Below are 71,349 nucleotides of genomic sequence, written 5' to 3'. Positions count from 1 at the left end.
TTTTTATAATTAGTATGTTTGTACTTGGTCGTGATGTTTTGCTTTCTCTTTCTGCTTTTATTATTTTACTACATGTCTTTTATTGTAAGTGGTTGTCAAGTCCTTCGCAAAAAGAAAGGGGGCATAAAAAACCAAGAGTGCTTCTGTGCGGCAGTATATATCACCCCCCGCTGAATGCGCTTTGCTAGGTATTGCAGGGGAGTCAACGGTGAATAAGACTTAATCCCTCGACTCACATACTTACTGTCTTGCTTTCCCGTGATCGTGTGGGTCAGGAGGCTCACATAGGGTTTAAAAGTATGAAGGGTTTGAAACATGAAGAAGGCAAAATACTTTCCAGATACTGAGTAGTGATATTACTGGTGAACCCTTCAGAGGAATGGGGCCGTGTGGGAGGTTTGAACTTTCAACATTTAACCTTGGAGGTTCCTTTACATAAGAATAAGTTATGAGAAAGTGCTTCCAAGTGCCTCTCTAACAATCTAGCTAAACTTCTCTTTCCCGTTTTTTAGGAAAGAATTTAATGTTTCTGGTGTTGCGGGATGGTACGGGTTATCTCCAGTGTGTCTTGTCAGATGATTTGGTAAATATTTTCATATTTACGATGAAAAGTCAGTTTTTTTCAATAGGTTACTTTATTGTTAGTTTTGGGAATCTTAGAGTCTATGCTTATTTTAACTGTTATTGTGGGAAATTTCCAACATCTCAAAAATGGAACAGTAGGAAGAAACCTCACATGCTCATCACTCAGCTTCAGTAACATCTTAGTTGAGCTGCTGTAACTAAGTACCATAAACTGGGTGGCTTGTGAACAACAGAAGTTTATTCCTCATGGTTCTAGTGGCTGGAAGTGCATATCAGGGTGCCGGCATGGTCAAGTTCTGGTGAGGGCCCTTTTCTGGGCTGCAGACTACCCACTTCCCGTTGTGTGCTCATCCTCACATAGCAGAGAGCAGAGAAGGGTTTCGACATACGAATTTGCAGCAGATACACGTTAAGTCCGTAACGAGTAATGATTAATATTTGGCCAGTTCTGGTTTACTGCTCCCCCCTTTTACCTCCCAGACATCATATTTCATATAAACATACTTGCATATGCATCACCAAGAACAAATATTTTTAATATAACCACACTACCATTATCACACACCCCCAAAATTAGCACAACTCCTGAATATCCAGCCAGATTCTCCCAATTGATTCATGATGTCTTTTTTACAGTTGGTTGGTTTGAATGAGGATCCAGACAAGATCTACATGTTGCATTTAGTTGATATGTCTCTGAAATCACTCTTAATCTATAACAGATCTCCCTTTTCATTCTCTTTTCTCCACCCCACTCCCCCTTGCCATTTATTGGAAAAAGTCTGGTCATTGGTCCTGTGGGACTTCTCACATTCTGGATTTGGTTGATTGCATCATAAGGTGTATTTTAACATGTTCCTCTATCCTTTGTATTTCTTAGAAGCTGGAGGTTAGCTCTGGTCAGATTCAGGTTCTGCTGCTGCTTCTTGATATAACTACTTCATGGACAAAGCTGTATTCTTCCAATGACATCACATCATGAAGCACATAATTCTGATTGTCTTTATGATTAGTGCGTTCAGATGTTGATGGCCTGATCCCTCCTTTATAAAGTTTTCCATCACTTTTCTCCTAATGATTTTAGCCAGTATTGATTATCATAGTCTAAGTGAACTCCCTGTATTATTTTAATAGTCTAAATTTTAAAGAAAAAGAGAAACAAACTTTCGAGATACTTTTGAGAGATATGGACTAGTGTTATTTATGCATGTGCATGTGTGTAAAGTATGTATTTACATATATATGTGTGTATCTGTATATAGATGAATGTTTGATGGCTGTCTTATTTTACTAGTTTTGGACGAGAGAACTTGTTTGTAAGTAATTCCCTTTGCTTTCTATATGGTAGACTATTTTAAATGTAAATGTGAGTAACTGAATTTGAACTTGATCTTCTTACAGTGTCAGTGTTACAATGGAGTAGTCTTGTCCACTGAGAGTAGTGTCGCAGTGTATGGAATGCTAAATCTTACCCCAAAGGGCAAGCAGGTGAGTGCGTTGAGTTCCTCACTAAGAGAAGAGTTGTGTACTTGTTTGTTTTCCAGTGTCTTTATTTGTATTGATACTTTTGGTATTTGGCATATAACTAGACAAATGTGATGCCCTTGCTAAATTTAGGATGCCTTTTCCTTTCCTGGTGAGATATTTATACTGTACAGCTTGTGTGCTCTTGTAACGATCTCAGGGATTTTCAACCTAAAGAATCCCTGAATAAACTTCATGGGTGAGAACAATTTGCTGTGTGTGTGTGAATAATTTTTCAGCTAAGTGGAAATGAAAATTTAGTCTACCAAAAGTTTTTCAGGAAAGAACAGTGATCTAAAGCTGAAACTTTGGGGATTTCCCTGGTGGTCCAGTGGTCAGGACTCCTCGCTCCCAATGCAGGAGGCCCAGGTTCGATCCCTGGTTAGGGAACTAGATCCCGCATGCTGCAACGAAGACCCGGCGCAGCCGAATAAATATTTAATAAATAAAATAAATCTGAAACTTTTAAAATAGAACTTGAAAGCCTCTTTTTAAAAAACTTAAAGCTAGGCTTGATAGAGAGTTGTTTGTTCCCCAGCCAACAGGCATGTAACCTATACCAGTTAGAGTTACTTGTTGGTAATTATTGACCAAGTAGCAGTTGTGGTTATATTTGTTTGTTGGGAAAGAAAACAAACAAACGTGACATATCAACCACCAGAGGGAGCCCATAGTGTCCTCCTGATAGACTAGAAATACTGATAAAAGAGTCTCCCAGAGTCTATGTGAGGAACCTATGTTAAGAGTGAATATCTCGTTCAAGTTTACTGAATTTTCCTTGAAAGTAATGTGATTGCAAAATGGAATGGTTTTTGTGATATTACTTGCTGTCCAGTGTTTGGTACCAAGATAGCTATATATTTCATACTGTGTGGTTTCTAAAATGTAATGCTTTCAATGGAATTATTAGGGAGAATTTGAATTTTTACTATATATATATATATATATATATATATATATATATATATATTCCAAAGAGAAACACCTTTTAGTAAAACCTTTGTATTTAAGGAGTTTTTCAATGTGTGTATTATGTTACTTTTAAATTATTGGGCAAAGGCTAGAAAGATATACCAAAATGTTGACAATAGTTAGTGGTTACTCCAAGTCGTGGGATTATAGTTTATCTTATTTTCTGGTTTGTGCTTTTCAATTTTTTAAAAATTGTGTACGTGTGTTTAGTCTGAAAGAAATATTAAATAAATATGAAATTCAATTATCGGGTCTTCGTTTTTAGAAGGGTAGGCTAATAATGATAAGGTTCTTAGAAATATGAGCTCACTAAAAACTTTTATATAAATTAGAATCTTTCCTACTGTGAATTTTCTGTTTCCTTCTCCCTCCCGACCCCTCTTTAAAAAATGCAGGCTCCAGGGGGCCACGAGCTGAATTGCGACTTCTGGGAATTGATCGGGTTGGCGCCCGCTGGAGGCGCGGATAACTTAATCAACGAGGAGTCTGACGTTGACGTCCAGCTCAACAACAGACACATGGTGATCCGGGGAGAAAACATGTCCAAGATCCTAAAAGCGCGTTCTGTGGTCACCAGGTGCTTTAGAGATCACTTCTTCGATAGGGGGTACTGCGAAGTAAGTACGCGTTCATCATCCTTTGCAAACAGGGCCTCTTGGCAGTTTTGAACTTAAACAGTGGTGCTCACAGAAGGCCTCTATTTACTCCTTTCCGCCTGAATAGATCAGTCCTCCAACGTTAGTGCAAACACAAGTGGAAGGCGGTGCCACACTCTTCAAGCTGGACTATTTTGGGGAAGAGGCGTATCTGACTCAGTCCTCTCAGCTGTACCTGGAGACGTGCATTCCAGCTCTGGGAGATGTTTTTTGTATCGCACAGTCATACAGGGCAGAACAATCCAGAACACGAAGGCACCTGGCTGAGTACATAATTGTCATTTTGTTTTTATTTAAAAAAAATTTTTTTTTTTTTTTTAAGAAAATATGTTTAGAGAAGCAATCTTGGTGTAGGTAAATGATGTCTGTGTAAAAACCTCTGATGTATTAAGAGGCTATATGAAGGGCAGTTGAATAAATTAATGGAAACTGTCTAAGAAGTTTTGCCTCTTAGGCCATAACTCACTAAGGTCTGTTCATTCACTTTGTCTTGATCCTTTATGTGTTGAGGAATAAACAAGAAGTGACTATTAAGGTGGAAAGGAAGGTGGGTGGGCTAAAACTACTCTGGAGAGTTGGGAGTTGATTAGCAGGGTGGGAGTTTTCCCTTTCTGGACAGTTTCCCAGCATTAAAACCCTTGCTTAAGAGAAACTTTGTGAAAAGAAGAGAGGCTCTGAGCTACTGTCTTGTTCCTCAGATACACTCACGTGGAAGCAGAGTGCCCTTTCCTGACCTTTGAGGAGCTCCTGAACCGATTGGAGGACTTGGTCTGTGACGTGGTCGATAGAGTCTTGAAATCACCCGTAGCAAGCGTGGTGCATGACCTCAACCCGGTAGGTCTGCCATTGTGTGGAAACACAAACTTAGGATCCTGCTTCGGAAGGCAGTGAAGTCTTTTTTTTGGGTTTTTTTCAATAGATTTTTTTTAGATTTTTATAGATTTAATAGCTTTGAAATAAATGATTAATATATATATATAGGTATAATTGATATATAACGTTATATTAGTTTTAGGTGTACAGCATAATAATTTTATATATCTAAAACAATACAGAGTTATTAACTCTAGTTACCATGCTGTACATTACATCTTGTTAATGGAACTTACCTATTTTATAACTGGAAGTTTATACTTTTGGACTCCCTTCACTCATTTCCAGACTAATTTTTTTTTTTTTTTTTTGGCCGTGCCACGTGGCTTGCGTGTCTTAGTTCCCCAACCAGGGATGGAATCCAGGCCCTCAGCAGTGAAAGTGTGGAGTCTTAACCACTAGACCGCCAGGGAATTCACCACATTGTTTTTAAGTCTGAAATAACATTTTATAATAATGATAAATAGTGTTTCTTAAAATGGAAACGTTAGTGTGAATGGTTTCTTTACATACACTGTATTTCTCCTTTCTGCTGTAGAACTTCAAGCCCCCCAAACGGCCTTTCAAACGGATGAACTATTCAGATGCTATTGTATGGTTAAAAGAACACAATATAAAGAAAGAAGATGGAACTTTCTATGAATTTGGAGAGGTATGTATTTGTTTCAAAGGTAGCCTTGTGCTTAAGTGGATTGCTACTTCGGGTTAATTAACGAGTAATACAGACGGCATCTGCTGTTGTCAAATAAATGATAACCACGGACCCTCCTTCTTGGGGTTGTCTGAGGATCCATGGCTTAGTAGAGGTAGAGTAGACCTTAGAGCAGTGCCTTTTCTGTAGTGTTCAGTAAATATTAGCAAGTTTGTAGCCTTCCTTCACATCCCATCCTTTATCTCTTTCCTCTTCCATGATCACTCTGTGGTCTTGACTTACCAGCTCTAGCTATAATTCTCTAGACTGGCAGGATGCTTAAGAAAGTTATAAACTTTGAAATCACATGCAGGGTGTTGGTGTGTGTATACATTAGTTTTGGTTTTCTAGAGAAACCATCTGGCTCTTTCAAAAAGGATTCCTCCCCCCAAAACAGTGAATTATAACTCCTTCACCTGGAGGCAATTCAAAGAAGAAAATCACCACTGATTAAAATGCAAAACCAAGAGAGGAGGCTTTGTTGGGGAAGGCGGCCCGGTGCCCCAGATACACTGAGCATGTCTGTCTTGCCCAGGACCACCCTCCCAGCATGTTTTGGGGGTATAGATTGTTAACATTATTCTAAGCCCTCTTCCCTGTGCATTTAACCACTCTTTACATAGTATTTGCAAATCTGTTTTACAGATGAAATGTGAGTAATAGCTGCTAACTAGAGTTTTCTTTCGTTTTTAGAAAGAATTTACAGAGGACAGACAGTGTACTGGGTCTATGTAAATTACTTTTATCGTATCATGAATTCAGTTGATGATGTATAATAACCAAATTCTGTGCTGAAAACCTGAGAACTGTTATCGCCCAGCACTCAGCAGAGTAGTGTGATTGAGCGGAAAGAGCACAAGCTTTGGAGTAAGAAGCCCCCCAGGTGGGCTTTGCTCCCACCTCTGTCCTTATTGCTGGTTAACTTAAGGCCAGCGACCCCGCTCTCTGGTTGCCTATCTCTGCCTTGGAGGTAACGTCCACCTTGCAAAGTTATGAGAACTTAGTGAGCTAAATGCTTAGGGCCGAGGTGCAGGAAGTCCTCCATGTGTGTCAGCGTTTCCTCTTTGTGTCAGTATCATCCCATACACATGAGGGCGCTAGAGTAGAGAAGAGGTCTTCAAACTTTTCGGAATGTGCAGTACGACCCCTTTCCCCCAGTTCAATTGTATGCAGGACTCTAATATGTAAAGCGGTTACAGGCAGAGAGACCAGAGCTCTCCCACTCACCTCCCGTTTCCTCTCTAGACTTTAGACGACGCAGGGCTCCAGGGATGAGAGCTTGAAAACAGCTGTGCCAGGTGATGGCTAAGCTCCTTCTCAGTTTCTTACATTAAACAAATCAATGAGTCTTGTCCAATTCTCTCAATCTGTTTTTACTGGGACAAGAGTTTTCAGTTTTAACTTGAATTTATGTGTGGTTTACTGAAGGATGTTTGAGAGGGAAGCAGATTAACTTGATTCATCATCATCTAACCTGTCTTGGCTAACTGCTCCAGGTGTGGTTACACTTACAAACTTGACACTGGTTATTTGCCTTATGACTGTGCCTTACTGCCACTGAAGGCATGCAGATTTATTGTAACAGGAAAGAAGCAGAGAGAACAGGAGAGTTTAAAGATTGGTGTTATTAATAACGTACTCTGTGTAGATCACTGAAGTTGTGGAGCATTCACCGATGATCTTATGCCTTGTGGGACTGAGTGGACTGCATTTGCTTCAGACCTAGATAAAACTGAACACTGGAAGAAAAAAAAAAAACTGAGCAGTATCTGGGAGGTTGTTTGTTTTGTGTGTGTGTTTTCGTTCCTCAAGCAATATGGCACAGATATAGTGCAGGAGGAGACAGATCTATTTACAGTTCATTTTGCAGAAATTGTCCCTAACACCCACGTGGTTATGGGTTATGGGTGGGTGTGTATTCTGGACTCCGTTGCATGAATAAGATGAAGGGCTGCTACTGGGTCAAAGAGCTGCTTCTGTCTCGTTGCCTTTCGAGTTGTAAATGTTAATGAAGTCTTGTTTAACCTCAGGATATCCCAGAAGCTCCTGAGAGACTGATGACAGACACCATTAATGAGCCCATCTTGCTGTGTCGATTTCCTGTGGAGATCAAGTCCTTCTATATGCAGCGATGTCCCGAGGATTCCCGCCTTACCGAATCTGTCAGTTTGGGATTCAAATAGTATTAGAGATTTTGCTTTTTAAAGGGGCGGGCACTGCCACTGGAATAAGATACAGCTCACAGCAAATATTTCATTATAAATCTACAGTACTTAAAGAAGTGTTTTTTGTCCTCTGATTGGGTTTAACCTATCTTGTTAAATTATAGAATTTGAATAATATCTGAATTATGTGTGATCATTGTGCTCCTTTAGTTATAGGAGCTTAATTATGATTTTCACTTAAACTCTAGAGCAAAGCCGTGACTGAGAGCCTAGTAGTAACCGCATTTTATTTACTCATTTTTGAAAGGTCGACGTGTTGATGCCCAATGTCGGTGAGATTGTGGGAGGCTCGATGCGTATCTGGGATAATGAAGAGATACTGGCAGGTTATAAAAGAGAAGGAATTGACCCCACTCCCTATTACTGGTACACAGATCAGGTAAAAAGAAATTTTGTTAATCACTTTAAATTTTCTTCACTGTAATAGTTCTGTATAAATTGAAACTTTTAAAAGGGAAGTATTCAGGGTGATACTTTGAAATTTGAATGAGCTATATTCAGTTTCATGGTTATAATAATGTGGCATGGGAATACTGCTAGTTTTGTCTTTGGCCAATAATATGTTAACTTAATTTGAAAACCTATTAACTCCTGGCCTTGCTTGTAGCTACTGAATTTTTTAAAATGTCATTAGATGCTACCAGTATCTAGTCTTTCATTTTCTTCTGATAAACAGAGACATTAACTTAATTTAAAAGTTTGAAATCTCTTCTTTCCAGGGTGGCAAATCCTTGGTTCATTTTTCATACCAAATTATTTTTTCACATGTGGTCCATGAAGGAGTATAGATTAAGGGTTGAATTCTTTTTGTTGTTTTGTTTGTTGTTGTTTTCAATTAATTTTTATTGGCGTATAGTCGCTTTACAATGTTGTGTTAGTTTCTGCTGTACAGCAAAGTGAATCAGCTGTAAGGGGTTGAATTCTTAACCACAATAAGCTGACTCATTTTACAGTAGAAAATTTTAACTATTTCATACAAAATTTATTTTTTTAATTTTCTTTTTTGGCCATGCTGTGCAGCTTGCGGGATCTTAGTTCCCCGACCAGGGACTGAACCTGGGGCCATGGCAGTGAATGCGCAGAGTCCTAACCACTGGACTGCCAGGGAGACTCTGGACAAAATTTTAAACTGAGCATTTATTCCTTTCTATCGCTCTCCCTCTCTCTCTCTCTCCATTTTTAAACAGAGAAAATATGGCACATGTCCACATGGAGGCTATGGCCTGGGCTTGGAACGATTCTTAACCTGGATTCTGGATAGATACCACATCCGAGATGTGTGCTTATACCCTCGATTTGTCCAGCGCTGCAAGCCATAACCGATTCCTCCTGGAGATTTAAGCAAAGAACACGGTTCATGGAAGGAACAGGCGGCCTCTTTAAAAAAAAATAAAACAGCCAAAATCTTCCCTTTTTTATTCCACTGGGGTATATCCATTTCTGTTTTCTTTTTTTGTTTTTTATTCCTGCTACCGTGAAAAGCAATCCAAATCATTTGAATATCAAGTGACATTGATGGTGTCATTTTAAGAAAAAAACCCATTACAAAGTTTGGGGGAAAATATGTGGCATGTAACTGCCGTCATGAGTATATTTCAGCATTTTATCCAATTTTAGGTTATAACCTTTGTGTCATATATACCACATACATGATTAGTTTTAACGTACAGTCTGAGACATTCCAGTAACTTAATCTTTCTGTCCTTATAATTGTAACTGGAATTCTTTAATTTATATCATTTTATTGTATCAGTGAGTGAAAACACACACCGTGGGGAAAAATTGACAATATGCTGTAAAAATCTGCTAGTATTAGAACAGAGTATAAATCAGCAGTAGATACAGGAATGAAATGAATAGTCTTTTGCCTCAGTTGTTAATCTTTTCTAAATCTGATAGCTGCTTATATAATTCTAAAGCATACGAATTTATTTGGAAGAATTTGTAAAAGTGTAGTGGCCTTAAACAGTTTGAAGTAAGAGCAAGTTTTTTGTTTTTGTTTTTTGGCACCTCAGTGAACAGCATTCTTCCTAGCATTAGTTCAAACTAAAGAGGCAGGGAGATCTTCACTCTTCCCTGGCAGCTCCTAAGTAATTAGGGCTTCCCTGGTGGCACAGTGGTTGAGTATCTGCCTGCCAATGCAGGGGACACGGGTTCGACCCCTGGTCCAGGAAGATCCCACATGCCGCAGAGCAACTAAGCCCATGTGCCACAACTACTGAGCCTGCACTCTGGAGCCCGTGAGCCACAACTACTGAAGCCCTCGTGCCTAGAGCCCGTGCTCTGCAGCAAGAGAAGCCACTGCAATGAGAAGCCCGTGCCCTGCAACCAGAGAAAGCCCACGCGCAACAACGAAGACCCAATGCAGCCAAAAATAAGTTTATTTTTTAGAAGTAAATAAATAAGTTCCAAAAGTATTTGCAGCTGGAATCTTCATGACAGCCCTGCATGGCTGTTGGAGTCACCCCACACTGTGTCTTTAGGTCTAATCTATGCTAACTTATTAACTTGCAGGCTTATTGAATGGCTTCATTTCAGATTTGGTTAATTTTCCCCAAAAATGCATGTCATGTATCCTCAATGAGCTGTATTCCCAGCAATCAATAAATGGATACACGTAAAAACTCTTTGCTAACTTAATTTTTTTTAAGCTGATTGTCGCTGTTTCACATTAATTAGTTCATGCCTTTTGCATTTTTTAAATCTTTATTTTTCATGATTTGTATATGTGAAATTAGATATTCCTGAATTTGGTAGGTATTAGTAAAAGTACATGGTAATGAAAAGGAGTGGTTTTTAAAAATTAGATGTGGGTCCTAGTTACATCATTTTTATCATCCTTTTTGTATTAATTTTGGACACATTAGATTATATCTTATTTTGCAGTTAAGTAAAATGACAGATGGAAATGGGGCATTTGTAGTATATTTGGCCTCTATCTTTAAATGAAAAATACATGTAAGAATGGGAATGAGCTCTAACTGGATGCAACTAGGCAGTTCATTTGATCAGAATTTAGGTGACGAGGTTAGGCTCAGTTAGATTAGATTTTAATTGTATAAATGGGCTAAAAGTTTTAAATACTGAGGGAGAGCTGTGGGATTAGGTGGGGATAACGGAGTCAAGATTGTGGTGACGTCACACCAAGAACCCGAGCAGCGCACCTCACGCACGTAGACTCACATTCCCTTTTCTCTGGTTGTCCCTGTAATCTAAGCGTCACAAGCCCATCCCATATCCCTGCCCAGTGTCCACCTCACAGACACCCGGTTCTGAGTTCCTGCTCTCGTGGGACTCATCTCACGGCCCTTTCCTGCCTGAAACTTCTTCCTAATACGTGATCCTCACGCCAGCAGCCCCCTTCGCCTTTGGTACTTGTGTAGCTGACCTGCTTTGGAGACAGATGGGAGGCTAATACTGTAGCAATTCAAATGACTTCAGTACTGACTTTGTCAATGTCCTACAGCCGTTTCCACCCACCCAGCTCCCCACACATGGCTGCCTCTAGCATTTCCTAAAAATTTCTTGTTTAGTGTATAGAGCAATGAGATTCTGTCATAAGCAACCTTCCTACGCATTGGAGTCACCCGGGCCTCATCCCAGACCAACAGAATCCGGATTTCAGGGCTGGGCCCAGGATGCCTTTTTTTTTTTTTTGTGGTTCACGGCCCTCTCACTGTTGTGGCCTCTCCCGTTGCGGAGCACAGGCTCCGGACACACAGGCTCAGCGGCCATGGCTCACGGGCCCAGCCGCTCCGCGGCATGTGGGATCTTCCCGGACCGGGGCACGAACCCGTGTCCCCTGCATCGGCAGGCGGACTCTCAACCACTGCGCCACCAGGGAAGCCCCCAGGATGCTTTTTAAAAGCCCGCCCAGCTGAGGCTGTGGCAGACTTAGTGTGACTGTCACTGAGTAGCTACCTCCCTCTTCTAAAGCCAGCCTTAAGCCTCTCATCATCATGACTGTAGGTCCTCATTCATCTCACATTAAATCTCTTTTGAAATTGTTCCCAATCTCTATGTTAAAATGGGAACACTGGGGCAAGGTTGAGACTGTCCAATATTGCCAGTGGCCACAAAAACGCTACACCTGTGCACTCGTTAGCTTTCAAGTCATACTTGGAAATTCTCAAAATGATGGTAGCTGCCAATAATGGAGTACTGGTTTGTGTCAGCCATGTACTGTCACGTGCTTTAATCCCCACAATAACCTCTTGTGATAATTATATAAATTATAAATTTATACAACATATAAATTATAATTATAGCCCTATAATCCCTATATATGGATAATAGCCCTATTACCCCTGAGGTAATGGTTGAGAAAAGTTAAAAAACATGCCTGAAGATGCACTGTTAAAAGTGACAGAATGAAGTTTGAAACACCAAAGCTTGAATTCCTTTAAACTTAGAATCCTATTATCTCATTCAGTCCTTCTAAGGAAAAAAGATATTATGATGTACAAATGCTGTCATTCATAGTATTTGCTAATTGCTGGTCAATTCAATGATTCCGTTTCTTATGCTGAAAAGTTTCCTTCTACCTCATAGATTACTACTAACTTGATAAGATGAAGAATATTATCTTTGAAAAAACATTGGTGTACTCTGCAGTTCAAAGATGCTGGTTTCTGGCGTCAAAATATAATACAGTGTAGCACCCTGGCTCACAGAAATGGTGGTGCTCAAAATTTTAACTTACTCTTTAGGCATTTACTTCCATGTCATGAAGAAAAACATGCTTCTATTACTTTATCGATTTTTCGGTTTTAGACACTCTCTACTGCTCTTCTGCAGAAGATTGCGCTTCTTCCTCTCCCTGTCCCACCATTCATGTGCATGCCTCTCTTCTCCCCCTCTTTCCAGCTTAGTTAAATCATTACTTTGGTTGACCATGTTGTATACTATGATTGCTTTTCCTTTTCTGGCCAACTTTTCATTTTGCCCATAATTAACAGTCATCTTATTTTTTTCTTTATCATTAATTCACTTTCCAAAGATGCTCAGACACATCAGGTGCTCATCAGTTATATCTTCCCATAGAAGCTTCTCTGAGAGGTTGTCTGCTGTAGTGTGAACCAGCCACACTCCAATCTTGAAATATAGTTGTCGTCCTGGGATCTTCTTTCGCTGTCATTCCAGGTATCCCCTTCACCTTTCTCCTCTATGGACAGCCTGTTTTCTGTATCCCATGTTTCCCTGTTCCTTGGTTTACTTCCTCTTTTTGGTGGAGCACATCCTCCAGTATTTTCCTGAGAAAGGGTGCATGGAATGTCAATTCACTGAGAACTTGCCTATCTAAAAAATGTTTTTAATCTATCTTCACATTTAAACCATAGTCTCTATATAAAATTGTGGGTTAAAAAGCATTTTTCCCTCAGAATTTTGAAACCTTGGCTTCCAGTGTTACCATTCTAGCTTCCGATGTTGCTATGGAGAATTCCCAAACATTCTCATACATGGTCCTTTACATATGACCTGTCTATTCTAGAAGCTTGTCCCCATGTTCTGAAATATGATATTCCTTGGGACTGTTCATCATTCTGTTGGGCAGTTGGTAGGCTCTTTAAATTCAGAAAGTCAGGGCCTTCAGTTGTGAAAACTTTCTTAAACTGTTTTTTTTGTGTGTCCCCTCTTTTGTTTTTCTTTCTTTCTACAACTGCTATTATTCAGATAGTAGACCTCCTTTTATCTTTTTTTTTTTTTTTTTTTTGCTTGCTATTTTCTGAGAGCTTTCCTCAACTTTTCCCCAGTCCTTCTATTGGATTTTTCATCTCTGTTAGCATAGTAAAATTTAAAAAATTTTTTATCCTGACCTCAGAAAGTTCCATCTTTATGGTCTTTTACTCAAGCTTTCTTCTTCCTGTATGTTTTCTTCTGTTTGCTTGGGTCTCTGTCTTTCTTCTTAGAGGCTTTTTTCAGATGTGAGGTGATACTTGGTTTTCTGCTGAGAATTCCAAATAGCAGATAAAATGCTTTTGAAGTGTGTGGGAGGAGATGTGAGCCCTCCTGTAGGGTGAGCTGCCTGAACTGTTGAGTATGTTGAGTATGGGAGTCCCTGATGTCATCATCCTTAGATCTTTCCTCTTGGGCCGGTTGGATTCCAGATGTCAACATCCTTAGATCTTTCCTCTTGGGCCGGTTGGATTCCAGACTCTTCCCACCTCCTGTGGGGGGAAAGGGGTGAAGAGAGCTATGTGTCCACAACTTCGGTAAGTCTAGTTCCCCAAATCTATCTCAATGTAGCATCTCTCCCTTTCATCCCCACTTCCAGGGCTACCCGCTGCTGCCAGTCTGGAACCTCCTAGGGATTCTGTCATGTAAATCCGGATGGTTCTTATCTTAGGATGGCCATTTTAAGATTCAGGGTTTTTTGAGTTTGCTAAATCATGAACCATTTATCCATCTGCCTTCCAGCTCCCCAAATTTGTTGCCATCATTCCTTTTTCTTTTTTCCCCATCATTTTAGGTTTGTGCTTGAAAACAAACAAAACACACCATCACTGTCAACAACAACAAAACCTCTCTTGACATTTTAGTGGGGTTTGGGGGTTGGAGTGAAATTACATCCATGTGTTCAAGCCCCCATTTTTACCCAGAGATCTTCCCTCTGTATTTGAAGATAAATCAAAAGGGAGTGGACATAGGTGAAAGAGAATAAATATTCAATTATTGTTAGCTATTAGGAAAGACAAATTAGCAAGGAGAGTGATGAATTCTCTGTAAATTGTTTTGTAAAACGAATTAATGATTAGGGCTTCCCTCGTGGTGCAGTGGTTAAGAATCGGCCTGCCAATGCAGGGGACACAGGTTTGAGCCTTGGTTCTGGAAGATCCCACATGCTGTGGAGCAACTGAGCCTGTGCACCACAACTACTGAGCCTGCACTCTAGAGCCCACAAGCCACAACTACTGAGCCCGCGAGTCACAACTACTGAAGCCCATGTGCCTAGAGCCCATGCTCTGCAACAAGAGAAGCCACCGCAATGAGAAGCCCGCATACCACAACGAAGAGTAGCCCCCACTCGCTGCAACTAGAGAAAGCCTGTGCACAGCAACGAAGACCCAACGCAGCCAAAAATAAATAAATTTATTTTTAAAAAATGAATGGTTGAATGAATGGTCGGTTTCAATCCTTATTTCTATGTAGATGACCACTACAACTTTCTGTTGGATGGCTGTACCTGTTTGTCCTTCTTGCAATGTAAAACATACTCAGGCAAAAACAAAGACAATATGAAAACAACAAATATAAAAAAGTGCATTCATCTTTGCCTCAAACCAGCTGTCCTGCTGACTAATGTATTTCTCTTTTTTGGTCTCACTACTGCTGAAGAACTTGAATTACCCGATTCTGCCCTCCCTCTAATCTCCAGTGTGCCATTACTTGCCTATTTCTGTCTTCACTTTCCTTGGCCACATCCCTCAACACCTCTTTTGTGAACGGTGGCCACTGTCTTCTATTTGTTCTCCCTGTCTCTCCTCTCTTATAGCCTGGACCCTGCTTGCTCAATCCTTTTCCTCAGAGCACAGGCTACTCTTCTCCATGACTGTCATGACCATGCATGACTCCCGTTCACCTACCAACAAAGGTCCAATTTCTCAGCACATTCAGGCTCGGTCCTCAGCCTTCTCTCACCACGCTTAGCTCTGAATCCGTTCCAGATGCTGTGCGGTGGCCAAGTGAACGTCTTGCTCTTGGTAATCGTGTGCTCTTCTGCCTTCAGAGTGTCCCCTCACATTCAATATACAACAAGCCTACTTTCCTTGTAAATTCTATACCACCCCGATGAAAAAGCATCCCTGCATCCTCTCAGCCTGAAATCACCACTCATTTTTATCAGGGAAACTTCTGCTCACCTCTTCCTCTCCCACTATAAACAGGTAACTCTACCGGATAAATATAATAATTCCACACAGACCCTCCTCTTAGCTGAGTGAAAGGAACACCTCTAGGCATCAGAATTGGAGAGGAGGGAGTAGACAGGGTCTCTAAACCAGAGCTGTTAGGTTGGGTATGGGAGTTAGAGGGAGAATTGAACCCAGATAAAGGCACTCGGGGGTATTTTTAAAAGTTATACTAGGGATTCCCTGGTGGCGCAGTGGTTGAGAGGCCGCCTGCCGAGGCAGGGGACGTGGGTTTGTGCCCCGGTCCGGGAAGATCCCACATGCCACGGAGCAGCTGGGCCCGTGAGCCATGGCCGCTGAGCCTGCGCGTCCGGAGCCTGCGCTCCGCAACGGGAGAGGCCACAGCAGTGAGAGGCCCGCGTACCGCAAAAAAAAAAAAAAAAGTTATACTGAAGTATACTATTCGTACAAAAAAGGGCACACATCATAAGTGTGCAACACTACGAATTTTCACAAAGTGAGCACATCATGTACGCAGCTCCTACAGTGCCCACCCTACACCCAGACAGGAAAGTGGACCAAGGGCTAGACCCCTCTCTGCATGAAACAGGGACTTGGGGTGCTGGCCCTTCTGTGAAATCTAGAAAACTGGCCCTGTAGCCAGAGAAGGACATGGAAGACTGCCACCTGCCCAGGGCTCTGGACAGGGAATGAAAGCTTGCTGGAAAAAGTCAACTTTCCTGGTTTGAATGTATCTGCAAGGGGCAGCACTACGAAGCCAAGAAATGTACATAAACCCCATCTAAGCCTGATGGGACCCTGCAATCCTGGCAGAGGCAGACCAGAAATGCTCTGGAGGGACCCTCCCACCACCCCGGGGGCAGAGACCTCGCTGGAGAAAAACACTCTTGCCCAATATGATCTCAAAAAGAATTAGAACCCTTAGGAGAAAATGAAATTATTTAGTCATGTGGTACGTGTCTTAATACTGGCGCAAGAGCTCCAGTTTTCTCTCTACACCGCAGGCAAAGTGAACCTTTTGAACCGTAAGCATGGATCGTTCTGTTAGAGGGAGATCACTTGATAAGATGAAGTCTTTCATCACCTAATAGGGCGAAACTCCTTCCCCTCCACCCCACACACGCTGCTCAAGACATGCCGTCTCTTTACTGTCCCTCAAGGCCTTGTTATGGGGTGAACTGTGTCCCTCTCCCTCAAAAAAAACCCCGATATGTTGAAATCCTCCCCTCTGGTACTTGGAAACGTTATCTTATTTACCAGTAGGGTCTTTGCAGATGTAACCAAGTTCTGATGAGGTCAATAGGGTGAGCTCTTAATCCAATACGACTGGTGTCCTTCTAGAAGGGAAGACAGTTATGGGAAAAGAGACACACAGGGAGAAGGCTACATGACCACAGAGGCAGAGATCAGAGAGATGCTACAAGGCGAGGAGAGCCAAGGGCTGCTGGCCACTGCCAGAAGCTAGGAAGAGGCAGGAAAGGATTCTCCCCGACAGACTGCTGAGGGAGCGTGGCCCTGTTGACTCTGACTTGGACTTCCAGCCTCAGAACTGGAAGACAATACATTTCTTTTTTTTTTCAGTACGCGGGCCTCTCACTGTTGTGGCCTCTCCCATTGCAGAGCACAGGCTCTGGACACACAGACTCAGCGGCCATGGCTCACGGGCCCAGCCGCTCTGTGGCACGTGGGATCTTCCCGGACCGGGGCACGAACCCGTGTCCCCTGCATCGGCAGGCGGACTCTCAACCACTGCGCCACCAGGAAAGCCCCCATTTCTGTTGTTTTAAGCAGCCTGGTTTGTGATATTTTGTTCCAGCAGCCCCAGGGAACTAATACAAGCCTCAAATGTGTTCCAGCACTTTCTGATCCCTCTGCTTGCAAAGCCCTTCCACAGAGAACCTCCCTCACTCCCCACAGGCCCCTGTTCAACTGGCACCTTTGCGGAGAGGCCCTGTCCCACTGCACCCCCGAAACTAACATTTCCTGCCTCTCTCCATTCCTTTGGCTCATTTATTATTTTTCTTCATGGTTCCTAGTCACAGCTAACCTTATGGAATGGATCTCTTGTTTATTGTCTGCCTTGCCTTCTAGAATGTAAGTTGCATGAAAGTAGAGATAGTCCAATTCATTGCTGTAATGCTCAGTGCCCACCACGTGCCTGACCTAGGCATGCCCTCCATACATATTTGTGTCATAAATGAATGAGCTACTTGAGAATACAGTTTATTTTTTTATCCTTCCCAGTATCCGATATAACGCTTTGCTCATAGTAGACTCTCAGAAAATATGTGCACATGAACTAATAAACCCATCATCACTAGTGGGCTTAAGGCTCTGCGTGGTTAAGAGTGGCAGTCAAAATGCACACCGCATTGGCCTGCATTTGGTGGCCTCTTTGCTTAAAACAGTTGTGGGGACAATCGGTCAGGTTTCTCTGAGTAATCATCAGAGCTCACCATTTGTCTGCTTCACCCAGCCACTGTGTCTCTTGCACTGAAAGCCCCCATCCTCGCCCTGTTGTTCTGATTAAGGAGACAGAATTGAGTAATCTAAATTTAGTTTGTGTAGCTCAGAGGTGCCAATCATGGCAAATAATGAATTAGGGGACCTCCCCCCACCCCTTTCCTGAAGTATTGAGCTGAAACCAACGATTCATTTTATTTAGGATCACAGGCTGGATTCTGAGTGCTGTCTGTGAGAAGAGAATGCTTTCTTCACTAATTAAGTCACCAGAGCTCAGGCAAACCCTCTCCCGGGTGGTGGGAGTGCTGCTTATCTGAGTTGGCCCAGAGAATGTGCTTTCTGTTTGTTAAGGGAAGTGGTTATAATTTTGGTACAGATATTTAAGCCAGAAAAAAATGCATTTATATACACGTACATATGTGTATATGTACATATATATATAAATCTCATATAGTTTTATAAATTTCTTTAGCCTTTCAAGGGCTTTCTGGATTTCTTAGTAAAACCCGTATTTAGAATTCACATCTTCTGATTTAAGGGCTGTGTTTTCCTATCAGTTTTGAAAAGGACCCATATAAAGCATGTTTTATCTGTTTTCACTTCAAAAGAACATAAAAATTTACTCACTGAAAAGCTGTTGTATTTGATGCTTTTTGTAAGAAATAAGCCATAGATTAGAAATAACAAATGTCATGAAGAGCTCTTTGGGGAAAAATAATGAAGTTCTGTTTCCATTTGTAACCTATGAGTCTTAATATGTGTGTCAGGAGGTTTTATACATGAGTATAATTTTGAATGAGTTTTTTAAGAGTCAGTAAAAGGAAAATGAATGAAATGGTGCTGATTCATGTTTTAAAATGTTATTATGTTGATATAGTTAATAAAACATGGTTTGTTAGTTCCTTTTTTTTTCTGGCCAGATACAAATTTAACTTGCCCCAATGTTGATTACATGAGATTTGGTACCTTTATGCCTTGTCACTAATCATCAGCATTTCCCTGGGAGGGACCAGAAGACCCCTGCTATCTCCACTTAGCAGGAGCGGTACAGCACCCGGGATGGAAGGGTGACTTATCCTGGGCCTCCTGAGCCGAGAAGAGCCCACATAGCTCAGTCATTAAAAACCCTGGGCTTTTTCTACTTCTCTGGCCTTGTCAACACTTTTTCCAGCACAGCATTTCAAACTGTAAAGACGTTTTGTGTAGTTGATTTAAAAGCAATGGGTTTAGACTTTAGGTAGAGGAGTATATTATCTATAAAGATCACCTCTTCAAAGGGCAAATTAAACTAATGTAATTTTCATTCTGAGAATGGAGAGCTAGCAAAATGTATAGGAAAGCAGTTGATACGAGGAGCAAGTTTTACTGTCTGTTTCTCAGGGGACACCTCTTGCCTGATTTGAAGATCGTGTAGATAATATGAAAGGCAATCCACTTAAGTTGACATTTTACACCAAGCTGAAAACCAGAAAGAGGATCCACTTTAATAATAAATAAACGAATTCAATCAAGAGCATACATTTTAGCTACAGAAAACTGGTTTTGCACTCAATCTAGACTCCATTTTCCTGGAATGTTCCACGTGGCTTGCCCCCTTACTTCCTCAGGTCTTTGCCCAAATGTCAATGAGGTCTTCTCTGACCCATCTATTTCAAATTGCACTAGCCTCCCCTCCCTCATCTCCCTTACATAGCTTCATTCTTTCTAACGCTCATCATCACCCTAAATACTACATATTGTGATTATTTTCTGTCTCTCCCCTAATCCCTATGTAAGTCCCTTGTCTGCTCTGTTCACTGCTGTTTCCCCAGTGCACACAGTAGGTGCTCAATACTTGTTCAGTGAATGAAAGAATGGTGCCTGACACCTTTCTATTCCAAAGGTTGGTCTTGTACTTCGAGACACACTGAGCATTAGGGTCAGATGGGCGGGCAGAGGTGTGGGAATGTAGCAAGGGCTAGAAATGCGGGGGGCACCTGTTCTGTGCGCGGGATTGGGGCCAGGCAGTCACCCTGCGAAGGTGCACAGACATGATACTGACAGACCTCACCGTACCAGCCCACCAAAAAATGTGTTTGCCGGACTGGCCTTCACTTTTCCTAATGCTATCACGTTAGCAGCCTAATGTTTGCTTTCTGGTCCCAGCTGTGAAACTCTGCTGCATAGAGATACTACAGAGGAACTTAACAAGTATGTCATGAGTGTCTGATATAAAATAATTCCTTTTCTCATTCTGAAAACAAAGCAAAATAAAACAGGGTCGGTACAGTTGTGCTGTAACTAGGCCACAAAACTGGTGAATTGAGGCAAAAGCATTGTCATATGTAAGTGATAGTAGTGGAAATGTGAAGAAAGTTCTTTGCGTTGTCATGGCTGCAGTTCCTGCCTTGGTCAGGTGGGCGCATGCAACCAGGGCGTTCGTTCAGGGCGACCCGCACGGATTTTTGGTGGTTTGGGTGGAAGGTGCCAGTTGCACAGCCTGGGACCCTTTCTTACCCTGGGGACCTCGCTGCTGCAGGGCGGGCTCCCGGGGAGGGGCGTGTCTCCATCTGGCCCCGCCCCTGAAGCCCCGCCCCTGCCCGGCACCAATGAGCGGGCGCACAGCCTGGGCGCAGGGAGTGGCCGCGCCTGATAAGGAGGCGTGGGTGGTGGGTGTTGAGGTCTGCTGCTAGTCGTTGGTGGGGCCCGCGCCTGGGTGTGCTGCAGCGGGAGGAACCCAGGTCCCGGGCCGAGGCTGCCCCGGGAATGGTTTTAGTCAGCACAAACATGGCTGCGGCCCTGCGATCTGCGGGCGTCCTGCTCCGCGATCGGCGTAAGTGGGGCTGTCGCGGCCGCCGCCGAGGCGGGGACAGCGGGCAGCTGGCGCCGGGGTCCCCGGGCCTGGGAACTTCCAAGGAGCGGCGGCGGGCTGCGCAGGAAGCTGCCCGCGGCGGGGCGAGGGGCGGAGAAAGGATCCGGAAAGGGGCGCTCCACTGGGAGGGGCGAGAGTGGGTTACGTGGGTCCCCCGAGGACCCTGAGAGGCCGCGGGGAGGGGTCCCGGAGTCACATTGGTCAGCTGGGTGGCCGTGAGCAGTGGCTGAATTTCTAAGAGCCTTAGTTCTTATCTGTAAAATAAGAATAATGATAGTCGCAGGATTGTTGTGATTTCGGGAGGCAGAGTGTGTTAAGGGCCTGCCACAGAGACAGTACCGTTGGCATCATTATCCTCATCACCATGGGCATCTACCCTGGGGTTCCCTCTCTGGTGGTGGAGGTCACACTGTGCCCACTGCTGCCCTGGCCCCTGGCGTCACCCGGTGCTCACTTGTCCTTGGCAGCAGGACCCACCGCGGGGCAGCTCAGGCTAGTATTTTCTAGAGATATTTGGAGAAGAAATAAGACCCATGGACAACCTCACACTTTTCTGATACAGACGTGAATGTAGGTTGTGTCCACAGGATGAGCGGACGGGACTCTGGTTCAGACACAACCTGGCTGGGTCACTAGCTCTGCAGCATTCCTGTGACCCCCCTGAGTGAGGCTCCCTCATAGGCTTGCCGTGAAGATTAGCAGGATACAGGTAAAGCCTGTAGCACAGTCCCTGGCACACAGTAGATACATAGATAACCTCAAAATGTTCAGTTATTATTATGTAAAAGGCTGCCACCTACTAAGATGCTTAATTTGTATATTTGAATGATGACTGGACACAGACCTGACTTATTTTTCTAAGAAGTTCCCTAATTCATCAATCTGTCACCTACTGAAAAGGAGTGGAGAGTCCACTCTGAACCTCCATATCTTATTACAGGTGCCTTTGTTGGAAAAATAATAAGGACCCAGTGTCCAATGACAATCAGGTCACTAAGGGCAGTGGGAGACGAAAGACATTATCTTTTAAGAAAAGGAAGCACAGTGCCAGTAACGGGGCTGAAAGAAGTATCAAATTAGTCTTTTCTTTCACTGACCCTTCCTGTGGCAAAGAAAGTCTGACAGGCTCTAGAGTTGAGGTCATGGAACAATATGAGAAATTTTAAATGCTTTGTTGTCCAGGTTATAAGTAACCAAGTGGAAGGATTCAGAAACCACAGCAGAAGTAGATTTGACGTTCAATTGAATTACAGACTCTGATTTTAGATGTAGTTATAATACTTTATCTTGTTTTATATGAAGGGATTAACATCTGGGTTAGAAAAAATTGAGTAGTATTTCTCAAAATGAATTCTCAAAGTAGAAAAGCAAAGTTTTACACTCTATGTTTTTAGCATAGTACAGAATTAATAAGAAACTCCCTAGTATATATGTATATAGTATATACGTATATTTTAGAAAGTTAATAGAATAAAGAATTATTGTTTCTTTGTGACGTTTTCTTTCCAGATTTTTTACGTTAGGCATATATGTCTTTTGTAATTGGAAAAATCAAATCTAGAATAATAAAAAAGAATATCAATGTTTAAATTAATACATGAAAACATTCTGGCTCCATACTAGAAAAATAACAATTTTTTTCTTAAAGCCTCCCCTCGCCAAGTGTTTATTAATAGTTACAATACAGAACCTTATTTCTGTTAATTTTTAAAATGATACTCATGTTTATAAGGACCTTTTGAAATAATCTTCATCTGCTGTGTGATAGAAAAGGGCTGCATTAGGTACTTGTATATCTTGTTTTCTACCCTCCCACGTACCACCCCCAAGCATCCAAAATATTAAATAATAGTTTTGGAGAATCACTTGATACCCATGAACTTCTTAAGTCACAGGTATACTTTTGAATGATTCACCTATTGGGTGTGTCCAGGAATTAATGAAGTTTTGTTTTCTTACATCATCTTTTCTGCATATCCCTTGGTTTTATAGCTTTTATTGTTTGTAGGCCTTCCAAAGGTAGGCCAGTTGTCCATGCCAAGAGTACGGTTAGAGTTACCTGGTCTTAGTTCATAAGTGGGCAGATCCTTAGTATTAAGTGTTCTTACTTCATGCATTGTGCCAGGCACTGTTCTTGGGGCTGGACATAGATTTTTAAAAATTGTCCTAATCTTTACAACAGCCCTGCAAGTTTGGCCTTATCACTGTTTTACAGATGAGAAAAGTGAGGCTTGGAGTAGCTCAGTGAGTTGCCCAATTACTGTCACACAGCTTGTTTGGTCCTATCTGGAATTTCTGCTCAGATCGCTGTAGCTCCAGAACACACACTACACCACACGATGCTGCCTGTGCCTTCGAATTTCTCTTAAGCTGTGAGCTGAGTGCATTCAGGAGTCTCATTTGGTTCTTTGAATAATTACTTTAAACTCCTTTAGCTAGATTAGTACTAATCATTTGGTAGGAGATACTCTGTTTTTCTGGAGTCTTCAGATCATCAAGGGAGAGGAGTGTTTTAGAGAAGTCCTTGAGAGGTGGGTGTGTTAACCCTATGTCCTGAGCAGAAAGGATCCATCATTAGCATCACCTTCTTTGAGAATTTATTTAACCTCAGAGAAGAGACTTTTGTAAGTAGAGGGCATGGCAATAGTTTTCGGCAGCTTGAAAACCTACCAGCTCCCAAACTGCACTAAGCAATGCTAATGTACTGGTTGGAGACTCTAGTCTCATCCTTATTCCCCACCCCTACCCCACCCCCTTTTAAAGTTTGCAGGAGGAAATCTTATTATATTACCAGCAGTCAAATTATGTAATGCCAAAGTTCTATTCTGATACCCCATGGAATCTGATATAACCTCATTTATATAAGGAATTGCAGACATCGCAGCTTGATTGAGAACCTGGTTAAATCTCATCGTGCAGTTCAGAATTGAACTTGTCTGAAATAAGGAGATGTGAGTTGGTTTGAGACTTCATGTGAGCGGAATTGAAGTTCTTTATGTCAATCTTTGCACTTCTGCTTTGAGTTAATAAGGATTTTTCAGCTCAAGCTCACGTAATTGGCTCTGTTGGGAATGTGCACAGTCTGGATAGTTGGAAATCTAAGTGGCCTGGAAATATCATTCTCCTATATTTTATAGACCTGCTAGGTGATAAAAAAAAAAAGAAAAAAAATCAGAGAAGGTGTAGTCCCTATGCTCTAGACACTTACCAAGGAAAATAGTACTGGTACCAACATATGAGGCAGGCCCTGTGAAGAGTGCTGCACTGGCCTTATCTGCTGTAATCTTTACACGGATGCAGATAACAGGGTTTCACCATTTTACAGCTGGGGAAACTAAGGCTCAGAAAGATTATAACCCAGCCCCAGTTACATTACTAGTAAGTGGCAGAACTGGATTCAGAGTCGGGTCCGTTGGTCCACAGCCCGGGTTCCTCACCAGAACACCTTTGACTCGTAAGTAGGAGGTGGGTAGAAGGAGACTGATCTCAGGCTGGTTTCAGACCTGCTGGTTTGAGACTGGGGAAGGGAGGTTGTGTGTATACTGCGGGGCACGGTAGTAACTACTGTCCTGCATTTTGCCATCTTGAGTACCTACTGTGTGGTTTCAGTTTAATTTCACTCTGTGTTGTTTAAGGATGAGTACCCTTCATGCTATAACTGGGTATGGCCCGTGGACTCCTCGATCCAGATAGGCTCTCCAGGCCCACAACTAACTTTGTGGTGCCCAGGACAAGACCCGTATACAGCAAGCTAACAGACTGTGAATTATGTTCTGTTCTGCTGTGCTGACAAGTAGACCTTGCTAACGGCCTGGAAGGGTGAACTCTTGAACTCTTCACAGTTCCTGCAGAAATGCCGCGGCCTTGAGAAAGTTGCCTCGGGCGGGCAGACTTCCCTGCTTCTCTTCCCGCTCCTGGCCTGCCCGGCATGGTGAAGAGTCTTGTGCATACTCCAGTGTGTATGTATGTTCAAGCTCCATTCTTGACCCTATGAACAGCCACCAGTTGGCTACCCTTCAGATCAAGAATTGCTTATACTGATGGTGCGATCTGCCGTCAGGAGGATGGATGCAGGAAAGAGGCCTGCGCCAGACCCTGGAAGTGGAGCTTTTGGGGGCAGGGAATTCTGAGGTCCTGGGTCCTGGGAGCCTGGTCAGGAATGGGGGGCATGGACTCTGGGGGTCCATGAATCCTTGGCCATGCAGATGGCATACCCCATGGGGCAGGGTGCAGAAGGAGGTGGACCAGAATCGGCCCTTGAAAGCAGAGCACCTCCGTCCCCCGGCCCTTGTCAGAGTCCAAGGGCAATTCTGGGGTTCTTAGTTCTGGTACTATATTGGAGAAGGCTAGGAGGCAGACATGAGATCTGTGCAAGTGGTGGAAAACAGGCCCAGTTTCCACTCCTTAAATCAGTGTTTCTTAACCTTTTCTGCAGGCTTCTCACCTTTCATATGAGCAGTATGCTGCCGTCATAACATGCATGATCTCATGAGGGATCATATCAAAAGCGGCGGCCAAGGCAGTGAGAGGAGGTGTGTGTGGCTTCTAAAAAGCCTCCATGCAAGTCCTGTAAGCCATCCTAGGGGACGCCATCCCACCCCCTCAGAGAGGTCTTAAGAGCCTTCACCTGCCTGCAGTGAAAGCTGGGGAAATCACCTCTGCTGTAGCATCTCTATTAAATTTTAGATCCAGGAATTATGCTCTGAGGACCTCTTCAAAAGCAATTACTTTCCAGCTAGATTTCATGCTGCCACTTTACTTTTGTCACAGTGGTATATGGTGGCTCAAGGGCCTGTCAGCCACGGAGGTGCCAGTCGAGTGCAGCCACAGCAGCAGCTGCCACAGAAACAGCCCAACGTGCCAGAAGCCCCAGACCTCAAGTCCAGCCGGGGAACAGGTACGAGTCTAATTTTAGGTACTAATAAGGATTTCTCTTTCTTGACGCAAACACCGGTGGATACCAGCTACCTAGGAGCAGAGGTGTTGGGAAAACCCAGCATGTAAGGAGTGGTATGTTATTTTCCTGGCTTGCTTTCAATAGCTGTGAAACTTATAGATTGCACCCCCAATTAAGGCTTTAAAAGTGTTTTTGAATTTTGATAGATTTTTTACATTTTCTGTTAAAATTTTTTTCCCCAGCTTTATTGAGGTCTGGTTGACAAATAAAAATCCCACAGGGCTTTTGTTAAAGGACACAGAGTTGAGTACAAACAATCTGCAAATCGTGTGGGAATTTAGTTTTGCAATATGTCCCATAACAGAAATTATGTGTATGCTGGAAATATGTTTATGAACCTAACATGATTATACTTATGAAATACATCTCCTGTGCAGGAAAAGGAATAACGAATCCACCAAGAATTTCTGTAGTAAACTGTTAAGTCAGTGAATATTATTGTAAATGCCATAATGTGATTTACAGTTTATTAAAGAAACAAGGTACGTTCCCTACCTCACCTCTGCTGTTTGCGGGTGGACGTCAGCAGGCATGGTGTTGCTACTGGGTGTCCTCTTCAATATCAGAGGCCACAGCTGTTTTCAAGTCTTCCTCTGGTACAGAGGCAACAGAAGACTGCAAAGGTCGCTTTTTAGATGAGTACACAGATAGGAGTAATGCACTTTAACACTGGGCAGAGAGAAAGTAGCTGTGAACTATTAACGCCTTGACCTTTCTGGTAGACCAGATGTTCCACGAGAGCTTTACAGCTTTGAAAATAGTCATATTTTGTGTTTGTTACTTTTAATTGTGTGATCCTGGGTATGATGATGGAGCACTTAGTGAACTGAGGTTTGTTGGGGATACGGCAGTAGGGTGGGGTCCCAAATCATCTCCTTTTGACTCTCCGGCCTCCTGAAAAACCACACGTGGGAAGGGAGACAGGAAGCACAGACACTGTCTCCATCCAGGGGGCATGCCCAGCAGGACGCCACTCCTCCTTGCCCCCCACGGCCCCTCTTTTCTCACCTCAGCCATAGTACAAAGTGCTTTAAGTATTTAGGGTTTGGGGTAAGTATTCGGTGTAAACTGAAGAACTGATTGGACGTGGAACCCTGGGAGAAAAATTATTTCATTACTATGTTATCCTGGTGGCAAAAGTCAACAACATAAATTGCCTTAAGGGCTTCCCTGGTGGTGCAGTGGTTGAGAGTCCGCCTGCCGATGCAGGGGACACGGGTTCATGCCCTGGTCTGGGAAGATCCCACATGCCGTGGAGTGGCTGGGCCCGTGAGCCATGGCCGCTGAGCCTGCGCGTCTGGAGCCTGTGCTCCGCAACGGGAGAGGCCACAACAGTGAGAGGCCCGCGTACCGCAAAAGTAAATAAATAAATAAATAAATAAATAAATCACCTTAAGATTAAATTATTAAAATTGAATAAAAATCTAAAAAGACTCCCAAATTCTAGTAAGTAACTTTATATCATATTTATACAAAAGAAATCGGTTCATTTTAGGAAATACAGACAGGAAAAAAAAAATCACTGATAATCTCACCACCCAGTATTTTGTCTCTATACCTGTATCTATTAATATTTACTCAGTATATATTTATCATAATGTGATAATACTACATATATTATTTTTATAACTTCCTCTTTTTATTTAATGTCTACCACATAACTGTAAAAAGTCTACATAATTTTTATAGCCTGAGAGTATTTTATTAAATCTTAATTTATTTATCCTATCTCATGTTATGGGGCACATAGGTTATTTCTGGGTTTTAAATATTAGAGATGATGGGGCTTCCCTGGTGGCGCAGTGGTTGGGATTCTGCCTGCTGGTGCAGGGGACACGGGTTCGTGTCCTGGTCCAGGACGATCCCACATGCCGCGGAGCAGCTGGGCCCGTGAGCCATGGCTGCTGAGCCTGCGCGTCTGGAACCTGTGCTCCGCAACGGGAGAGGCCACAGCAGTGAGAGGCCCGCATACCGCAAAAACAAAAACAAACAAACAAACAAAAATTAGAGATGCTGAAGTGGTGAGTGTCTTTGTGAGTCATTCTGATGCCAGATATGATGAAGGCCTCGTGCTGCTTAGTGCTCAGACTACTCTAGACAGTGCTACACTACAAATTTGTCCTCAGAGGGCTGAGTGGTACATGTTTTCAGGCTTCGTGGGCCATTTGGTCTTGTTTGCTGCTATTCACCTCCCCCATCATAATGTGAGAGCAGCCACAGGTGATACGTAAACAAATGACTGGAACTCTGTTCCAATAAAACGTTTTTTAAAAAAATTAATTTATTTTATTTATTTATTTTTGGCTGTGTTTGTGTTGGGTTTTTGTTGCTGCGTGTGGGCTTTCTCTCGTTGCAGCGAGCGGAGGCTACTCTTCGTTGCGATGTGTGTGCTTCTCATTGCAGTGGCTTCTCTTGCTGCAGAGCACGGGCTCTAGGTGCACGGGCTTCAGCAGTTGTGGCTCATGGGCTCTAGAGCGCAGGCTCAGTAGTTGTGGAGCACGGGCTTAGTTGCCCCGTGGCATGTGGGATCTTCCCGAACCAGGGCTCGAGCCCGTGTCCCCTGCTTTGGCAGGCAGATTCTTAACCACTGAGCCACCAGGGAAGCCCTGTTCCAATAAAACTTTATTTACAAAAGTAGGCAGGGGGTGTGTGGGCAAATGTGACCCATGGACTGGAGTTTGCCAAACCCTGTTCTAGAGGCAGCATAGATCCTCTGGCCAGTTACATCTTGGAGATTTAATGAAGAGCTGGGATTTGTTTTTTATCTTGATGATGACTTTATATAGTAGAATAGAATTAATCTGTTCCTTTGTTAATTGATGGGCTTAAGTTTTGGTTTGTCCAGTTAATAGTTCAAAGGAAAAACCTCATATTTTGAGAGTGCAAGAATATAAATGGCAAAATGTGGCAACCTTTTCAAATGAGAAGCTTTCAATGTGTTTGCCGTACACGCTTTTACGTTCAAACAAGGGGAACTTGACCATTCAGACTTTGGTGTCAGATGTTCTGTGTCTGGAGGGGAGAAGAGACAGCAACCCTTGACTAAAGCTTTGCAGTTCACATTCGGGAATAGAGGGATGTTGGACTAGGGCTTCCTAATGTGCCATTCGTCATGCACAACACAGTTTTGAATTAAGTGCAAGCGTATTTAGGTATTTTCATGTATAAGATCAACATGGTTTGCAAAACATGGGTTTGCAGGGTAGAGTAACATCCCATTTAAAGCCACTCTTTTTCTGAGCTCAGGTGTTATAGATGAAAAACAGTTCTAAATCCTGTTTGCACATTGATGCCCTCTGTGGCTTAGGTAAGTCTCTTAGCGTGGAGTTTCTTAACCAGTAATCTGTTAACTGGCAGCAATCCATGGAAAAATGCACTTAATTTATTGTGAGTCACAGCTTTTGAGGGTGAGAGACAGAATCCCAGAACACCAGTGGCCTAAGTAGAAAGATTAAGGGAATATTACAATTTCACAATATAATGAATCTGGAATTTTCAGGTATCAAGAAAACAAAACACCAGTTTGTTAATTCATTGATAGGACTTCTGGCCCGAGGGGGTAGAAAAGTTATGGAACAACAACTTCAATGTGGTTGCTTGGTTTAGTAAAAAGAGATTAAACCCCTTTCCTCTAACACAGTGGTTCTGAGCAGTGGGTGGGATGGGGGATCATTTTTGTCCCTGGGACATATTTGGCAATGTCTGGAGACATTTTTGGTTGTCACAGCTGGGGTAGGGTGTGTGCTATTGCCATCTAGTAAGTAGAGGCATGGTTGCCACTAAACCTCCTACAAAGCACAAGACAGTCCCACAACAAAGGATTGTCCAGCCCCCAATGTCAGCAGTGCTGAGGACAAGAAACCCTGGCCTAAGACAATGATGTGAAAAAAGTGAATTTGCTTAATCTATATAATGGGGTCTAAATTAGAAAGTCCCTGAGTTCATTGTAATGCAGCACTTCCCTTTCCCCAGAAATTGGTTCTTGTTTTGAAAACTTAGGCTGAGAATTCAGATTTCTACTTCATCCACCTATACTGTGTTTGATCAAGAAAATGGTTTCTACTTGTATAAATTTGACACACTCTGTTGCCTAAAATTATTGCCAAACATTATTAACATTTTTTCAAAAATTACAATTAAAATGTCATCATGATATCATTAGCTTTAGAACACTTGAAGAGCAATCTTCCAAACGAGACCCATCTCAGCAGGATTGCGGTAGTCACTGCATCAGCTAGAGGTGGTCCTGGCGTAGGAGATTTGGAAAGTAGACCCCTCGGCATTTGTAATAATGGTGTTTTAAATGAACATCAGGCTGCTTGTTCCTCGGCTGCTTCATCAAGAGTGAGTGGAGAGGATACCCACACGTTGGAATATTATTCAGCCACGAAAGGGAAGGAAGTACTGATTCATGCTACAATATGGGTGAACCTTGCAAATTTTATGCTAAGTGAAAGAAACCAGACACAGAAGGCCACATATTATGACTCTATTTCTGTTGATAGGCAAATCCATAGGCCCAGAAAGTAGATTAGTGGTTGCCAGGGGTGAGGGAGAGGGAGAATGGGGAATGGCTGTAACGGATAAGTGGGGTTTTGGGGGCTGAGGAAAATGTTTAGGAATTAGATAGCTGTAATGGTTGCCTAACCTTGAGCATATATTAAAAAACACCAAATTGTACAGTTTAAAATGGCAGGTGTTATGGTATGTGAATTATATCTAAATGTTTACAGTGCACAAGAAGAAAAAAAAGGATGAGTGGAGAAACACTCCTTGTCCTTTCTTTTCCCCACCAGCAGCCTCTTTCACTCCTGTCACAGGAGGAAAGACAGGCCCGCAGTTCTCCACGCTCCCATCTCAGGCTTTGACCTTGTGGCTCCGACCAGAGTCATGGTCTTCTGGTGGCTCCCCGAAGCTCAGGGGAGACACTTGGTCCTGCTCTGGCTCCAGCTTGCCCCCTGGCTGGTTTAGGAATAGAGAACTCATCCTGGCCTGGCTCACTTCGGCGGTGCAGGCCTCAGAGCAGCTCTGGATTTTATAAGTTTACATTTTTGCATAGTCCTTTTTAAAAAAAATTTCCCAGAAGCTGCATGATTTTTTTTTTGTTTCCTTTTGCTCATCCAGTGGTTGATTCTTTAGCCTGGGACTAATCTGAACAATTCAGAACAGTGTTTTACAGGAATTACCTAAGTAGTGGGTTTTAGATGAAGGATGGCGAGGTGAGTGTAAAGTGGGAAACGTAGTTTATATCACAGCAGGGGACACTGAGCAGGAGTAAAGACGGGCTCTGGAGAAGGAAGCAGAGTAGCAAGAAATAATTTAAGCCATTAATAATTTAATAATTAACTAAAGAGAAGGGAGTAAATAAGGGCTGATAGTTTCCTGGGGAGGTTTAAAATTATAGGGAAACCCACGGCTCCTCTGTGTAGAATAGAACCTACTGTTTGTGGCAGCTTATGCTGAATAAGTACATTATGCACTTAATTCTCAGAATAACTTTTTGAGGTAATGGGTGGACTCTCTATTTTACAGATGAGGAAACTTAAGCTTGGAGAGATCAGGTAACCTGTGTAGGCACGAGGCAGTCATATGAACAAGTGTTTCAGCCTCAGGACAATTTTAGGTTTACACCTTGACCCTCAGCCCCCAAAGAATGGGATCTTTGTTCAGGGCTGACAGTTTAATAGAGGAATATTTGGAGCCCAGGGAAAGTCCAGGGACAGGGATGGAGCTAGACGGTGAAGGTCAGAGTCTGAGCTGGGACCTTGGACTGTGCAGAGCTGGAGGCCTCATGTGTTCACTGTGATGGCAGTGAAGAGATCTGTAGCTTTTCATCTTTGCATTGAACAGATTAGATGAGAGTTTGCTAGCAGAAACAAAATTCTACCCTAGAAGTGTTACAAATCAATTGTTGCCTTTTGATTTATGTAGGAAGCCGAAAACTGGAATATTAATGCTGAACATGGGAGGCCCTGAAACCGTCGGAGAAGTTCACGACTTCCTTCTGAGGCTCTTCTCGGATCGAGACCTCATGACACTTCCTGTTCAAAAGTAAGATACATGTAAATGCCTATACTTATCTATAACCTGTGCAGTGCATTTTGCCTTCCATGTATCTCAGTTCTGTAGTTAAAAAATAAATAAATAAACGGTTTTAGTGCACATCTGGTAGTGCTAGAGCAGCATTCTTATTTTCTATTAGTTATGAGAAGGCTATGATGTAAGAAGAATTGTAGGGGATAGAGAAAGCAAGTTAGCGAGGATTCCCCTTGGGCCGTTTCCTTCCCAGAGCTCTGGAAATTGCAGCGGTCTGGACACAGCTGAAGGAGCTATAAAGATGTATTTGTACTTTGTACTTAACTAACACTCAGGGAAGCAATGAGTATTATTCATTGGTGCTGTGGAATTGAGTTCTTGCCGTCCTTCTTCCCTTCCTTTCATTCTTTCCTCCCTGTTTTCTTTATTTTTTTTTTGAGGTATGATTGATATTTGCTGTATATTTTGATGTGTATGACTGAGTTTCACAGTATCTTTTTTTAAAAATTGGAGTATAATTGCTTTACAATGTTGTGTTAGTTTCTGGTGCACAGTGAAGTGAGTCAGCTATATGCATACACATATCCCCTCCCTCTTGGATTTCCCTTCCTCCCACCCCTCTCCCCTATCCCACCCATCTAGGTCATCACAGAGCACCCAGCATAGGGTTTTTTTTTTTTTTTTTTGCTGTCTGCGGGCCTCTCACTGCTGTGGCCTCTCCCGTTGCGGAGCACAGGCTCCGGACGCGCAGGCTCAGCGGCCATGGCTCACGGGCTCAGCCGCTCCACGGCATGTGGGATCTTCCCGGACCGGGGCACGAATCCACGTCCCCTGCATCGGCAGGTGGACTCTCAACCACTGCGCCACCAGGGAAGCCCAAGCATAGGGTTTTTTAATTAAAAAATTTATATATGCATACGATAAAAAATTGCAAATAGTTAATAAGTGTTTATAGTAAAAAGCAGGTGTTTCTTTCCCCTTGGACTCCAGCCTCCCACTTACCCACCCCGGAGGTAAGCACTGTTAGGTCCAGAAATAGTCCAGGCACATCCAGGTGTATATATACATGCACACACACACACACCACACACACACACACACATACACACATACACTTTTTTGCACAAACGTGAATGTACTTATGTACATCATTTGGCACTTTGCTATTTTTTTTTTGAAACTTAATTTTTCTTGGAGATTATTCCATAACAGATTATATAGATCTGGCTCATTCTGTTTTCATGACTCTATGGAATTGCACTGTATGGTCATACCTTAATTTATCTAACCAGTGCCTCACTGACGGACACTTAGATTGTTTTCAGTGTTACAATGAACATTCTTGTGCATACATCTTTGCTCACGTGGGCAAGTATATCATAGGATTAACATGCATTTTCTTAAATAAGAGGGCTGCACGCTGCCTAATGTCTTGTACGTCCTAGTTCCTATTAGGTACAGGATCCAGAGGTGGTAAGTTAGTAGCTAGCACACAGCCAGGTGCTCTGCACAGGTGTCTGAGCTCCTGAATCTTCAGGGCCTACTGCTAGAACAGCTTGTAGGGCAGGGTGGATACTCCTCAGAGACTGTCTGGTTCTCTCTCTCTGATCTGGGCCGAAAGAGCAGGCTGTTGTCAGTGACCTCGAGCTTCTGGTTTTAAAGGCGTGATCTTAAGAGGCTCTTCTTAAAATTTTGCTCATCTTTTTTTTTTTTTTTAATTGAGTAGAAAATGTTTCTGAGGTTACTTAGCTGGAATAAAATGATTTCAATGTTCAATGATTTAGTAAGCTGGGACCATTCATTGCCAAACGCCGAACCCCCAAAATTCAGGAGCAGTACCGCAGGATTGGAGGCGGATCCCCCATCAAGATGTGGACTGCTAAGCAAGGGGAAGGCATGGTGAAGCTGCTGGATGAGTTGTCCCCGCACACAGGTATGGTGTTTCTCAGCTCACATCTCACTAGGTTTGTTCTTTCAAAGTATAGTTATGAAACTCACAACACTGTTGGAAGCTAAATGCAATTCTGGGTACCAGCAGCTCTCAATTTGCAGGGGGTCCTACCTGATGCCCAGCCACTGAACTCAGTTCTTGTGGCATTTTCCTTTGTTCCCAGATGTATGCCTTTTCTATTACTTCCTTATGTTACAAATAAAAAAGCTAAAGTTTCAGAACATTAGTCTCAAAAGGAAGTTGGAGGTGTGTGTTAAGCTGAGCTGGATTATAAGGAAGAGGCTACCTACCATGAAAAAACAGATGCATACATCATCGTCCTGGAAAGAAATCCTTGGGAAATAGGTTGAGGCTGCTGCTATTGTTGTTTCTGTGTGGATGACTAATTAGATCAGCATTTAGAGCAGAATTAGCTAGCTGCTACTGCAGCCATGAGGCTCTAAGCAACTTTCAGCAACCGCTTTCAGCTCTTGGCAACACCATGATCGTGAGTCATTTAAGTGCCTCGTTGGGCATGGCACTAAAAAGAGGATTGCGCACATCTGGTGACTGTTCTCTGAGAGCCTCTAACGCAAATTATAATGTGCAGAATGAAACATTAACTACACGAAGGAACTCTAAGTGCCATATTTAATTGCATTCAAGACACCATTGATTGCTGGACGCACCATTGTTTTTATATAATATGAAGACACAAGACCTCTGTCAGTTAATTTTAAGATGGTGTCTGTTGTAGACCAATATGAGGTGTTAAAACAAATACTGTGCATCTTAGGACACATGAAATGTGTTCATTGCAGACAGTTTAGGGCTCAGGATCAGGACAGTGTGACACAGTGTGGACCCTCATGGAGAGCAGCCCCGCTAGGCAGGACCAAAAGCGTTTCATTGAGCAGCAGCTCGAGTTGCTCTCAGAATCCACTGTTTGTGTCACACATGGGACAAAGGGCTCCAGCCCTCAGCAGAGCATCTCACTTGGAAAATTGTTCACTTGTGCTTTTGAATATTAGGTTTTCTCCCTGCCTTCACTTGTGGCTTCAGGGCATTTCTTATACAGCTCAGCCACATGTGACACAGTATATCTTTTAAAATGTGGGGTGAGGGAAACTCGCTGACCTCACCTCACACCTACCCGATGGAGAACAAACTCTCTAGTCATGAACTGCTTATCACGATAAAATGTTTAGCGTGAACCAGATCTGCAATTGCTATGCTGTCTTCGGTGGACGAAGGCAACGGAAAGATGCCATTTTTCCTGGTGACGTCTTAGTCTAGCACCCATCACCATAACAACCCTAGTAGAGCTGTCAGCCTTGAAAAAGGAGTATACATGCGTCCTTCCCACTTCCTTCTTTCTCTGTGGTGAGACTGCTGGCTTGTCCAGACCAGACAGGCCAGCAGTGGCCTCTGCCTCCCTGGTTGGTCTGGAAAGAGTCCCATGGAATGACCTGGATGTATAGCAGTGTCCCACTCGCTATCAGATACCTGGTGTTGATGACCCTAGGGCATATCACCAGCCTCTGTGGCCCACGCTGGGACCCCCGAGGCAGGCAAGTTCAATTCTGCCTTTCTGCTGCGTGGTAGATGACCACCTCATCATTTAAGCAAGCCTGCTTTGGGGGTGTTTAATGCGGCCCAAGACCACCCACGCGTTCATTCATCAGTGGCCTACTGAGTGCCCTGCGCTGGTCAGGACTGCTACTCACGGTTGAAAAACATGGTTTATACTTACAAGAAGCTTCTAGTCTAGTGGGGCCTTGCTGCTGCAGGCCAGGCTGCTCCAGGGGCAGAGAGAAAAATCCTTTGAAGACTTGCTGGAGGGATACCCTACAAAACGAGTATAGCAGCTGATGATCACACAGAGTGTGGATATAGGAAACAGGAAACAGTCTCAGAGTTTAGCAGGTTCTTTGGGGGAACTTTGCATTGAAGAGCAAGAAGATTACCAGATGTGGCCCTGTGGCCCCCTCGGGGCTCGCCCAGGTTACCCAGAAAGAAGCTTCTTGTCCTGCTGTTCATGCTTTGCTGAGTGGACCTGAAGCTTCGCAGTGAAGCCCCAGCTGCCACTGGGTGGGGCTAGCACTGGGTTCCCTCCCTCCCTTACCCCTTCCTGCTGCTTCTCCTTCCTGCTTTCAGGTTTCCTTTCTTTCTTTCTTTCTTTCTTTTTTTTAACATCTTTATTGGAGTATAATTGCTTTACAATTGTGTGTTAGTTTCTACTGTATAAAAACGTGAATCAGCTATACAGAACACTCTATGACATAAATCACAGCAAGATCCTTTCTGACCCACCTCCTAGAGAAATAAAAGCAAAGATAAACAAATGGGACCTAATGAAACTTAAAAGCTTTTGCACAGCAAAGGAAAACATAAACAAGACGAAAAGACAACCCTCAGAATGGGAGCAAATATTTGCAAATGAAGAAACTGATGAAGAATTAATCTCCAAAATTTACAAACAGCTCAATATGAAAAAGCAAACAACCCAATCCAAAAATCGACAGAAGACCTAAATAGATATTTCTCCAAAGAAGATATACAGATTGCCAACAAACACATGAAAGGATGCTCAACATCACTAATCATTAGAGAAATGCAAATCAAAACTACACCGAGGGGGCTTCCCTGGTGGCGCAGTGGTTGAGAATCTGCCTGGTAATGCAGGGGACACGGGTTCGAGCCCTGGTCTGGGAGAATCCCACATGCCACGGAGCAACTAGGCCCGTGAGCCACAACTACTGAGCCTGCGCGTCTGGAGCCTGTGCTCCGCAACAAGAGAGGCCGCGATAGCGAGAGACCCGTGCACTGTGATGAAGAGTGGCCCCCGCTTGCCACAACTAGAAAAAGCCCTCGCAGAGAAACAAAGGCCCAACACAGCAAAAATAAATTAATTAATTAATTAAAAAAAAAAAAAAAGGGGGTGAAGGAAATGTCCCCTTCCCATTTAAAAAAAAAAAAAAAAAAAAAAACTACACCGAGGTATCCCCTCACACCAGTCAGAATGGCCATCATCGGGTTTCCTTTCTATTCATCTCTTTCTCATTCCTCCTCCATTCTTATACTTTTTTTCCTACAAAATTATAAAATTTACTTTTGAACTGTGTCTATTTGTTTACATGTATTTGGAAAAGTTCTCTTTAGTCAAAAAAAAAAAAAGTGATGATTACAACCGGATAAAAATGTTTCAGACTCTCATTTTTGGGGCAAGTAGTTGTTGCTTGGTAGCCGGTATAGATAGTTTGAGACTTGCACAGGCTCTGCATAGAATTACTATTGACTAATTACAGTGCGTTACATGAGGGAATGTGACTTGGAATTGGTTTCGTGTAGTAATACTGCATTGCAGTCATTTAGTGGACACAGAAGGAAATAGATGAGAAGTGCAATCATTTCACTTCATGAAAAGTCTAAATCTAAAATACATTTTAAAAATTATAGTTTAGTTATACATGGCTGCTTTTAATGAAGCTCTAAGTAAGTGCTACTCAGTAAAATAATTTCGTTCTTTATTGGATGCACAATGGGTTCATTTCAGATGGAGCTGGCTTCCCCATCCCTGGTTGTATGACGTCAGGCAGATAACTTACCCGACTAAACCTCATCTTGAAAATGGGGATGATAACAGAACCCAACTCGTAGGACCACTGTGAAAATGAAATAAGATAATCCTGAAAGGCATTAGCATGGTGCAGCGTACATGATAAAAATTCAGGAAATGTGAGCTTTTATTATTCACCATTGGCACAGGGTTCATGATCTGATACAAGTAACAAAGCATTATAATAACTTCACACCATTCTCTCAAAGAATCATGTACAAATCAGACATTTGAACTATTGCACGTGCTAAATGAATGGACTGGAGATTAATGAAGTTTTACTGTTTAAAAAATGGCTTTTCTATTTGTTCCTTGTTTGACTTCTTTGTAGTTCTCACCCAGGCGTGTTCACTGAGCAGCTGCTCTGAGGGTGGACGAGGCTGGGCCAGCGAGTCGTGTGTCTGGCGCTCACTCTGGCCAGATGTGCTGCCCACCAGATGTGGTGCTAGATGACATCCAGGAGACTCCTTCCTCTCCCCGCGCTCCTGCGGGGGCAGCCAGGAGCCTCCGTGCGTGCTTGTTAGCTCCTCAGGATAGACCCAGTCGGAGACAGTGCGTTGTCACTTTTTCTAAAATATGTCTTTGCAGGCCGTCTTGAATTGGACCGTTTAGAAAGCATTATCTGTTCTTTCCAGAGTATTTTACTCTGTCTCACTTACAGATATGGTCACCGCCCTGCTTTTATCTGTGAGGGAGGCCTCTCCACCTCTCTTAATCTGTAACATTTGAGGAACTCCCAGACCCCAGGCATTTAGGCTACAACTTTCAACTACCGGGCAGCTGGAAAGAAAACAGGAGAAGCTGGTTGACCCCCAGGATTCAGGGGATCTTACTGTGTCAATCTGATCATTGGATTGTCTCAAGATAGATTAGAAAGCAAATTCCACTTCAGCCTCGGCTCAGAGCACCAAGAGCTCCTGAAAAGTGGACTTAATGATGCTGTTATAGTTGGCAGTTTTAGCACGAACCACGTAATCTTTGAACAATCGGTCAATTGGAGTTTGCTTACAGGGCCATGCCCTCTGGGGTGTTTTAACTGCAGGTCACCATATTTTATGCAAGAGACCAAAAAATTGGTAGTCTAGAAGGGACAGGCAGCTGAGAATGATTTCATTTGTATCCCTTCCTTCCTCTGTTTGTAGTTCCCAACCGGAGAATATTGAATCAGACTGTCCTTCCCCTGCACAGACATGCTTCTATTCCCCTATCGATATTCTGCTTCTGTTCTTGGCAACATGTTCCATTGATTCAGTCCCCTGGGTCAAGTTTCTGAGGAATGTTTTCTATATCTATATCTATATGTAGCACACACATATATACATATGTATAAAATATACACACATATGTATATACACACTCATAGAGAGACACACACACACACACACACGCAATAAATGTATCATCTTTTTCTTCACTTCAACCTAAATGTTTCTTGTGGCAATTTAGTGTCATGTTCTTAGTTGAAGCCCTGGCTTATGCCTGGACAGTAACGTCATCTCAGGTTTACTATTACTTAATGTTTATGTAGTGTATTTTCAACTTCATCCCTGAGTATAAGTTGAGTGTCATCCTATGAAAGACAAGGAAATAAAACTGGGTAACTTTAGGAAACTTTCAGTTTTATGATTTTATAAATGCCTGAGAAATTGGTTGAAGATGCTTTAAAAATACAGGAGGAGATAGGAGAGGGAATTGGTAAAGTGATAGGAGAAGGACCGCAAAGATGTGCCCTGACTTGGGCCGTTTAGGTGCCAGAACAATGATTTTTAAATCCCACTTAGCGCCTCCAACTTAAGCATTGTTGTTGGTTTGTTCGTTGATTTGTTTTTCATATAAGTGAGGAGAATCATTTGAATCATTTGTTATTAGTGCACTTTTATCGAGCATCCCAGAGCTTTTATATAAACTAGGTGGCCTGGGGTCTGAGGGAACAGAAGGAGGGGACCCGGGTGTTGGAAGAGGCTGGGGGTGAGCCATGCGAAGGAGCACAGGCTTTGGGGTGGGGAGACCCACGTTGCAATCTCATCTCAACCATCGGCTAGTTGTGACTTTGGGCAGGTTCATTAACCTTTGAGAGTCTGTTTCCTTATCTGAAAAATGGGGTTTAGATGAGAAAAAAAAAAAAGCACAATGTCTCCCATGGTATCTGGTACATGAGAGGAGGTTATACTTTAAGGATAAATGCTCTCTGCTCTTGAGTCTCTCTTACCTCAGCCAAGAGCAGAGAATAAGGCCCAGAAGCTTGAGTTTTAAAAACCATATGCTAAATGGTTGAACACAGAAAACAGTGGTTAAAAATCCATACACCAGCAGAAGCCTGGCTACAATCCAAGGACTATTCTAAACCTGCTCACTTTATCAGCACCATAGGAAATTAGGGTAACTGTCTTTGTTCTGGACACTGCATTCTGTTTGGAATCTATATCAAGATGAATCCTTTCTCCTTTCCACACATGCTTCCTAATAGCCCCTCACAAATACTATATTGGATTCCGGTATGTCCACCCGTTAACAGAAGAAGCAGTTGAAGAGATGGAGAGAGATGGGCTGGAAAGGGCGATTGCTTTCACACAGTACCCACAGTACAGCTGCTCTACCACAGGTAAGGCTTCTCTCTGACAGTGGGAGGGTAGATCTGGCCCTGGCAAAAATAACCAGGGAAGCTGAGCGCGGAAGGAAACGATCAATCATTTCCGATTTGAATGGCAAATCCAGTCTGTCTGCTTTAAACATGAGAGTTCAGGTCAGTCCGTTGGAAATCTCATGGTTCATCTGTCCCTTGAGTTATTAGCCAGTTGACTGAGAATTACAAATGGTGGGTGAAAGGCAGTGGCTTCCAGTGCTCAGTGCTTTAATGCAGCTGTATAATGGATCAGTAATGAACCTTAAGCCACTTTCTATGTTTGTGTAATAACCCTTATTTTTATGGCTACCCTAATATTCTTATTAATGTAGCAAAGTTGATAGCTGTTTCCATTTTGCCAGCAGAGATGTCCATATAACATTGGAAATATAGGTGTTTATTTTGGTTATGCTTTGGTTATGGGTTGGTTCCTGGTTAAACCAAAACCCAGTTTAGGGTTTCCTTTGCAGACTTCTCTCAGTGTTCTAGATTTTGGGAAATGTTACTAGGTGTTGTTTCCTATATATTTAATTGGAGCTGGAGAATAATCTGTTTTGCCAATCTCTGTATCATGAGGTATAGGTAAATCTTCTACTGTCACCCACAAATACATTTGTTTACATCCTTTCTCAAGGCTTGCGGTCAGCACATTTTTACTCCCAAATTGCTTTTGGACATTAGTGCATATTATTTCTATAACTATAAGGAGAAAACAAAAGGCTACTGGAAGAAATCTTGGAAGCCTGGTGTGTGCCTTAAATATTTATTCAGAGCACCTGTGAAAATGTCTGAGCTCTCAGACACCCTCAAGAGTTTGAATTGTGATTTCTTTTGGACATGTACCTCAATAACTTTAAAATGTCTGGTAACGTTATTGGAGAATAAATCAGATTTTATAAATTTCTAAACTCTACTTTGGCCAGGCTTTCAAAAATATAACTCAACATGTAAATGTCCGCTCTCAAAATTAAACAAGTTCAGAAGACGGTTATTTATACGACAAAGGATTGACTAGGGTTTCATTTCACAGCTGGCTCTAGCAGTGTGTTTAAAACAGTAGTGTCTGTAGCTTTTCCCTACTACCTCTGGTGTAAGGGCAGGTACATCCCTACTTCAGAGATGTGAAAGCCTTTGGGAAGCATGTTCATTCTTTGAGGCCACTAGAGTGTCATTTATCTGTTGTTTTATTTAGACACATATTGTGGCAGCACCAGTATATTCTATGTATCAATCACTTTTTTTAATCATGCAATTTTTTTAGTTACGCTTTTCCCTTAATTACTACCTTTGATAGTTCATTGCATGTTTCTGAGTGATTCAGAAGACCTGCTGTGGCTTCTCGAAGTCCTTGTGTACATCTGAAGATGCTGTTCACCTGTGAAACGTGGTTTGCAATGTGAAGATGGTGGTGACTACTTTGTGATTTCTGGAGGGATGGTTTTTGAGCCTGGAATGGACTCAATTTGGATTTATCTGACCCATTGTATTCTCAGAAAAATGGAACTCCATTTATTTTTTTTGAAAATTGAGTCTTAGCCTGAGGGTACATGTGATTTAAATATGGCTTTGTCCTGGCTAGCATTTTAATTTGGAGACCTAACTGATTAATAGTTCTCATGGAGAGACCGGTGGTGTTGGGAAGCGTGGCAATGTTTTGGAGCATTTGCCCCACGTGAAGATTGAAGAGGAGGCTCCACGTTAGGGTTAGTTTCCTAGGATTAAGGCTTGGCTCCAGTGCCAGCTCCTCTAGGCCAGGAAAAGAATCGCACTGGGTTGTCACCATCTGCTTTCCCTTAGTCTTCGAATTTTCATGGTTTCCATCTCTTGTTTAGAAATACAAGTTTTGTTAGATTACCTGTAAGGATTTGGTATTCATTTAACTTATTCTAGGGAGTGATGATAATTTTATAAAGCAGGTAAAAACAGAGAATGCGCTTAGAAACCTTAATAAGCTGCTCTTCTTATCAAACAAGCCATTAAAAAGGATGGTTATAAAGCTTTTATTGTAATGTGGAAAATATTCATCTCATAATACTAAGTAAAAATGCCCTAAATACTCAGGATACAAAACTGCACATGTCCTAAAAAGTATAACTTTGTAAAACAAAACAGCTGTAAAGAAAAATAATTGGAAAGAACTACCTTAGAAGAAAACAATGACTGTATTAGCATTCTGGGGTCATGGCCAGCTTCTTTTTTGCTTTCTTTCCCACCCCTACATTTTCTGTAAATGGGGTTGATTACCTTCATAATGGGAAAAAAATTTAACATGCTTTCAATTGTAAGACTTGGTTTTTGCAGATAATGACTGCTTGTATTTCATAAATCCGCTGCCATTGTGCTTCTCTAGAGAAGTGGTCTCAATGCTCTTTGAAAGGCCATTGAAATTGATTGCTTTTTAGTGATCTTCATTTGCAGGGTAGTTAAATCTATATGCATTTTAGAGCATTGAAGTGATTGTAATTAGACTGATTCAGTGCGGAAGACTTACCTGCTTTGAACTTATTACTGCCTTTACTAGTCTGTTTTTTATTTTCACCATAGCCCTCATGCGTGTACTAAGTGGCCCCTGTATATTTCAGGCAGCAGCTTAAATGCCATTTACAGATACTATAACGAAGTGGGCAAGAAGCCCACGATGAAGTGGAGCACGATTGACAGGTGGCCCACACACCCCCTCCTCATTCAGGTAAGCCAGCCACTGCCAGCTGCGTCTGTCACCCCAGCTTCTGGTGTGAGTCAGGTTCTTGTCCCTGCCTGGTCTGTGGGTGTCCCGAGTCTTACTGTTCTCTTACTTAAATTGTGTGCTGGGGATTAACAAAAGGTATTAGAGTCTTGATTTATTATGACAGGAGGAAATAAATTTAAAGATTAAAGGGTAAACTCTTTTCTTTCTTCAGATTAATAGTATTAGTTACAGACCATGGCAGAATTATGTTTTGAGTTTTGTGTTTCACAGTGACCAAAAGAACGTTAAAGATTATGCGAGGAAAAAAAAAAAAAGATTATGCAAGTTGTTTCATTTAATCTCCATTCATAGACTGAACAGCTGACAAACAAATCCTCTATTTTCTAAATCCTTTAAAATATCAAAAGATTTAAAAATTTTAAAGGTAATATATCTACATGTTCTGAGACAGAATAAATTTAACATTTCAATTGAGAAAGTTTCATATATTAAAAGAAATTTCAAATTTCTCCTACATAGTTTATATTTGTAATATTTATAGTAATAGGTGTTTGATTTTAGGAGAATCGGTTAAAGCCACAATTCTAAAGCTTTGAATTGGTGTTATTATGTACCTTTTCGCCCTTTGAATAGGGGAGTACTGCTGGCTATTGTCCTTGATCAAACAAATATTATTTTGTTCTGTTGGTGGAAGTTTCTACCTTCGAGTTAGTTTAGGTAGAAGAAATACTAAGTGATGTGGATTTCATCCGTTTATTTTTCATTCCTCGGACCGTCTCTGGCAAAATACCAGCTTAACACTTTTTTGAAGCCTGGAGTAACTTAAAATCGATAACCACTAGATGGTGGTAGACATCGTTGAAAGCAGGCCGGCTCGCCCCTGAGCAGACGGTGTTTTCCTTAGGCCCGTAGGTGCTGTCAAGGGTTAACGCTTAGGTTGAAATCCAGTTTTAAGTAAAAAGTGCGAAGTGAAAAGGAGGCACCTTCCCTCAGGGATGGGTGTAGTTTTGGTCTCAGTGTGGTGTCCTCCCCCACAACCTCCCTCCCAGTTTGCTCTTTGCTGGGTCCAGTCCGGACCGCCTGAGCCCCAGCCTGGCCTGCCTGTTCTGCTCTTGGAGGCCTGTGACTGGAAACAAGGGGGGTTTCAGGTTAGCACTGACATGTGGTCGCAGAGAACCGAGGGATCTGCACAGCATCTGCCTGCCCTAATTGAGGGAGTAATTAGATTTGCATTAATATTCAGTCCTTTGAAAAGGGGGGAAGCAGAAAGATGGAAAGGTCTCTTCACTGAGGAAGTCTCCCTTCATAAAATGAAAGGGAATTTTAGAGGCATTTATCTGCCCTCCTATATGGTGTGATTGAAGGCTCTGAGAGCCGCCTGCTTCTTTCATTCTGCAGAGGGATTGAGCGTAGAAAATACCGCAGATGGATTTTAGATGATTTCAGGAACACTTCTGCTCGCCTACGGCTCCTCTATTTAGATAAAGGCTGAGTCTGTTGTAAGCTGTAACAAATTGTGTTTCTACTTGCAGTTATGCAAGATGATAAAAGGAAAAAATACTACTCAAATTTTGAGGAAACAAAAATTTATGGTTAGATTTTATTAGTATCATGACGATTACGTGAGGAGATTTGATATCTAGTAGAAATAGAAAAAAACCCCAACTAAACAAAAACTAAAAGTAAAAACTGAAACTAAAAATTGTGTGTTTAGTCTACATTTCTATCAATACGTATTATAGGTAGTAATTACTCAAAATAGTCATTTTACTACTGTATCTAGCTGTTGGGATATTTGGTGTAAATGTATGTTCCAGGCTCCTACTTAAACTTTGCATTGGGCCTCCTTATCTAGGCTTTTGTACAGTCTTTTCTGAGCATCCTTAGTCTCCAAACACTGCAGAGACCACCAGAAAATATTGCTTTTATCTGTATCTAATCCTATCACATTGACTCTATAGGTAAATTATAAATTTTGAAAAGGGAACTAACTCTCTAGGTACCGCTTTGTGCCTTAGAGCATTAATTTGTCAAATTTTGTGGGTTCTGGAAAGATTAATAATATCCCAATATTTATTAGGTAATAATTTACTCATACTATAGTATTAACCACTGATATATCAAAATGCCAACAAGTACAAATTTACATGGTTCTGGTAAATTGTCCTTTATAATTTTTTTAAATAATGCTTTAAAAACCTTTTTATTTGGAAATAATTTCAAGCATTGGAAAAGTTACAAGACTAAGAATAGTATATAAGGAACTCTCATCTCTTTGTTTAGATTCACATATTAATAACATTTATCCCACCTGCTTTATCATTTGCATGCTCTGTGTGTGTACGCATATGTATGTGTGTCTGTGTATACATAATTTTTTTCCTGAACCTTTTGAGAATAAGTTTTTTATACACACACACACACACACACACACACACACACACACATATATACAGAATTATAAAACCACCCTTTACACCTAAACAGCAGGCATATTCTTTTCCATAACAATGATACAATAATCAACTTCAGCAAATTTAACACTGATACTTAAATCTATCTAATCTACATTCATATTCCAATTTTGTCCGTTGACTCATTAATGTCCTTTGTAGCATTTACTTTATAAGTTAAATGACAGAGTGATTAAAGAGTGAGATCAAAGAAAGCCTCTTCAGATCTGGTATTTCAGCACCTATTGTTGTGACTGGGGGACGTGCCAACTAAGGAAGGGAATTAACTGGTCTGGTGGAGAGAGATGTGACGAGGAAAGCGGGCTGCGTTCTAGCCCAGCTTCCGCAGATGCCATGCGGCTGAGCGCGCTGAACGGGCCCCCCAGTCAGCCTCAGCTCCCCGCTCTGTGGATTTAACGAGAGTTATACAACCTCTCATCTGTTGTTATGAAGGCTGTCATGAAGATTGACTCAGTGAGGAAAAGGTCGTAAAAATAGAATCATTTTCTTATTCCTCTGTTATTTCTGTCTAATGTATTTTAATGTGATAGGCCTGAAAGCCAAGCTAAGGGAGATTTAGTAAGACCCTGTAAGCTGTTTTCCTGCTAGCCGAGCAAATGAGAGGTCTTAAAACAACTTCTCCTTCCCATCTGTGTTCCCTTTCCATCTGGAAGTGTGCCCTGTGCCTCCCAAGGGGAAGCGTCCAGAGCGTTCGTTTTCAGTGAGCCATTAGCGAGCTTTAGAAGTTTCCCATCAAATTCCCCAGGCCCCTGAAACCGTTATGAGCCATTTTGATGATGAACCAAAGCAAGAGAGACTGTACAGTTTGCAGTTTTTTTTACAAAGCAGTTCTGATGTTTGAGGGCTTCTCTGAGAGTTTTGGTGTCGCTCTCATTTAAAAAATATTTTCTTTTCCTTCCATGTCTTTCTTCCCACTCCCTCCTTATCCCCCTTTCTTGGTGTTCCCACAGTGCTTTGCCGACCACATTCTGAAAGAACTGGACCATTTTCCACTTGAGAAGAGACGCGAGGTGGTCATTCTTTTTTCTGCTCACTCGTTGCCGATGTCTGTAAGTAAGAACATTCTGTTGGATGACCCAGTGGTAGAGGATTTCGAAATGTGTGACATGGACTCAGCTTCCGTTTGGCCTAAGCCCAGTGCAAGGAGGAACTCTAAAATCTCAAACTGAACTTGGTGCTAATTTTAGACTCGTTTCTTGAAGGCTAATAACAATTCATTCAGACTATACTATTGTGAATAGACATTGTCTTAATAAGTCCCTTTAAAATGGTAACTTGAAGATATATTCCTACATAAGAATTTTTAATAAGTGGGACAGTTAAAAGGAGACTGCTTTTTGCCTGCCCTGTTGAAGGAACTCAGCCTGACGTTTCAGGGTGTTGGATTGTAGACTACGCCACCAGGGAAGTCCTCAACCCCATTCTTTTGTCCTCAAGACTTGGGCTGTTTGAATTCCCGGAAGTGATTAGTTTTTAATTTGCCAAGGCTAGGGAGCACATTTTGGCCAGTGAATATAGAGTGTGTCAAGTTATGATCTGGTTGCTCCTGAGTTTCTCATATTACACTGGGTGTTCATTAAGATACCGCATCTGTGCAATCACTGTTGCATTTGTGGAGACAAGAATTGATGGAGCTGGTGTATGTATGATATACAGAAGTGCTTGGGATAAGCAGCCAGTTTCATCAGCTTAGAACGAGTATTGTACCCTAAAAACATTGCTTTCAAAGCTGGAGAGGTAGAGAATTACATTTTCTCAGGTGTTATTAAGGTTTTAACTCCAGGGGTAATGGAGTTAATACAAGTGTCGTGTCTGGGGCCACTCTTCTAATTGGTCTGTGCTGCCACCTGGTGGTCACCAGGGGCAAGCCCGTTGCAGCTTCTCTGTCCTGCATGTCACCTAAGCGGTGCCAGGTTCAGCAGTAGGTAGCTCTGGAGAGAAATTTCTCTCTTCTGGAAGCCTGCCTCTTCTCTTTTCTGGTCCCATGCAAATTCTCTTCACATGTCCATCCTCTTGCTCTGTCCTTCTCCTTTTTATAACCGTCCTGTGTGTGATGAGGCCGTGTCTGAAGTGCCGGAAGGGAAGCTCTCTAGCCAGGAAAGGAGGAAGCACGTTTTTATACGTGCACGATTCCAGGTGCTGCCTTCTCTCCTCTCGTCTCTCACTTCACTTCCCGTTCCTCCTCTCAAGGACTGAAGATGCTGCTTCCAGGTTTGCTTATTTGGGGTTTTTTTGCTGCCCAGGGTCTTGGGTGAGACTGAGAAATACCATGAAGTCAGGAGGATAGGGATGGGGTAGGGAAGGCAGAGGGATTGTCGAGCAAGAAAACTGTTCTCACAAGCTCTTCTTTTTCCCCTGCATTCGCTTCTAATGACTTTTTCCCTGTAATGACTTTTTAAAAACGTATTATGTTGAAGTCATTTTAGACTTACAGAAAAGTTGCAAAAATAGTACAGTGTTCCCTTAGCTTCTCCTAATGTTGACATCTCACATAACCAGAGTCCAGTGATCAAAACTAAGGACCGAACAGCGGTGCAGTGCTGTTACCTGAAGGCCTTACTCAGATGTCTCCACTTCTTCCTCAGTTGTCTCTTTTCTGTTCCAGGATCCAATCCAGGATCTTACATGGCATTTACTTGTCACGTCTCCTCAGGATCCTCCAGTCTGTGACAGTTCCTCATACTTTCCTTGTCTTTCATGACCTTGATATTTTTGAAGAGTGATTTTAGTAGAATGTTAGTTATTTTGTAGCATGCTCCTCCATTTGGATTTGTCTGGTATTTTCTCATGATTAGACTGAGGTCATGTATTATCAGGAAAAAAAACCCCTGGGGTGGTCTGTCCTCAGTGTAGCATATCAGGGGAACATGCTGGCAGTATGTTTTACTACTCGTGACGTGATCCCTGGTCATTTGTCTAAGGTGGTATCTTCTGGATTTGTCCATTAAAAAGTCACTATTTTTCTCTCTGTAATTACAAATATCTTAGGCAAGCTACTTTGAGACGGTGCAAATATCTTGTTGTTCCTCAGACTTTTGCCCACTAATTTTAGCCTCCATCAGTGGATATTTCTGTGCTGTTCTAATGGTGACTTTATAGTTCCCTCATTCCTTCTACATTTATGTTTCTAATGGCAAACTAACTTTTAGTAATATCATGAAAAGGTTCATCATTTTATTTCGACAGTGTTTGTTGAACACCTACTATATTCCAGGCAGTCATCTATCCTCTATCGTAAGATATGGGAATGAACAAAATAGACAATAATCTTTGCCTCCAGAGAATGGGGGAAGGGGGATGGATGATAAACATAATACATAAGAAAATAATCTGGAACATTAGGAGGTCATAAGGGCTATGGGAAGAAATAAAGCAGGGTAAGGGGGTTAGGGAGTTAGTACACAACTAAATATTAAAGAAGTAAAAGTAACACTTCTACTGAACATTTTCAGAGGTATTAGCAAGCTGTTCTGGCTGTGAGTAGCATTTACAGACGCTGTGCACAAAGCATTGCCACGGTCCGCTGTTGTGGAAAGAGTGGGGAAAAGGGATTAGAAGACACAGGCCATGCTCTTGAGGAGCCTGGAGTCTGAGCCCGCGTGCCGCTTCTTTCTCTTATTCCACTAGTGTTTACTCTGTGTCCACCTGGTCCCCATAGACTCAGTAGTTCTGTACACTGTCCGTACAGCACTCTTTCTTTTCTTTTTTGTTTTTCTTTTTTGCGGTACGCGGGCCTCTCACTGTTGTGGCCTCTCCCGTTGCGCAGCACAGGCTCCGGACGCGCAGGCCCAGCGGCCATGGCTCACGGGCCCAGCCGCTCCGCGGCATGTGGGATCCTCCCAGACCGGGGCACGAACCCGTGTCCCCTGCATCGGCAGGCGGACTCTCAACCACTGCGCCACCAGGGAAGCCCCGTACAGCACTCTTTCAATTTCATTTCTAAAATCAGGGAGTTCCCTGGTGGCCTAGTGGTTAGGATTCCAGGCTTTCACTGTCGTGGCCCAGGTTCAATCCCTGGTTGGGGAACTGAGATCCCACAAGGTGTGCAGCGCAGCCAAAAATAAAAATAAAATAAAATGAAATAAAATCAGCCCCTCAGGTGACTACCAAGAGTGAAGGCCCATCCCTTGTTGCCTCTTCCTTCCCAGCTTTTCTGTCTCATTTTCCCTATTTCAGATGGGGGATTGAAGAAACCCATCCTCCATCGTCATACGTTGTCAGTCTCCCATGAATAACATGGACACAGAATTTGACATGTTCCTAAGGACCTTAGAGATGATTGAGTACAGTGTTCTCCTTTGGCTGATGAAATCCATCCGAGGAAGTTGGGCGTTGAGCTCAGATGGCATGGTCTTTAGCGCAGAAGACAAGGGGCGGCCTCAGGTCCAGGGCTCACGCCAACTCACCACATAGTCCAGGGCTCTCAGAACCCTTCGCGGTGTTGGTGACTGAACACCCGTGTCTCTGTTGCAGGTGGTCAACAGAGGGGACCCCTATCCTCAGGAGGTGGGCGCCACTGTCCAGAGAGTCATGGATAAGCTGGGTTACTCCAATCCCTACAGACTGGTTTGGCAGTCCAAGGTAGGTGGCTTCCACACATCGGCAGGCAGTCAGCTCTCTTGAGGATGTGTATTTTAGGACATAGTTATAAAATGATTAGATTTGGCCCTTTCACGTAGGCAGAATGTTCTGTAACCTGACTGCTCCCATGAGCAGAAAGAACTCTGCAAGCAAATAAGGAGGGAAAATCAAGTGACCACTGGAATTCCTCGATTCCATTGAAACAATAGATTATTTTTAATTGTAATCATAGGAATTGTTATATTTTGCCAGTTTCGAGAAGGATTCAAGCTTAATATAGAAATACCAGAACCCATTAGAGAAGGTGTAAAACGTGGCCTTCACTCTTACAGGGAGGTGTGTGTATGTCCAGGGCAGTGGGCTGTGGTGAGACGTGGGTCCCGGTGTGCATTCATCCTCCTTTCTCACAGGTTGGCCCGATGCCCTGGCTGGGTCCTCTGACAAACGAGGCCATTAGAGGGCTTTGTGAGAGGGGGAGGAAGAACATCCTTTTGGTTCCGATAGCTTTTACCAGCGATCACATTGAAACGCTGTATGAACTGGACATCGAATACTCTCAAGTTCTAGCCAGTGAGGTAAGTGTGGTTATCAATCCCGTTGTGATTTGTTTTAAAAGGAAACTCTCTCTGCAGTGATCTAATTGTGTCATTCAAAACTATTGTTCAGTATATATGTTTGCAGGTACTGTGGCCTCATTGTTCTGAATAATACTTCATCTGAGTACTGATCCGAACACATCAACTTAATTGCATGTTTGCAGCGGGAAAGCACTCTTGTGCCTTTGTAAAACTAGGCAGCCCAGGGATCACTGCAGGCGATATCATTTTGTTTAGTTTGAGTTACTATACCCCTTGAAAGTAATAAAAACTACATTTCCTTAAGAAAAAAATAATTGTACTTCTCACCAGTTTGGAGGAAAAGAACTTTCTTGTTCTATAATTCCTCTTCTTCACCTAAGAGTGCCCTTTACTTGGGCTGTTACACTGCTTCTGGTTGGGTTTCGAGGCACATAGGAGTCATCGCCATTTAAGAGAAGGGCGTGGAATGAACACTGGCACAGTATGTGTAACTTCCTTGACCTCTGTATGCACTCACTTAATTAGCTCTTTGCTACTATGTTGTGATCAGTCTGATTATTGAAATAACAAATACCATTCTGAGTTGTCTTGTAATGTAAGATGGATGTGATTGTCATTCACATGGAGAAAAGCTATTGTTGACCCATCTCGGGGCTTCTGAGGGCCGGCCAGAAACCCGAGTCCACTTCTTAGCATCGTTTCTATGGGAATCGTGGAACCCTTGGGACCCAAGGAGCCCTTCCCTCTCATCTTCCACCAGACCTCTTGGCCCTGGTCACCCCACGTGTGATGGATGGGGCCCCGGCCTCGAAGGATACTTCACCCTCTCTGGGACCAGGGGGCAGGTGCAAGGAAGGGTGGAGAGTGGACTGGGGGAGAGCTTCAGCAGCACCCGACCCCACAGGTCTTTGTACGGATGTACTGGTCATCAATCACACATTGATGAAGGTAGAGGGTGCCTAAGTTACTTGTCAGTAGTTCTGATAAGGAATTTATGGGGAAGTTGTAGTTGGCTAACATGAGGTTGTAGGGTTGTCTATGGACTTCATTTGCCGATGCCTTCTAGGGACTTCCCCAGCAGTCCAGTGGTTAAGACCCTGCACTTCCACTACAGATACAGGCGATCTCTGGTTGGGGAACTAAGAGCCCACATGCCATGTGGCACAGCCAAAACAAAACAAAAAAATGATGCCTTCTATATCCCAGCAATGACCTTGGCTAATGGTGGCTTCGCTAGAAAACTGAAGTGCAATGGTAGTTCATACCAGTGTATTTGGAAAACAAATTTTTGTTTGTATTGCATGATAATTCACTCATTCATATAACCAAACTGAGGTCATCCCTTCGTAATCAAATGGATTATTAGTGACTAACATATTAGCCTATACAGAGAATAAAGAAAACCATCTACTACAGTTAATTTCCTTATTTTGCAGGGAGAATACACTACATTTAAAACTGTTAACTTTCTCTAAAAAGTAGTTTGAAATTTTTGCCCAAAATAGAAATTATTGCTTTTTGATAATAAAAATAATAAAGAACTCATTTCAGAGAAGTGTGACATAGAGAGTAGAACTCACTCAGACTCTTACCCCTGAGAGATATGTTAATATTTTGTTAAAAATAAGTCCCCTTTTCCCTCTAAATGTGCGTGTATCTTAATGAAAGTGGTATTCTTCTACACATTTAGTAAAAATGGTATTTTATTCACACTGTTTTTGTAACTTTTTTTCCTCTTAAAAATGTATTATGTATACATTAAAAATGTATTAGTATACTTTTTCTTTTTTTTTTTTTTTACATCTTTATTGGAGTATAATTGCTTTACAATGGTGTGTTAGTTTCTGCTTTGTAACAAAGTGAATCAGTTATACATATACATATGTTCCCATATCTCTTCCCTCTTGCGTCTCCCTCCCTCCCACCCCTCTAGGTGGTCACAAAGCACCAAGCTGATCTCCTTGTGCTATGCGGCTGCTTCCCACTAGCTATATGTTTTACGTTTGGTAGTGTATATATGTCCATGCCACTCTCACTTTGTCACAGTTTACCCTTCCCCGTCCCCATATCCTAAAGTCCATTCTCCAGTAGGTCTGTGTCTTTATTCCTGTCTTACCCCTAGGTTCTTCATGACATTTTTTTTTCTTAAATTCCATATATGTGTGTTAGCATACGGTATTTGTCTTTCTCTTTCTGACTGACTTCACTCTGTATGACAGACTCTAGGTCCATCCACCTCATTACAAATAGCTCAATTTCGTTTCTTTTTATGGCTGAGTAATATTCCATTGTATATATGTGCCACATCTTCTTTATCCATTCATCTGATGATGGACACTTAGGTTGTTTCCATCTCCTGGCTATTGTAAACAGAGCTGCAATGAACATTTTGGTACATGACTCTTTTTGAATTATGGTTTTCTCAGGGTATATGCCCAGTAGTGGGATTGCTGGGTCGTATGGTAGTTCTATTTGTAGTTTTTTAAGGAACCTCCATACTGTTCTCCATAGTGGCTGTACCAATTCACATTCCCACCAGCAGTGCAAGAGGGTTCCCTTTTCTCCACACCCTCTCCAGCATGTATTGTTTCTAGATTTTTTGATGATGGCCATTCTGACCGGTGTGAGATGATATCTCATTGTAGTTTTGATTTGCATTTCTCTAATGATTAGTGATGTTGAGCATTCTTTCATGTGTTTGTTGGCAGTCTGTATATCTTCTTTGGAGAAATGTCTATTTAGGTCTTCTGTCCATTTTTGGATTGGGTTGTTTGTTTTTTTGTTATTGAGCTGCATGAGCTGCTTATAAATTTTGGAGATTAATCCTTTGTCAGTTGCTTCATTTGCAAATATTATCTCCCATTCTGAGGGTTGTCTTTTTGTCTTGTTTATGGTTTCCTTTGCTGTGCAAAAGCTTTGAAGTTTCATTAGGTCCCATTTGTTTATTTTTGTTTTTATTTCCATTTCTCTAGGAGGTATACATTTAAGATGTTTCTAATTTTTTGCTTTCATAAACTGCTCTGTCATAAACATCATTTTTCCAATTATTTTCTTAGAAATAATTCCTAGCAATGGAATGTAAATGTTGATACATATTTCATTGGATTGTCCTACAGAAATACATCCTTTAAGTCTCCCATGAACAGTGTTTGAGAACACTTGGGACTCCCCTGGTGGTCCAGTGGTTAAGACTCCTCACTTCCACTGCAGGGGGCGCGGGTTCGATCCCTGCTCGGGGAACTAAGATCCTGCATGCCGTGCAGTGTGGCCAGAAAGAGAAAAACAGTGTTTGAGAACACTGACCAACTGGTTATCCTGCTGTTACTTCTACATGAAGTTTTGGAATATGATCAATGTCTTTTTAAATTGAGAACTATGTGTTTGCTGAATCTCACCATTTTCCCCTTCCCAGTCTTCTAACTTAAAAGATAAAGCAACAAAAAGGCCATCAGCATTTCAGAAAGGGAAAGAGAAGATCCTAGCTACCTGAGTAAATAAGAATTAGATACTTCTCAGTTATTTGGGGGATAATTAGCTGGAATCAACGGGATATTTTTGGAGAGGGGAGCAGGGATGGTTGTAAACAGTCCTTAGGTTTTTAATTTAGATTTTTCTATGTAAGAATATATTTAAAAATCCAACTCTGCGTATTGGATCCAATCTAGTTTCAATATACATTAAATTAATTTACCTCTTTTGGCACTTGGAATCAAAACGTGTAAAAATTTAAGTCATTATAGCAACATTCTGCTTAGGTAGAGTCTGTAAAAGTATGCATTAGAAAGGTAGACTAAAAAAAGAATAGTAAGCAGATTTAAATTACTTGAGTATTCTATCAGATACAAACCTCAAAAATGGTTTGGAAACAAAGCACCCATGGGAAGGTAATGGGATGAGGGAAGGAATAGAAATTGAAGAGCAATTTTATGATAAAGGGGTGAAAATCAGCATCTATGTCTGGTCCCGGGACTGTTTTTCATTTCTGGGTAGTCTGGGAACACTTTGGTACTAAGACTTCGAGTTGTGTTTGTGTGTGTGTTTATTTATTTTATTTTTTGTAGCAGTTTCTTTAAAAAAAAAAATAAAACGTGTATGTGTTTTTCCTCCCTTTTCTCATTTGATTTCAGTGTGGGGTTGAAAACATCAGAAGAGCAGAGTCTCTTAATGGAAATCCACTGTTCTCGAAGGTATCTCTAGTGTTACAACCATTTTAGTAGAACATGTCGGAGAGCAGTCCTCTGAGAAACTCTTACAGAATATTGGTTTTCTCACATATTAGAACATTTTGAGTTCCAATTAATTACAAAAATAAAATCGAATCCCTTATGCTCTCGCTCTTTTCTCCTTTAGAGAGCCCCAGTTTTCTTATTTCTACCCACCTATCACTATGTCTAATTAAAAATCTGCCTTTCAGAGACAAGGTTCAGCAGGTGGGGTGAGAGGATTTCCTTCTCTAAAACCTGTATTTGAAACTTTTCTCTAAGCTGAGAATTCTTAAGAAAGGAAGACATCATAGAATTGGGTTCAAAGGGTTCATAGGTTTTGAATGGGGAGATGGGCGAGGGGAGGTGTGGGAAGCTGCGTCCGCTCTGCTGCTGATGGGTCTCTCCTGCTTGTTGTCTGTCTCCAGGCCCTGGCCGACTTGGTGCACTCACACATCCAGTCCAACGAGCGCTGCTCCACGCAGCTGACCCTGAGCTGCCCGCTCTGCGTGAATCCCATCTGCAGGGAGACCAAGTCCTTCTTCAGCAGCCAGCAGCTGTGACCCCGCCAGAGCGCCGCGGGGATTTGGCCGGTGCCCAGCCTCCAGACACCTCCAAGGTGGAGGAGGATGTATTTAGCATTAGGGAGGGAGTCACATTGATGTGGGCGTAGCCTTTGGCCACAAATTGTGTACCTTCTTGAGGAATGGACTCTGAAATCCTTATTGAGGGGTATTTTTATAGACCAATACAGTAAGCATTTATAGTTCCCCTCTCTGGGTTAAGTTACTAGTTTGGAATGTCCACTAGGCTATTTTAAAAATGAGTTTTAAAAATTTATCTTATGAGATGCACACGTATTTTCAATACCGATTTTGGTTTTATTGCCCCCCAAAACCCCTGCAGGGGTACGGAGAGTGCCCTCTGTGGGGCTGTCAGAGTGAGTGAGGTCTGTTTACAATCTCATACTTGTTTTTTAAAGTGAACATAGTTGAGTAAATGAAATATAATTTGAAAAAAGAAAGGGTACCTGATCTTTCCGTCAGCCCGTGGGTCACAGGATGCTGGGCCGGTGATGTGGTTCCTACAGGGGCTGCTCTTGCCAGTGACGTCACTAGTAATCGGTCATTTTGGTCCTTGTATGTGAACCTCACTTTCCTCACCATGAAACCGAATCAAGTGTAGGTTCCAAAAGTGCTTTGAGATTCCCCGGGCACACAGGGCTGAGAAACGTGTAGCAATCCCGCATTTGTCATCCCCACCTTGGTGGGAATCGTTGGTGCCACAGGAGAGGGGGGCTGGAAATGCTAATGAAGGGCTTCATGTCCAGAGCTCCTCTCAGGACCTCGTGGACATTTCCATCGAGCATCTTCTTCATCTTGGTTGAATGTCCCGTTTCCGCATATTTGTTTGAAGATTTATTTTATAAAGTCAAGGATGTTTGGTAACCTCCAATTCTTAATTTACAATTTTTATTATAAAAATTATGTAACCGTGCTATAGGAAATTTAAAAAATAGAGAAAAGGAAAATAACCACTCTAATGCAACAAATATGATTCATATTGTTGTAGTTCATGTTAGTCTTTTCCTGTGGATATCTTAGATGCCATTGTAACCTTGAATTTGTGAGTGAAAAGTTGTCCTAAAATGTAGAAATAATATAGGATCAGAGTCAGACCTTCTATACCTGGATTTATATGGATTTTAAAAATCTCTGATGGATCCATAGTGAATTTGTAATAATTACTTTCTCTTTCCTTTAAGCCTTACAACTTTGTTCTTTGAAAGTGCCTTTCTATTTTTTTTATTTAAGCCACTGAAAGTATTAGTGGCGTCATAGATCTTCTATATTCAGCATTTACTATATTAATAAATATGACATCATTAAGGTTTTAACCAGTCTGATTCATTCTCTCTGTTAAATCAAAAGTAATCCAAATTCATTACTAATCAAAATTATTAAATAAGAGGAAGTTACTTTGTAGTACAAGAAAAGTAACATGCCATCCACGTTAGTTAATAGTTTTCCCACACTGATAACCGCTCTGAAATTTGAGTAGCATCTACACTTTTTTTTTTTCCAAATTGGCTTTCCTTTTAGTAGATTGTGTTTCCAGAAGAGGGTACAAGGCATAGACAGTTGTTTAGAATTTTCCTCTTCTGTTTCCACGCACTTTGGGGGGACTAGGTTCAAGGTAGGCTTTGAGTGACCTTGGCGGGATGGCGTAAGGAGCAACTCGTGTGTTAGCCAGAGGGCAGAGTTTAAAGCTGGCGGCCATAAGAAAGAACTAACATTTGTGTGTGTACACGTGCGCTGGTGTGTAAGCCTAGAGCCCTTGACTGCACCCTTGGTACTGCATCTCTAAGCTCTCAACCCAGCCTATAAAACCCCTTCTGTCGGATCCTGAAGATGGCCCAGGAACGTGCTTCCCAACATTGGGTGGAAATGGGAAATTCATTGAGACGTTGCAAGCTGGAAAAAGAAAATTCTGAGTTGACCCCAAAACTAGTGTCCTAAATTAAGGTCGTTCAGTTTCTCCGTCTTAATATGGAAATCCTCAGAGAAAGACAAAAGCTAATATTTTCTTTCCTTATTTCTAAAAATTATAAAATTAAAAACATTTCATCAAGGTTGTACCCCAGACTTTGTAAATATCATTCCTAGGAGTGTTGTTCTAATTGCCTAATAATTGAGATTCCATTGTAAAAAAAACCCTTCAGTAACTTCTCCCAGTCCAGATGGCCTTCTGTGACATTCAGCTTTCTTTTTATAGAAGCTAGCATCATAAGGTTTCAGGGAATGTACATCAAATGAATTAAGCCTGAATATCGGATGGCTCAGGAAACCTGAATTCTGCTTAAATCATTGCCAGTTGAACTATCTAATCATGTCATAATTATATTGAAGTTTTATGTGCTTGCTTTCTAACATTCCTGGTTAATTCAAACAGTGGCACCTGAAAACTTGATCTTTTTTTTTTTTTTGCTAGATTTCTTCCAGCTGGACAGTTGTGTGGTATGACTATTATCTAACCTTTGCCTTAAAAGGCATGCTTCTTTTCTTAATACACTTATTTTGGAAAGTATAAAGTGTGCCAAGCCATAAGGCACCGAGGTGAGTGGTGGGTACCGGTGGGCAGCCCAGAGAAAGAAGCTGATGCTGCCAGTATTCGCTGAATAGCACCAACATGACAAGCAACAGCAGTGGGCGCCCTTTAGTGGAACCACGGCTCCCAGCGTGAGATGAGCCTTAGGAGGGCTCTGGGGAGTGGGTGACGTCCAGAGAACACATTCACAATCTAGGCTCCCAGGAGAGGAAGAAGTGCTTCTGCTTTTGCTGTGGGAATCTTATTAAGCCTTTCAACAGGGAAGAGGAAGTGGAAAACAAATGCACCCGTGATAATCAGTTTCTTACGATACACTCTGATAGTGTCCGCTTAATCGTTTTTAGCAGAAATCATTAGCTTCCATTTTTAGCATTAACAGCTCCTGGCTAAATTAGTCTATGGTAAGCCATTAGGAGGGATGTTGGAATTAAAAACATCTTTGGAAAAAAGCCTGGTTTGAACCTGTGTTATAAGCCCTTGGGCAGGAGTCGCCGGGTCCTGTTTCTGGTTGTTTGACAGCTGTCACTCTGATGTTCCAGGTGCTCTCTCAGCAGCCTGCTCCTGAAATGAAATCGCACAGGCCGGCTTTTTTCCTTCCACTCTCCCCAAGGGGTTGAAGCTTTACTTTCCTGACATATTAAGAAGTAATAGATTTTTACCCTGAGAATTCATGAGGTATTTTTACCTTTTCCTTATTTAAAAAAAAATTATATACATGAGATGGGATTAACTGCACAGGCATACAAGCAGGGGCTTGCTGGCCAATTGTTAAAATTTCAGGTTGTTACACATAGCAATTATTAAAAGTGTTATATCTTACAGTTTAATTATATTTTAAAAAGTAACAAATACTCAAAAATCATTTCCCTATTATTTTACTATATTTTATCATCTTTATTCTAGAGGTTATTTATGTTTATGATACCTATATGATGAAAATACTATATAATGATGATGAGCTACTGTACGTTTCCAGCTTTGTTCAGTGACCGTGTTGGTAGCTTGAAATTGGCTACAGCAGGGCTATTTACTTTTGGAAATCAGCAAATACTACAACTTAGGGCTTCCTTGATTGTTTTGTTGATTACCTAGACTTAAAGTGGTGGAAAAAATGTTCATACATATTAAAAGTTGTCATGTCTCTAGCCATTACATCCTGAATAGCACAAACATTTGAGGAAATATCCTCCCATTATGTGAAAACTAATAGCCGATTTATCCAAGTGAAGTTTTGATATACAAAGTTGTTTTACATTTGTATTACTCATTAATGTAAATGAAAACACCAGCATTCGTGTCAGAACTATATAGGGCGGCTACAGATGCGAGAGCTTGATAAAAGTCAACACAAGCATTCTTTGAGAATTAATTGATTATATGGAATTTACAGTAAAGAGAATTATGTATTTTATTATTACTTGTAAATTGTGCATCCTATATCTTTTATACTGGTGAAAGTTATAATAAACATACACACGTGTATGTATGGATTGTTTTTTCAGAGAGCTGGTTGGGGACCATTTACCAAAACACTACTGCCTCAAACGGAACTTTTCTGGGATGATGGACGTGGTCTATGTGGATCGCATGCTTGCGTTGTTCCCAGATTCATTATATAGAGAGAGGTAGCTCGCTCTGTAGATTGCCGTCTTTTTAGAGTGGAAGCTACCCCATGGTTACTAGAAATTTTAATCTTTTTAGTAAGATGCCAGTTGTGTCCAACAAAATCCCACGGGCCTGTTGTACCAACAGGGGCCCTGAGAGGCGAAGGTTTGCTTATATCTGATAAACATCCTTATAGACAGAATCTTTGGACATATTCTCAGTCATTTCCACAGGAAATATCCCTTAGAAGTGGGTTTTCTGGATCAAAGGATATTTATGCAGATTTTAAAAAGAGGATTAAATGAGATCCCATGCCTAATGTATTTAGTAAGGTGCAGTGTTTGGGTGGGGTGTGTGTGTGTGTGTGTGTGTGTGTGTGTTAAAGGCCCAATAAATGGTAGCTATTATTGACTTGTGTTACTCACTTGGTTAGCAGACGATGGCTGTCTTGTTCTCAGTGTGACTTTATTCTAGGAGGTGGAATTTTACTGTGTTGTTTTTTCATGAAGATGTGATGGCAGAACGAATATTATCCTCAAAGTTCAGAGCACTCACAGAGCCTCTAGGAATCAGGGATCAATTCTCTAGTCCTGCCTTTTATGTTCCTTGTTGCATTTACTTTGGGTCACTTGCCCTGAGAAGGTCACAGGTAGAGAGAGGAGAGACAGACCCTAAAGTTGTCTATCCTTCTTCATCAGTAACTTTGCAAAGAGTTTGAATGTCGGGAGAAAGTTGAGTTTCAGGTTTAAACAACTTGGGGGATGATGTGTGGATTTCACTTACCCTTTACGGGTCTGCAGGTACCTGAGAGTTGCCTGTGTGTGTCCCGCCCGCCAGCCTGTCGCCGTGTGGCTCTCAGAGGGCAGAGCCGTCCATCAATGCCGGGCCGGCCTCCAACTCAGGTAACCACTGCACTTACACAATTCTCCCTTTAAGAAACGTCAGCGGGGAATGTGTTCCTTCCTGTTTCTGCGCTTCTGAAGGTTTTCATGTCCACGCTAACCCACTGCGGGTCTGGGCCAAGGCCAAGTTGCCCATCAATATTGTAAAGTAGCAGCGTTATAAAATTTATGGAAGACGCACAAAGGACAATTCCCTGAAGTGACCAGCCTGCTGAGAGGGGATATTGGATAAAAGGGGATTTCCCACTTGGAAACAGTGTGACATCAAGTGCCCAGCTGGGGAGACCCTTTATGCTCGTGGGCTCAGAGCTTGGTGAAGAAGGAAATCTGACCTGGTTTCAAATCCCACCTACAACTGTTAATTTATTTGGTTATCTATTAACAGTCTCCTGACAGCTTACTTTTATGTTTAAAATTAAGTGCTTGATTGATTATTTTATGTAACAGCGATGGGCTGTTGTTCTATACATAAACCAACCAATTAGTGGGCTCTCTCATTACTGATCTCTTTCCTTCTTTCTTGGTTCATTTTGTGTGTGTGTGTGTGTGTGCGTGCGTGCACCTGAAGGTTGGGAGAACTGGAGGAAAGGACTCTTTGTTCTGGGCTTGTATACATTCCCCAAACTACACATCCACAAGGATTTTCCAGCGTCCAAGGATTAATTCTCAGCATGATTCACAGGTAGGGGCAGAGTCCCAGAGAATCTGTTATTATGCTGATTTCATTTTATCAAACAATCTTAGCATAAACTCTCATTTTTAAGAACCTCGACTCTCCTTTTATCTGCTTTTGGAGGCATCTTCAAATCTTTCTGTCTTTCTAAGATTTGCGTCTGATGACTGGGACTCTATTATTTTAAGTTGGGTTTATTAAGTATTAAATAGGTACTCAGAGATGTCTGTAAGGGAGAACCTGCTGACTCCTGTGCTCGGGAAGTTTCCTCGTGGTCTGGCTGCTTGCTGGTCTCTCGGCCCTTGCGGTGGACAGGGGTGGCCTACACTGGCCTGACCTCCCAGGATGTTCATCTCTGGCCATCAGAACAGTATTGTTCCAGGCTCCTCGGAGCAGCACATACAAAGCAGGATCTGACCTGTGTTCTACCTGAAAAAGGTTGGGAAACGCTGGAAAGAAGTGTCAAGGATGACAATCAAATGCACCTCTGTGTCCACAGTACCGTGTAAGAAGTAAACTGTGTTGTTCTTTTTCTAAGCTGTCCTCATTTGGGGTAGATGGTCCTTCCGATCTATAGATGAGAAGAATAGGTACAGGGACAGATGATCCAGTCCATCAGCCCTCCCTGCTGCTTTGCCTGTCATCTTAGAAGGAAGTCCAGCTCCCTTCATCTCACAACCCGAGGGTTCATCGTGAATAAACAAGCAATCTGTACCGTGGACCATACTTTAAGTAAGAAGCGTGTCCCTAAGATTTCTATGGAAGCGGGTTTTGTAAATCTAATTACATTTTTCTTTTCTTTCCTTTTTTTTTTTTGTGGCCATGCTGTGCGGCTTGTGGGATCTTAGTTCCCCGACCAGGGATGGAATCTGTGCCCCCTGCCATAGAATCGTGGAGTCCTGACCGCTGGACCGCCAGGGAATTTCCTAAATCTAATTACATTTAACATGTATTTTGGGAGGCAAAGGAATCTAAAGGGAAGCATCAACAAAGTAAAGAATGTTTCTCTAACACACTCTCACCTCGGCTAATTTGTAAATCTGGGTTTTGGACTCAGGCTAGAACATGTCTGGGGTCAGTTGCCAAGTCTTCCTGAGAAAGAAACTGGGCTCCATTAGGCAAAAAGTAGATGGAATAATAGTCCAAAAAACTATTATTAGAAGCTGTATAATGGTAAAGGGCATGAGGACGGCACGTTGGTGTCTGGGCTGGGGGCTGGTGTTAATTTTCCAGGTGGCCTTTTCGTTCTCATCCCTCCTGCAAGAATAGAAATTTCAGTTTGACAGGACCTGCTGCTGCAGCACACAGATAGGGTCGGCCCCCTCTGGATCCACAAGTCCTAAAAATGCACACAACTTTTCCGAGAGGAAATCCTTATTCCATCTCATCTCAGTTCGTGAGGGCTGCTGTAACAATGTACCTCAAACTCAGTGGCTTAAAAAGCCCAGAAATTTATTCTGTCTCTGTTTGGAAAGCAAGTCCAAGGTGCTGGCATGGCTGTGCTCCCCACAGAGGCTCTAGGGAGGAGCTTTCCTTGGCTTTTCCAGCTTCTGGTGGTGCCAGGTGTTCCCTGGCTTGTGGCTGCATCACTTCAATCTCTGCCTCCATCTTCCCATGGCTTCTCCTCAGTGTCTGCATCTTCACTGTCATCTCGGACAAGGAGATGTGTCGTTGGATTTAGAGCCCGCCAAGATAGTCCAGGGTGATCTCACCTTAATATCCTTCATTACATCTGCAGGGACTCTTTTTCCAAAATGGGTCACATCCTAGGTCCTGTGGGTTAAGCCACAGACATGTGTTTTAGAGAGGTCCCTTTCAACCCCCTGGAGCCCCCGTCTTGCCTTTCCCAGAAGCCACTCCCACACATGCCTCAGGATCTGGGATGCTCCCATCTCCTGCTTTATGGTCAGAGCATAGAAATGGGGTCCCAGGGCTGAGGTGGATGGTTACAAGCACAAGCCTGGATTCCAACAGGACCTGGAACCCAGCCCTGGCTCCCCATGTACCAGACATGAGACCTGAGTAACCAAACCTCTCAGGATGCTGGTTCCTCATCTCTAGGATAAGAGTAATATCTACTAGCAGCTTGTTGTAAAGAAAAACCGAGATGACAGGTAAAAAGCAAATGCTGTGGACCAGAGTGATCGCTCACTATGGTAGCCATTATTACGGGCTGGGAATGGAGGAACCCGGGTGCTTCCATCTTGCCTGGTCCCAGTTAGCCACGAGACCGCTGGTGGGTCCTGCCCTCTCTGAGTATCAATGAAACAGATAAAGAGGCAGTGCTCCGACAAAGGGGTGCCCGGCCTTTTCCAGCCACAGTGACCTTGAACCCTCAGCCAGGCAGAAACTACCCACGAGTGCTCCGAGGCTCTGGCAGCTCTCAGTTTTGACCAGCTTCAGTAGAGTTCCTATATACTCTTAGACTGGGCTTCCAAAATAGCGTGGGGAATTTTGCAGCCCATTTAAAAATAGTGTTTGCTGCTCAGTTGTCCTTCGGAAAATGGTTTTGGTGGGCTGTACTTCACTTCCTGAGAAGGAAGCAGGTTATGGGATTCCTGAGTTAAAGAACAGTGTTAGAGAGCCAGCTCCTCAGTCCATTCTCCCATGATGAGGTACGATTGTCCAGAAACAGAGGAATCATGACAGATTAGAGGTTGTCCTGGCACCTGAGCAGAGCCCGTGCTGAGCGGGCCCTAGGAAGGCACAAGTGCGATTTGAATTTAGATGAAGAAATCGAAGCTCAGAGAGGTGAGGTGACCTGGCCAAGGTCACACAGAGCTGGTCTTCCAACTCTCAGACCAGCATTCTTTCTTTCTAGGGTTCTTATTTCATCCACAATGACTTTTAGGTCCCACTGTTCAGGACACATTTTTATTCAACGCAGTTGTGCTCCTGTTCAGATATCATTAAAAATTTAGTCACCCCTCCCAGGGAAATGACCATCTGATGTGAAGTTAAAAGGAAAGGAGGAGGCTGTATGAGATAGAGCAGAGAGAAAATTCTTCCAAATGGAGGGTCTGCGATGAGGGCCTGGATGATGCTATATAATGTTTCCATTTCACAATAGAAGACACATTTTATTTGCAAACCAAATCTTTATTTAAAATGATAAGGCACATCTATGTTTTTCTCCCCGTGGTCTAGTCTCTGAACAGAACTTCTGCTCATACAAGGTTATTGGGCAATGTTCTCAACATCTATTCATCAGTTTCTCAGCACCAGCATCTTCTCTGGCTAAGCTAGATATACTTTGATGTATATTTTTTAAAGAAATGAAACTGCTATAGTAATAAATAATGAGAGCACCGCCTGTTCAGCTCCCGAACTATTTGAATTGTATTTCTCATCAATTCAGAAATTAGTCTGACCTTTGCCCAGGGGCATGTGTGCCAGGTATTAAGGGCTGATGAGGGACAATCTGTGTGGTATGGGAGGTGACATCTGTTCTGCAGAACATGACCTGCTTTGTGGGGCTAACCTTTCACCTATCTGACACGTCCTTGTCTTTCTTATTGGCTGTTTGATCCACTGCCTCTCAGCCTGTTTCTGAGGACGGTTCTGGTGGCCAAGGAGAAAGCCCTTGGCCTTTGATGGGCCTCACACTTCTGTCCACGTCAGGCTTCGCCGCTGGGCAAAACTTCGGAAAGGAAAATGCTTGATTTTCGAATGGTGGTGGCGTATTGACCGGCGTGTGTGTGTGTGTGTGTGTGTGTGTGTGTGTGTGCGTGTGTGTGTGTGTGTGTGTGTGCGTGCGCGCGCGCACATGTGGATGGGGGAGGAGGGGAGGAAACCAATTTATAAATCACATCTTACAAATCCTTCCATTTGAGCAGGTTGTAAACTCATTTCTTTGCTCTTCTCAAGCTTTGGTTTACGTGCTGGGATCACGGGATTTGTGTCCCTTCTTCTGGTCTAAGTTTGGGTTAGCAAGAGGCTCCATAAGTAATTCGCATGCTCTGGGCTGATTGAGTTGCATCCTTCATATGACCATTTTTAGATGGATTGTTGCTGTGGGCCTCTGTCCTTTTGTTTTCTGGGGTTCAGAGGTTACATCAAAAACCTCCCTGCCTGCTGCCTGATGTGACCTTTGAACTCCAAAGGGCACAAGATCATGAGGCCATAAAATCAGGCACAAACACTAAAGGTGTCATTCTGATTGACCTCCGAGGACAGGAGTTTAGGGCTGGATCACATGATTCCGGGTGGAGGAAATACTGAGAGAGCAAAAAAGCAGGGAGCACTGCACATCTGAATCTCAATCCATGGCCAGGAAGGATGTGAGAGAGCCTCGGGGGAGGGACATTACGCCAATTGCTAAAAATGTCAGCTGCATCTTTCTCAGCCATTTCTGGAAGGACAGTCCCAAGAGTATGCAGCGTCCCCAATCTGAGCCTGCTGGGTGGAAGATGTTATTTTTTAATTTGTCTTAACCAGGCTCACTTTTCTGTGTGCTGCCTGCCTTGGCCAGCAGGAAGGTGGCAGGAAGTTATCAGGAGAGGGTCTCTGTGCTGACATTCAGTGTTCAAGCTCTCAGGAAGGACAGCAAACCAAGGCTGAAATCTGAGAGCTGCTGCCTGCCCGGCATGGAAAGAAGACTTCTATATTAGCCGCTGTTTTTTTTAAAAGGGGAAGAAGCACGGGCTCAGTGTCCAACCTCCCCAGAGTCTGTCATTACAAAGGGGAGAAATCTATTTGGAATAATGATAAAGGTCTCCTTGTGGCTGGCTAGCATTTCAGGGCAAACCAAAACAAACATGCAAGGGAAACGCAGTGGAGCCCTGCGGGGCCCAGGTGGAAAGTGAGGGTTCAGGCTCCTTGACACCAAATAAATTATCCAGAATATTCTAAAATAATAAATGGGCTGCTACTGATTTATGCTGAGGTTTCCAAGATCTTTCAAAAATGCACGTGAGGAGCGTTTCCACTCCGCAGCGGCCTGGGAAATGCTCCACGGCAGCAGGAAGGACCGGAGCTCAGCCCGGCTCAAGACCTGCAGCTGCAAATAAGATGCCGAGGTGGGAAAAAGCCTGTAAACGGGATCAGAAGTGGGTGAGGGCTGTCCTTGGAGAGAGGTCAGGGTCCACTCTGGATTGCACAGAGGGGGACACTGAGCCCCATGACGAAGGTGACCCCGAGATATCTGTCCCCAGATATTGTTCTCACGCCCAAACCGAGTGGAGGGAAGGGCCGTTTTTTTTTGCGGTACGCGGGCCTCTCACTGTTGTGGCCTCTCCCGTTGCGGAGCACAGGCTCCGGATGCGCAGGCCAGCGGCCATGGCTCACGGGCCCAGCCGCTCCGCGGCATGTGGGATCCTCCCGGACCGGGGCACGAACCCGTGTCCCCTGCATCGGCAGGCGGACTCTCAACCACTGCGCCACCAGGGAAGCCCTGGGACATTTTCAAAGGAGCAGAGATGTGTGGAAATCTGAGGTCCTGCCTCAGGGGCACAGAAAGGGACGCTCCTGGCCTGAAACTCTGACCAGGGGGCTGTGGGTTTGAGGACCTTAGAGGGCCAGGCAGATATTTGAGAATTTTAAGCTAAATACTTGAGAGTCAGCTGAAGCTAAGGAATGAGGGGCCACGAAGGGATGCTAGAGGGAGAATGGGGGGCCTGGGGGCGGCCAGTAGGCACGAGAAGAGCCTCAGAGGGAAGAGGGCACTCACTAGGACAGTGGGTTCTTCTCAAGCTGGGGAGGGATTTGCAAATGTGAGACAGAATGCAGGAAGGACATTTTCTCTGGAACGGCTAGGTTTTATACTTGCTGCAGGCCCTGGGCATTTAGGGATTAGTTCCCAGGAAGAGCCGAGCTGCTGCAGCAAAACTCTTACCTGTCTCTACCTCTTAGAGCAGCTTTTTGGAAGGTGGGGCCTGGTTCCACTGAGAATTGACTGAGATTGGAGTATCTGATGCACTGCTGTCTTTGAAAGGTGGCGTCCGCCCAGGGATGAGACCGGGTCTCCTGTCGTCTCTGATCACCTGCGTCATCTCTTGACATCTGCTCCATCGGAGGTCAGAGGGCCCCATCTGGATCCTTGTGCTTTGTTGGATTTAGACCGGTGGCGGTTTAAAGACCCCGAGTTTCCCTGGTTGGCCTGCTAGAGAGAGAAGTCACCCTGTCGGGGAAGGGGGTAAACTCCAAGGCTGTAGGGGAGTAATGAATGCAGGATGATTTAGATTGGCTGCTGGAGCAGGTTGAAGAGAGGGCAGAGAACAGCTTCTCTTTCACAGTGGGGTGGGGAAGATGCTCCTTCAAGTGCCCACACAGCTGGTTACCTTGGTCTGTGGGCCTGCGGTGTGCTGCCTGCACACCACTGTTTGAAGCCCACCTTTCCTCAAAAGACCTGGTTAAATACGCCCCCACCTCCAGGAAGTCTTCCTGGGCCAGCCAGACCAGAGTGAGCTTTCATTTCTGATCACGTGGAGTACCATTCATTCAGCGTGTATTATGCTTGGTTTCCTACTATCAATTAAATAGATGGCACAGGGACAATTAAATAGACGGCACAGGGACAATTAAATAGACGGCACAGGGACAATTAAATAGACGGCACAGGGACAATTAAATAGACGGCACAGGGACATATGCATTTTTATGTGTATTTATCTACATCAACAACTAAATCCTTCTGCAGCTTAATTAAAGGTTCCTCCAGAGCAGGACATGTGTCTTTCCTCTCATTCATCCCCCTCTCTAAAAATATTTATTGGTTAATTGATATATTGACATCTCAGGTGCACCACACATCTTCCTTGGGTGGACATTGATTTTATTAAAAGCTTAGCAGAACAATGAGTGCAAATCCTCCCCAGCTTCCCTACTTCAACGCTCCGTGAGTCAATGGATGTGTAGAATATCCACTCAAATGACAGCACCGTCCCATGTCACTTCCACACAGTGGTGCTCTTGGAAGGTCCAGGGCATAAGAGAATTCAGTTTTGGTGGCTGTACAGGGTGAAACCGGGGCTCTGACACCTGGTCCCCACCCTCAGAGATTCTGATGTAAGTGGTCTGAGTTGCAACCTTGGTGTAAGTATTTCTGGCAAGCTCCCCAGATAGTTCTAATGTGTAATCAGGGTTGGGGATCACTGGTCCGTATGGTGAAGTAAGACTGGCTCCTGGCTCCTGTGTTTACCTGTTACAGTTTGCACCCACACAGGTCTGCAGTCTCTCTCAATTCCAAATCAGTGGGAGAGGACATTTGATTGGCTGAGCTTGGGGTCAGGGGTCCACTTTGGTCCAATTAGCCATGGCTGGGGTGGCAGTGGTAGCGGTAAAGTCATGAATTACCAACCAGGCAATTGCTACTACTTTAAATTTGGAGTCTTTTCCCAAGAGTGGGAGGTTGTGAGCTGGGAAGGCATCCCCAGAGATGACCGGTACTCCCTGTGCCATTACGGTATCAAATTGTTTTGAGGTCTGTGAGCTCTTCAAAGACAGAGCCTGTCATTTGGGGAAACCCCATGTATTCATCATCGTTTTTATTTTCTACATGGTGTGATGCTTTGACATCTTGGGGCCTTGAAGACCAGGAAGAAATTGGCCCTCCCAGTGTTAGCTAATTCCTAGAGCTAGCAAACAACTGTCTGCAAGCATGCCTTTGATATGCAAACCAGCCAATCCCCAAGTCCATACACCACACTCACCTCCTTTCATCAGGCTCCACAGTCTAGGACATTATCCTCTGGTCCTAAATCACCCCAGGGCTGGGTACCAGAGAAGTGGGGACCACCTCTCTATAGCTCAGAGCCTGTGGAAGTTCTTCAAACTATCCAATGCCAAGCTTGCTCCGCTGCTCACCCTGCCTCACCCATTCCTCCCCATGAAAACCACCATAAAGGACTTCCCTGGTGGCGCGGCGATGAAGAATCCACCTGTCAATGCAGGGGACACGGGTTCGAGCCCTGGTCGGGAAGATCCCACATGCCACGGAACAACTAAGCCCGTGCGCCACAACTACTGAGACCGCGTGCCACAACTACTGAAGCCTGCACGCGCCTAGAGCCTGTGCTCTGCAACAAAGAGTAGCCCCTGCTCGCCGCAACTAGAGAAAGCCTGCACGCAGCAACGAAGACCCAACGCAGCCAAAAATAAATAAATAAAATAAATAAGTTTATTAAAAAAAAGGAAAAAAGAAAACCACCATAAAGACACTTGCCCTTGCTTTCTCCTTGCTTCTTCTGCCTCCTGACTGACCCTGGCGCTTCCCTGTGTGGCCCTGCTATGGCATGGTGTGGTCTGGCATGGCGCACACCCTCCTCTTGGGAATTATAAGGATCAAACTATCTTTTCTTTTTCATGTTTGTATTCATCCACATAACAACCACGCAGAGCATCTTATGTAACAATTTTAGCATCCCAGAAATTTCCTTCGTACCCCTTGCAAGTCAACACCCACCCACCCGGAGGTAACCCCTATTCTGACTTCTGTAAGTTTTAGATGTTCTTGAACCTCATGTCAATGGAACTCTTTTGCATCTGTCTTCTGACACTCACCATTATCTCCAAGATTCATTCACGTCATTGCATGTATTTGTAGCTTGTTCTCTTTTTATTGCTGTGTAGTATTCCACTGCATCAAGAATGGAATCTATAGGACTTGCTGATGGGTGTCAGAAACTGTCTTTTAGGGGCAGTTATCTCCTGATCTGTTAGCCTCACTGAACCCGAATTAAAACCAAAATCCTTGGTACATTTTAAAACACCCCAGCACCTGGCACAGTGCCTGTCACAGAGAAGGTGAGTGATAAATATTTGTTGAATTGAATGGGTTGACTTGGATGAATGCATGGGTGGATGAGCAGACCCTTGAGAATCTAGCAGGGGCATGGCTGTGACGTGATATGCTTGATCCAGCCCGGGGGATGGATGCCCGCGCTTCTTCTCGCAAGCTCCCTTCCTCTGTCATAAGAGGAGCCATGGGTAATTACAGTGGAAAAACAGAATGGAGGGACCACGTGACTCCCTGGAAAACAGCAATCAGACTGAAGACCCAGGGCAGAAGAAAAGACGTGAGTTCAGTGGACGTGATCTTGTGGGAGCCCTTCTCGGTGTTTGTAAATAGAAATGATGAATGAGCAGGTTCTGACATTTATGTCACTGTGCCGGGCTTTCTGTCCCCTTCTCCTCACATTCTCTCTCCAGGATAAAAGGTGCTTGGCACCAGAGGACTGTTTTCCCTTCCGGTCAAAACTGGGGAAACTGACAAACTCAATTCTGCTTCATTAGAGCCCTGGGTGAATTATGGGAAGTGGAGGGCAATCGTGACCGGAGCACAGTTAATGAACCCAGGACCTCCAGTGATGGATGGATGGATGGAAATGAACATTAATCTACTCTCACTTGCTCCTATGATGTCATTTTGAACCAGCTGTGAACATCACCCAGAAACCAACCTGGAGCCAGAGCAGTGATAATGGGAGGTGGCGCTGCTGAGGAGAAACGTGAACCGGATTTCAGGATTCTGACAGTTGGTCCTGCCACGAGTTCATTTAAATGCTCCGTTTAGCTTTTGAATTAAAACAAGACAGGGCTAAAACTTTAATCAATCCAGTTCAGCCGCCACACTCGGGCAAGAGCGGAGAATAAAATGAAGGTCACAGGAGAAGTCTGCGAGAGAGAATTTGACAGTCTGTGCAGATGAATGGGGGGGATGCCAAGTGGCCTTTGAGATGAAAAGGAGGCCCAGGCGGGCAGTTCGTTTAGGACAGGAGTGGCAATCTGTTGATAGCTGGTGCCAGATTCCTGATCCCTGGTTTTCTAGAGCATGCAGATGTGTGTGTGTGTGTGTGTGTGTTCACCGGCCCAAGTGGAAAAATAGGGAAGAAACTGCTAAAAAAAAAAACCAAAACGAAACTCCTCTTCCATCCCGTTCACCTAATTAGAGACTTATTTATGTTATTTAGCAACTACTTTCCACGGAAGGTTAATCCATATTTTGACATTCATGGTATTTCTCCACATAATCTGATTGCTTTAGTCTAGATTCCTGAGCTCAAGGAAGGGGTGGGGATTTCAAAACCAGGGTGTATACACGACAGGCCAGGTCCGCGGCAGCATGAACAGCAGGGGACAAGGGGGCACCAGGGCCCAGAGAGCAGCTTCTCCTCTGGACTTTGCTTAGCAACCTTCAGGCACCCCTCCACAAGGTATGGGGAGGCCCACTGTCTTCTGTGTGCTTAGGAGAGGCCCAGGGGTGGGGAGAGGACAGTGGGCTCAGAGGCCCGGCAGTGGGGAGCCAGGAAGATGCCGTGGAGACCTGGGGGACCATCGGTCACATCTGATGTGACTGCAGCCCAGACATTCTCCCTGTGACACCCACCTTCATTGCCTTGCCTTCATAGTCTGGTACTTAGACACTATCCCGGGAAAGGAGGAGAGAGGCCTTGTATTAAGTACGGCTGCTTCCGTCCCGCCTGCCCAGATAGCCTGATTGTGCCCGTCCTCCTCGCAACCTCTCTGACTTCGTCTCTCCCACCATCTCCCTCTCTCTCTCCACTCTAGCCACACGGGACTCCTTGCAGATCTGTCTATGCCAAGACACACTTCTGTCTCAGGGCCTTTGCACTTGCCGTTCTCACTTCCTAGAACATTCTATGCCCAAATGTGCTCAGGATGCCCTTCCTACTTCACTGTTTAAATGTCACATTTTCAGATAGGCC

The 71,349-nt window shown here is 43.1% G+C and overlaps 2 protein-coding genes across 7 annotated transcripts in view; both read left to right on the top strand.

The window, feature by feature from the left end:
• NARS1 (asparaginyl-tRNA synthetase 1) overlaps window positions 1-9,236 on the top strand; it is a 14,734-nt gene extending 5,498 nt beyond the window's left edge. For 3 of the 4 annotated variants that reach the window (XM_027118606.1, XM_027118607.1, XM_027118608.1), the window contains 9 exons: window positions 513-583; window positions 1,987-2,073; window positions 3,477-3,698; window positions 3,805-4,004; window positions 4,436-4,571; window positions 5,149-5,262; window positions 7,332-7,463; window positions 7,774-7,905; window positions 8,714-9,236. In XM_027118606.1, coding sequence (XP_026974407.1) covers window positions 513-583; window positions 1,987-2,073; window positions 3,477-3,698; window positions 3,805-4,004; window positions 4,436-4,571; window positions 5,149-5,262; window positions 7,332-7,463; window positions 7,774-7,905; window positions 8,714-8,845 — 1,226 coding nt within the window. In that variant the 3' untranslated portion in view covers window positions 8,846-9,236. Of the gene's footprint in view, window positions 1-512; window positions 584-1,986; window positions 2,074-3,476; window positions 3,699-3,804; window positions 4,005-4,435; window positions 4,572-5,148; window positions 5,263-6,546; window positions 6,600-7,331; window positions 7,464-7,773; window positions 7,906-8,713 lie in introns of those variants that run through there. The other variant, XM_027118609.1, reaches the window with a different exon arrangement.
• Window positions 9,237-20,535: 11,299 nt separating this feature from the next.
• Window positions 20,536-58,987, top strand: FECH (ferrochelatase). 3 transcript variants are annotated; one of them, XM_027118599.1, is made up of 11 exons: window positions 20,536-20,669; window positions 25,479-25,605; window positions 31,597-31,716; window positions 33,486-33,634; window positions 39,718-39,852; window positions 42,456-42,562; window positions 45,987-46,085; window positions 49,510-49,617; window positions 50,028-50,192; window positions 54,323-54,382; window positions 54,826-58,987. In XM_027118599.1, the coding sequence occupies exons 1-11, from the start codon at window positions 20,603-20,605 to the stop codon at window positions 54,958-54,960; spliced, it is 1,272 nt and encodes a 423-aa protein (XP_026974400.1). In that variant the 5' UTR covers window positions 20,536-20,602; the 3' UTR covers window positions 54,961-58,987. The 3 variants fall into 3 exon arrangements, with proteins under 3 accessions (XP_026974400.1, XP_026974401.1, XP_026974402.1); XM_027118600.1 differs by lacking the exons at window positions 54,323-54,382; window positions 54,826-58,987 and adding an exon at window positions 53,312-54,286; XM_027118601.1 differs by lacking the exon at window positions 25,479-25,605 and having other exon boundaries at window positions 20,557-20,669.
• The last annotated feature ends 12,362 nt before the right edge of the window (window positions 58,988-71,349 follow it).

This window comes from Aethalodelphis obliquidens, unplaced genomic scaffold (assembly GCF_003676395.1).
Source record: "Aethalodelphis obliquidens isolate GAN/ISIS:26980383/991018 unplaced genomic scaffold, ASM367639v1 scaffold19, whole genome shotgun sequence".
Taxonomy (NCBI): Eukaryota; Metazoa; Chordata; class Mammalia; order Artiodactyla; family Delphinidae; genus Aethalodelphis; species Aethalodelphis obliquidens.
The sequence above is the reverse complement of the archived record's forward strand: the minus strand, read 5'-3'. Positions and strand labels throughout refer to the sequence as shown.

Coding starts and splice junctions, on each gene's coding strand:
- FECH (XM_027118599.1), top strand. CDS start 20,603: ATGGTTTTAGTCAGCACAAACATGGCTGCGGCCCTGCGATCTGCGGGC. Junction 31,717..33,485: donor ATGACACTTCCTGTTCAAAA/GTAAGATACATG, acceptor TCAATGATTTAG/TAAGCTGGGACCATTCATTG. Junction 54,383..54,825: donor GAAATCCACTGTTCTCGAAG/GTATCTCTAGTG, acceptor GTCTGTCTCCAG/GCCCTGGCCGACTTGGTGCA.